General features: G+C 41.7%; 2 protein-coding genes across 2 annotated transcripts; both read right to left on the bottom strand.

Annotated features, from left to right (window-relative positions):
- Window positions 1-25,856: 25,856 nt before the first annotated feature.
- Window positions 25,857-27,114, bottom strand: LOC129840572 (neurogenic differentiation factor 1-like). Its single transcript, XM_055908540.1, has one exon. The coding sequence runs from the start codon at window positions 27,032-27,034 to the stop codon at window positions 26,039-26,041; it is 996 nt and encodes a 331-aa protein (XP_055764515.1). The 5' UTR covers window positions 27,035-27,114; the 3' UTR covers window positions 25,857-26,038.
- A 10,584-nt stretch (window positions 27,115-37,698) lies between these two features.
- On the bottom strand, window positions 37,699-65,643 carry LOC129840614 (integrin alpha-4-like). The gene is given in 29 exon segments (XM_055908617.1): window positions 37,699-38,460; window positions 38,463-38,487; window positions 38,935-39,054; window positions 43,121-43,216; window positions 43,307-43,432; window positions 43,612-43,956; window positions 49,740-49,847; window positions 50,029-50,110; window positions 50,226-50,315; window positions 50,635-50,711; window positions 51,550-51,648; window positions 51,922-52,072; window positions 52,509-52,585; window positions 53,474-53,626; window positions 54,638-54,798; window positions 55,083-55,237; window positions 55,421-55,466; window positions 55,683-55,773; window positions 56,294-56,388; window positions 56,612-56,720; window positions 56,964-57,101; window positions 61,948-62,010; window positions 62,650-62,735; window positions 63,011-63,137; window positions 63,256-63,323; window positions 63,543-63,666; window positions 63,906-64,009; window positions 65,195-65,310; window positions 65,453-65,643. Coding segments are annotated over 29 exon segments (3,249 nt in total). The 5' UTR covers window positions 65,629-65,643; the 3' UTR covers window positions 37,699-38,419.
- Between the last annotated feature and the right edge of the window lie 6,446 nt (window positions 65,644-72,089).

Genomic DNA, 72,089 nt, shown 5'->3' with positions numbered 1-72,089 from the left:
TTTCCTCCAAAAGCGGTTCTTAGGATGTTAAGGTTCATAGGTAGAACCCTTTGCCATACACAGAACCCTTTTATCTGCAGTGTAGATTTGGCATAGTGTTTTAGGTTATTGTCCTGTTAAATTGTGAATTCATCTCCGGAAGCAGTCTGAATCAGGTTTTCCTTTAGGACTTTGTCTGTGCTTAGCTCCTCGGCTTAGTAAACTGCAATAAAATCTAAACAAAAGTTTGACACAAGCAAACTGAAGAGCATGTCGAAATATGCCATGTACGTCAATTTCGATAGATTTAACCACTAAATCTAAGCCGTTTGGGTGGAGGGGGCTGGGAGTTCTAAGCTGACCAATGTAATTGTTTTAAGACTGCCATACCATGGATCATTTAGCTATTAGATTTTTTATTTTAGGTATGAAAAAATGTTGCAGCATAATATATTGAATTTGGCCTTTACTACTATAGCCCATAGAAAATACATTGAATAACACATTCATAAATGGCAAAGAAAACGGTCAAAAAATGAATCGTAAGGAATACGGTTTTGAAGTGCCTGTCCTATATCTAGGAGATCTAAGAAAAGCTCAGGAATTATATATATATATTTTTTTACACATATTCAACCCTTTTTTGGGAATGCACAAAACTACCACCATAGTATCGGATAATTCTTTTAAATGGCACCAGATACCTTCCGTCGAGTCTCTTGACAATTGTGGGGGTAGTAAAGCAAAATGATCTTTATATTTGTGAAAATCTCCCCTTTAAATAGAGGGGTCACATTAGTTTGTAGTCCAAACCGTTCAGATGTTTTCTTGAGATTACAGATTTTTTCTGTAGCTCAGCCAACTTCCACTGCAGATGTGGAATGCCGCCATAGACGCTATAGGTAGATATCTGAAACTATCTATAGCTTACACTGATGGATTTTGATGGGGATTTTTTATTATGTTACTTAGATTGACGCATCAGTACGTCAATTGACTCTAGTGGGTTTTAATGTTGATCTTGTCAGATTTGTATTTGTATTTATTAAGGATTCACATTAGCTTCTGCCATGGCACCAGCTACTCTTCCTGTGGTCCAGCCAAATTAAGGCAGTTGATGTATCAATTCATTCTTTGCAATTTATATAAAATTCTCTCTACAAAAATAATGTTCAGTGTATGGTATATTCAACAGTCAGCATAGTGCAGACTCTGCCATGTGGAAATAGAAACAATAGAGCATTTCTTTGGTTGCTGTCCATCGGTGGCCTGTTCTTGGAGTCAGGTCTAGGAATGGTTGTTATGCTGTAATATCAGGGTGCGGTTGGACCTGCAAACTGTATTGTTCTGGGATTTGAAGGACAACAGTCAGTCAATAGGAAATATCATTGTGCACTTGGGTAAAATAGTTATTCTTGGGGCAATTTTGGCAGAAGTCCCTAGTGAGACACCATCGGAGAATGGATGGATGAATTGCGAGAGGAAATTGTAGAATGATGATTTATTGGGAAAGATGGGTTGATTTGTGACTGTCTGAAGGGTGGAATTGGTGAGTTTTGGAATCATTATATACACAAATGTACAGTATAAATGTTTGAGGTCCTCCAATCAGGGCTGAGGGAGGGGATTAAATAATTGTGTATTTTGCATTTCGCTATTTATGTTCTGTGGTTTGGCTTCCTGCTGTGAGCATTGTGTGTTGTGGTCCTGGTAGTTATGGGTGCGCTTGCCTCCATGCCCACCCGGGCGTCAGGCAGGGCTTGGTTTTTCCCGCCCTTGGAAAATCCCCTTGGTCCGGGGGCGGGGCCTTGCCGGCATCTCGGGCAGGAGGGGCGAGCGCACCCACTGACCAGGGCACCCACTGATGGGAGCGGCTATTTGTATTGTCTGTGTATTGTATCGTATTGTTGTTTTAAAGAAAAAATATATGTAAAAAAATGAATAATTATGAAGACAGTTAAATACAACTTACAATAAATTTAACAACAGATTTCACAACACATTAAGTGTGTCCTCGGGCCACTAGTCTACTACCACATGTCTACAACACAAAATCTATGTGTACGCGTGTGTATAGTACATATGTTATCATGTATGTGTGTATGCATGTCTGTGCCTGTGGGTGTCTCTTCACAGTCCCCGCTGTTCCATAAGGTGTATTTTTATTTGTTTTTTTTTCTGATTCTACTGCTTGCATGAGTTACTTGATGTGGAATAGAGTTCCATGTAGCCATGGCCCTATGTAGTACTGTGCACCTCCCATAGTCTGTTCTGGACTTGGAGACTGTGAAGAGACCTCTGGTGGCATGTTTTTTTGTGGTATTCATGGGTGTCTGAGTTGTGCGTTTAGTAGTTTAAACAGAGAGCTTAGTGCATTCAACACCTCTCATAAATAAAAGTAGCGATGAAGTCAATCTCTCCACTTTGAGCCAGGAGAGATTGACATGCATATTATTAATGTTAGCGCTTCGGGTACATTCAAGGGCCAGATGTGCTGCCCTGTTAGGACCCCTGTTCTGGGCCAATTGTAACTTTCCTAAGTCCCTCTTTGTGGCACCAGACCAACACAAATGGACAGTAGTCCAGGTGCAATAAAACTAGGGCCTGTAGGACCTGCCTTGTTGATAACGTTGTTACGAAGGCAAAGCAGCGCTTTATTAAGGACAGACCTCACCCCATCTTAGCAACAGTTTCATAAATATGTTTTGACCATTACCATCCTCAAATTGCTGAATCACGCACTGGCCCACTCCACCGTAGCCAACTCCATTTTATTGGCAATGATTTACTGGCTGTGAGTGTGACATCGTGAAACGCAGCACAAAACACACACATCAATTCTGAGAGGGAAATGATCAGCGCTAGCGCGATGGATGTGACGAGAGTGGACAATGCTAATTGAGCTCCAGTTGGCGGTAGCTCTGGAAATGCGGCGTCCCCATGCAGACAGAACGAGTCTATCTGGGGAGAATTACATCAGGAGTGTTGAGGGGAGCTGCTGTTGGCTCCACTCTTAAAACCCTAGAGCGGACAGGGAGATCGTTCAAGATTGATGTCGAAATTGGACGTCTATCCATGTCCTGAGGACATTGGGAAATGCTTTTAGAACTGGCCACTAGGGGCAAAAGTGAGTGCTATTACCATCAAGTAGGTTTGGGTTTTGCTAAAGCATTGTGAATGGATGTAAACCCATGGCTCTGGATAAGAAGGTGTTGTGTTCGATCCCAGTCGTGGACACTGTTTATTTTTTTATTTTTTTAACCCTACCCCAAACCTTAACCTTTACCTTAACCATTCAGAACGAGTGCCTACATTTTACCCTCAACTTCAAAATGTGATGTTTGTAGAATGGGGATGAACATCTAATTCTGCAGTAAGACTGAGAGTTTGTTGCGCAGAAAAACCTATAGTCAATAAAGAAAGTAACACATTCCATTTTCACACTGTTATACAAATGATATTAATATGTACAGCATAGAATATGTACATTACAATACAACAAGCAGAGCTGATAAAAATATAAGCCAAGCACTGGAAGCTCCCCAGAGGAGGAAGGGGAGGACCATCCTCCTCAGTGAATTTCATAAAAATACTAATTGTGAAACATTAAAAAGTGATCCTTTTCAGATTAAACAATACTAAATATATTCACTTCACCAAATCATTTATTAAAACACACTCTTTTGCAATGAAGATCTACAGTAGCCTCAACAGTTCTCTCTGGGGTAGCACCATGGTGTAGCCGGAGGACAACTAGTTTCCGTCCTCCTATGGGTACATTGACTTAGGAGGCTCATGGTTCTCACCCCCTTTCATACTTACACAGTAATTATGGCAACTTCCAGAGGACATCCTCCAACCTACCAGAGATCTTGCAGGATGAACTGACATGTTGTCCACCCAATCAAACACCCTGGTCTCATAGACTAGACATAACATAGTAAACGTAAATCCAACACTCAAAAAAAAAGAACTTGAATTTAATGTGGTTACATAAGACAGATGGTCCCATGTGGCTCAGCTTGCAACACCGGGGTTGAGGGTTTCGATTCTCATGGGGGATCAGTATGAGAAAAAAAGTATGCTCTGGATAAGTGTCTGCTAAATTGCTAAAATGTAAATATATAAATGGTTTAGTTTTGTAAAAATATTTTTGCCTACTCAAACACCTGGCTCAAACAGAGAGGGATGCTATGTTAACTAGCTGGCAATGGCTATGAAGCACTGGAACTCTTCCAAGTCAAGTTAAGCTTTTGGTTTTAGTAATTTATTGCCACTGGTGCCTGCCGGCGTAACTGCTAAACTGCTTGCTGTACACCGTACTACATGATTGTAGCGAGTTCTAGTAGCTATGTTGACTATGAGGTTAGCTAATAAGGCAACAATGATGTAGGCTGCGTGTAGCGGTTAGCAGTTATGGTATGACGGTTTGGTTTCTGGTTACAGAATAGCGTGTAGATGCGAGAAGGAATTATACAACGAGCAAAGAGATCATGCTGTTTGTATGTGACAGCCATAAAAGTGAACTGTGTTTCGGGGTGATCAGGGCTGTATTTATTCCGCCAATTCTGTTAAAATATTTCTTAAATGGAAGCAAACGGAATGAAGTGGGGATAAACAGACCGGAATTTGTCAAATAGAAACTCTCTTTTGCAACTGTTTGGAAATAAGCTAGACGCAGGCTATAGTGTGCAAGTCAGTATTGAATGTGTCGCTGGCAGACACTATACCCATCACGAGGTTGCTACAACCTACCCTACGATTAAAAGTTTACAAAGTTGGTGCACAGATCTGTCACCTTGATTACTCAAATGATTCTCTCAACCTGTGCACCAACTTTGTAAACTTTTATTCGTAGCCACCTCTTGATGGGTATAGTGAACATTAAAGTATCATGTAGTAGCCTAAATCTAATGATGTTACAATAAGCTGGGTGAATGGAATATGAATGACAGTCATCCAATATGCTGTAATAGAAATGAGGCCATGCTCATTAAAAAACAAAAATGGTTCCCCCTCATTTTAACACGGCACCGACTGCCACTGCAATCAAGGGGGCGTTCAAGTTGTTACAAAATGTTTCATTGTGATGGGGAGGTCTGGAACCACACCTCTTCTTTCTCTTCACAGTCAGTCCTTTCCTGGTTCAGTTGGTTGGTCCAGTGCTGTAGGGCCATGTCTGTGTCTCCCGCTTCTGTGTGAGAAAGGCCTCAGTCCTGCCAGTGTGGGGTGCTGAAGAGCTCCAGGTCAGGTCTGGCTGGAAGGGTGGAGATGATGCAGACGCTTGCCATGCAGTCCTGCCTTGGGGTGGAGATTTTAATGGGTTGAGGCTAAAATATACTCACTGGCCCAATGGCACGCCAAACTGTCTGTCCAAGCTCTGACCTCTTCTTCGGCCCCAAGTCTACAACACAAATGCACTGAGATAGCCCCAACAATTCCATTGCTAGAGAGAGAGAGAGAGAGAGAGGAAATGGCCTCTGAGGCTGCCTGAAAAAAAGCTGGGGATATGCCGCCCCCAGTCAGTGTGTATGTGGAAACGCAAATTACATGTATAGTACGTGTGTATGTGATCCCTGTGGGGATTGAACACACAACCTTTGTTTAGTGTCACTCTTACCAACTGAGCCACACAGGACAGTAGAGGGGCTCACCTGGGCTGGCAGTCTTTTCGGTTGACTGCGTATGTTAGTGTAATGCCTAATGTGTGGATTTGTGTTTAAGCTAAAGTTACCGTAGAATTCAGGGGTGAGTTCACTGTGACCCCAGCTATGAGGGACATTGGCAGTCCTACTAAATGGCCAACCGTAGTGAGCACTGCTTGGAGGATGGTCAGTCACGGCATAGGGATAGGATTTAGGATTTAAATATGACCGCAGCTGTGACTGTTGTTGTGGTTGTTGCCACTCTTGTTGTTGTTGCCACTGTTGTTGCTGCTGTAGCTGTTGGAGTTGGAGGTCTTGCCACTCTCATTTTTGATAATGTGGCAGTTATTGCTGTGGTTGTTGCCATTCTCGTTGTTGTTGTTGCAGTGTCAGGCGGTAGCCTGGAATATGAGTGTTGTCCATAGTCTGAAGGCCTCTAGTAGGGAGTACTGTTTGAGGGTTGGCACACTGGGTGTGTTCAGGCCAGACCAGGGTTTGGATGGGGAGGGGATGGGGCAGACTGGTCAGCTGACCTGGGGGGGGTCAGGGTTCACGGGCATGCTGGGAATATCTCTTCCCTTATTGGTGGGTTTGTTAATGATGCGGTCAGAGTGACAGGACCACTGCTCTTCCTCTTCTTCCTTAACCTCCTCATCTTCCTCTCTCTTCCTCCGCCCTGTCCTCATCCTCCTCATAATCTTCTTCCTCCTCCTTCCTCACCGAGTTGTAATGGTAGAGAGAGGGAGGGTGAGATGCAGCGAAGTATATCTCCCAGACACAGTTGAACCACGCGAAGGACACTGGGCAGGGAAGTGGGCACAGAATGACTCTTCTGTAGGAGTGGCCGTTTTCAGCTCTCTGGGACCCCTTGAGGCCATATCATTCCTAGGATCCTGCCTGGCCTGTTTCTCACAAGCAGAGGGCAAAGGTCTACATTCTTCACTTGCAGGCGCATCAGGAAGCATGACTGGGGGCTCCATAACCTGACCCAGAGCCAGAGACATGGGGAGAGCTGGATTCTGAGGCGAAGCATAGGGCGGAGCCATTGGTGATGGTGAAACAGGTAAGGACACTTTTGCACTGGAAACAGAACACAAGGAGCACAAAAACACAATTATAGAAAACTCTATGTACAGGGCTGTTGTGTAAACTAATGTTATGACCTGTAGTGTCAAATCATTCTCCAAGCTGTAATCAGCCAGGAACTATGAATTACTGTCATGCATATTAGAGTATCCAAACTAATCATCACATTACAAATAGTAGGCTATCTTACATAAGTCTGCAAATGTGATTATGCATGTAATGCTTTTATTATAAGGTGCATTTGTATTGGGAAAATTTTCTTCCCCAAACTTAACTCACGCACAGTCTATGTATGCCTGGTAGGCTACACCGCTTGTAAAGAAAGAGAGAATTAGAGGGAGCATACTTAAATTCACACAGGACACCGGATAAGACAGGAGAAATACTCCAGATATAACAGACTGACCCTAGCCCCCCCCCCCCCCCCCGACACAAACTACTGCAGCATAAATACTGGAGGCTGAGACAGGAGGGGTCGGGAGACACTGTGGCCCCATCCGACAATACCCCCGGACAGGGCCAAACAGGCAGGATATAACCCCACCCACTTTGCCAAAGCACAACTCCCACACCACTAGAGGGATATCTTCAACCACCAACTTACAATCCTGAGACAAGGCCGAGTATAGCCCACAAAGATCTCCACTTCAGCACAAACCAAGGGGGGGCGCCAACCCAGACAGGAAGATCACGTCAGTAACTCAACCCACTCAAGTGACGCACCCCTCCTAGGGACGGCATGAAAGAGCACCAGTAAGCCAGTGACTCAGCCCCTATAATAGGGTTAGAGGCAGAGAATCCCAGTGGAGAGAGGGGAACCGGCCAGGCAGAGACAGCAAGTGCGGTTCGTTGCTCCAGAGCCTTTCCGTTCACCTTCACACTCCTGGGCCAGACTACACTCAATCATATGACCTACTGAAGAGATAAGTCTTCAGTAAAGACTTAAAGGTTGAGACCGAGTCTGCGTCTCTCACATGGGTAGGCAGACTGTTCCATAAAAATGGAGATCTATAGGAGAAAGCCCTGCCTCCCGCTGTTTGCTTAGAAATTCTAGGGACAATTAGGAGGCCTGCGTCTTGTGACCGTAGCGTACGTATTGGTATGTACGGCAGGACCAACTCGGAAAGATAGGTAGGAGCAAGCCCATGTAACGCTTTATAGGTTAACAGTAAAACCTTGAAATCAGCCCTTGCCTTAACAGGAAGCCAGTGTAGGGAAGCTAGCACTGGAGTAATATGATCAAATTTCTTGGTTCTAGTCAGGATTTTAGCAGCCGTATTTAGCACTAACTGAAGTTTATTTAGTGCTTTATCCGGGTAGCCGGAAAGTAGAGCATTGCAGTAGTCTAACCTAGAAGTAACAAATGCATGGATTAATTTTTCTGCATCATTTTTGGACAAAACGTTTCGGATTTTTGCAATGTTACGTAGATGGAAAAAAGCTGTCCTTGAAACAGTCTTGATATGTTCGTCAAAAGAGAGATCAGGGTCAAGAGTAACGCCGAGGTCCTTCACAGTTTTATTTGAGACGACTTTACAACCATCAAGATGAATTGTCAGATTTAACAGAAGATCTCTTTGTTTCTTGGGACCTAGAACAAGCATCTCTGTTTTGTCCGAGTTTAAAAGTAGAACGTTTTCAGCCATCCACTTCCTTATGTCTGAAACACAGGCTTCTAGCGAGGGCAATTTTGGGGCTTCACCATGTTTCATTGAAATGTACAGCTGTGTGTCATCCGCATAGCAGTGAAAGTTAACATTATGTTTTCGAATAACATCCCCAAGAGGTAAAATATATAGTGAAAACAATAGTGGTCCTAAAACGGAACCTCGAGGAACACCGAAATGTACAGTTGATTTGTCAGAGGACAAACCATTCACAGAGACAAACTGATATCTTTCCGACAGGTAAGATCTAAACCAGGCCAGAACTTGTCCGTGTAGACCAATTTGGGTTTCCAGTCTCTCCAAAAGAATGTGGTGATCGATGGTGTCAAAGGCAGCACTAAGGTCTAGTAGCACGAGGACAGATGCAGAGCCTCGGTCTGACGCCATTAAAAGGTCATTTACCACCTTCACAAGTGCAGTCTCAGTGCTATGATGGGGTCTAAAACCAGACTGAAGCATTTCGTATACATTGTTTGTCTTCAGAAAGGCAGTGAGTTGCTGCGCAACAGCTTTTTCTAAAATTTTTGAGAGGAATGGAAGATTCGATATAGGCCGATAGTTTTTTATATTTTCCGGGTCAAGGTTTGGCTTTTTCAAGAGAGGCTTTATCACTGCCACTTTTAGTGAGTTTGGTACACATCCGGTGGATAGAGAGCTGTTTATTATGTTCAACATAGGAGGGCCAAGCACAGGAAGCAGCTCTTTCAGTAGTTTAGTAGGAATAGGATCCAGTATGCAGCTTGAAGGTTTAGAGGCCATGATCATTTTCATCATTGTGTCAAGAGATATAGTACTAAAACACTTAAGTGTCTCTCCCGATCCCAGGCCCTGGCAGAGCTGTGCAGATCCAGGACAGCTAAGCCCTGGAGGAATACGCAGATTCAAAGAGGAGTCCGTAATTTGCTTTCTAATGGTCATGATCTTTTCCTCAAAGAAGTTCATGAATTTATTACTGCTGAAGTGAAAGCCATCCTCTCTTGGGGAATGCTGCTTTTTAGTTAGCTTTGCAACAGTATCAAAAAGAAATTTTGGATTGTTCTTATTTTCCTCGATTAAGTTGGAAAAGTAGGATGATCGAGCAGCAGTGAGGGCTCTTCGGTACTGCACGGTACTGTCTTTCCAAGCTAGTCGGAAGACTTCCAGTTTGGTGTGGCGCCATTTCCGTTCCAATTTCCTGGAAGCTTGCTTCAAAGCTCGGGTATTTTCTGTATACCAGGGAGCTAGTTTCTTATGACAAATGTTTTTCGTTTTTAGGGGTGCAACTGCATCTAGGGTATTGCGCAAGGTTAAATTGAGTTCCTCAGTTAAGTGGTTAACTGATTTTTGTCCTCTGACGTCCTTGGGTAGGCAGAAGGAGTCTGGAAGGGCATCAAGGAATTTTTGTGTTGTCTGAGAATTTATAGCGCGACTTTTGATGCTCCTTGGTTGGGGTCTGAGCAGATTATTTGTTGCGATTGCAAACGTAATAAAATGGTGGTCCGATAGTCCAGGATTATGTGGAAAAACATTAAGATCTACAACATTTATTCCATGGGACAAAACTAGGTCCAGAGTATGACTGTGGCAGTGAGTAGGTCCAGAGACATGTTGGACAAAACCCACTGAGTCGATGATGGCTCCGAAATACTTTTGGAGTGGGTCTGTGGACTTCTCCATGTGAATATTAAAATCACCAAAAATTAGAATATGATCTGCTATGACTACAAGGTCTGATAGGAATTCAGGGAACTCAGAGAGGAACGCTGTATATGGCCCAGGAGGCCTGTAAACAGTAGCTATAAAAAGTGATTGAGTAGGCTGCATAGATTTCATGACTAGAAGCTCAAAAGACGAAAACGTCATTTTTTTTTTGTAAATTGAAATTTGCTATCGTAAATGTTAGCAACACCTCCGCCTTTGCGGGATGCACGGGGGATATGGTCACTAGTGTGACCAGGAGGTGAGGCCTCATTTAACACAGTAAATTCATCAGGCTTAAGCCATGTTTCAGTCAGGCCAATCACATCAAGATTATGATCAGTGATTAGTTCATTGACTATGACTGCCTTTGAAGTGAGGGATCTAACATTAAGTAACCCTATTTTGAGATGTGAGGTATCACGATCTCTTTCAATAATGGCAGGAATGGAGGAGGTCTTTATCCTAAAAGATTGCTAAGGCGAACACCGCCATGTTTAGTTTTGCCCAACCTAGGTCGAGGCACAGACACAGTCTCAATGGGTATGGCTGAGCTGACTACACTGGCTGTGCTATTGGCAGACTCCACTAAGCTGGCAGGTTGACTAACAGCCTGCTGCCTGGCCTGCACCCTATTTCAATGTGGAGCTAGAGGAGTTAGAGCCCTATCTATGTTGGTAGATAAGATGAGAGCACCCCTCCAGCTAGGATGGAGTCCGTCACTCCTCAGCAGGTCAGGCTTGGTCCTGTTTGTGGGTGAGTCCCAGAAAGAGGGCCAATTATCTACAAATTCTATCTTTTGGGAGGGGCAGAAAACAGTTTTCAACCAGCGATTGAGTGCTGAGACTCTGCTGTAGAGCTCGTCACTCCCCCTAACTGGGAGGGGGCCAGAGACAATTACTCGATGCCGACACATCTTTCTAGCTGATTTACACGCTGAAGCTATGTTGCACTTGGTGACCTCTGACTGTTTCATCCTAACATCGTTGGTGCCGACGTGGATAACAATATCTCTATACTCTCTACACTCGCCAGATTTAGCTTTAGCCAGCACCATCTTTAGATTAGCCTTAACGTCGGTAGCCCTGCCCCCTGGTAAACAGTGTATGATCGCTGGGTGATTCGTTTTAAGTCTAATACTGCGGGTAATGGAGTCGCCAATGACTAGGGTTTTCAATTTGTCAGAGCTAAAGGATTGTCCTCCTTGTCAAATTTTTGTATAAAAGACCCAATAATGAAAGAGAAGGATTGCTATTTAGAATTTGGTCAAGTTAGTGTGGGAGATGGCAGACTGAGGGAAGATGGCAGACTGAACGTAGTTATGTAGAGCACCTCAAGATAAAAACATAATATTCAATATCGGTAAATTAGATTAAATATTAGCACTACACAATCTGGTGGGTGATAACCTTCAATCTGGATAACACCACAAAATAAATCTTAAAACTAGAGACATGTATCAACAAAAATTACAAAAACAAGCAACACCCAAACATGACAGAGTAAGACAGGGGAACCTATTTCAAAATGAAAACGTGACAGTTATACCGACACAGACAATTTAATATTTTCACCACCAGGAATGATAAAGGTCGAAACCGATCTGTTAAAATCAATAAATGACAAACTGGGTATACTTGAACTAGTCAGTAAGGATATAAAAGAGTTGAAGGCAAGCCTTGAGATGAGTGATGAAAAATCTGTGACATTGGAGAAAGACCCAAGCAACCTAAAAGGGACAGTCAATAAGATTGAAACCGAAGTTAATGAACCTAAAAAGGAGAACACCGTTCTGAGAGAAGCCATACTTGACACGCAGACTAGATACATGACAGAGAATCTGGTACATACAGGTATCTAAGAGAAAGAAGGAGAAATTCCTGAGTCTGTAGTTCGAGAGTTCCTCACAGTGCTTCAGATTCCACGAGAAGCTCTCGACGAAATCCACCTCGAACGTGTACACCGCTTTGGACAGAGAGGGCAGAGGTATGAACGCCCATTATTTGCCAAATTTGCTTTCTTTAAAGATAAAATAATGGTTAAAAGTCTGGGTAAAAGACTTGCTGGCACGAAAATTGGCATGAATGACCAGTTCCCGAAGGAAATTGCGGAACGGCGTAAAGTTCTGTATCCAATTTTCAAGGAAAAGAGATTAAAAGGGAAACGAGTAGCTCTCGTTGTCAATAAACTATATATTGATAACCAGTTGTTCAGAGACACAAAGACTACTCGATGGCTATTTAAAAAAGTACAAAGTTCTTATAGACAAGGAAAATAATGAAACACACAATTCTAGCCCGGTTATGGATTGTAATAATACAACAAAAAAATATGGCTTTTCTATATATCTTCAAATATAACTAATTTGAACACAAAAGCACCAATTCAACATGGTGACTATAAACTCAGTAAACAGAAGGCACAGTATGTGTAGATGGTGTGGTGTGTGATTTTTGGTGTTTGGGTTAGTGGCATTGAGTGAGAAAGGAAATGGTTGCATATCTCAGAACCAATGTATTGCTGTGAGCAGGGGTTGTGAAAGAGCTTTCAACGTTGATGGATATAATTTTTAGAATTAATTATACATCTTATTTATCATGGTGGAACAGCGTTTTAAATTATAAATTATACATTTAGTTTATTTATTGTCCTATCATGGTAAAACATTTTTTTAAATAAAGTATTTATTTATTTATGATCCTATATTGATGGAACGGTCCACAGCCCTATACCCTAGACACCCACCCGAATGACCCAGATACTGGGATGTCCCTAACTGGAGAAGGAGAAGTCTGTATGCAGCCAAAATGCGATCAGAGACCTAGAGCAGCACTGCCCCCTCAAGATTCTGAGCCTGCTTGGCAGGGTTGGTCCTGCAAAGCCAAAGCCCCCTAAAGGGAGAGCATAATATACAAGGTAATTCTCAAAGCTGTTAATGAGAACCTTGACGACCTTGTACCTAGCCGGTGGGGATTCCGGTGGGGTGCCCCCACCCAGGCAGTGGCAGTGCTGGCAACACTAGCTGCAGTAACCCATGGGGAGGGGGGTCACACTCGGACATTCAGAGAGGGGGTATATTATTGTGGCCCTGGTGGCACAAAATCAAAAGTCTGACTACATGGAGATGCTTGGGAATATGGTCAATACAGGGGACCATGTTGTGGGTGTTTCAGGGGAAAGGGGTACATTTTTTTGCACAGTTTTGCAGGCCTTCTCATACAGCTGCAACTGTATATGCATTTGTAAATCAAGATCTTTCTTGAGTTGGGCTCTGGGATGGTGCAACTGTTGAGAATGTGAGCCTCTGGTTGTGTGGGGGAAAGGGGTTGAGTGTACATGTGTGTGTATGAGTGTATCCCACATCTGTTGCGAGGGAGTAAAATATGTTAGGGACAGTATAGGATGATTCACAATAATTGTTTGCTAATATAATAATTGCTTGCAATAATGTCATTTTTGTAATGGCGAGACTGGTGAGAGGTAAAATTATTTGCATAAATTGCCTACATTACTACAAATATTAAAAGCTAATTATGGAAAATAAGATCAACAGGATTTTAAAAATATATATACATTTTTGATTGCTGTATATAATACAAATCGAGGTGAGGGCGATGGAAATGCATTTGGCGGTTGATCTACTTCTGTTCTTTGAGTGGCACTGTGTGCTCTTTTCGAATGATGCATCCCAGTCTCTTCAGGGCTATGGGATCCGGGTGTCGGGGGTGGTCTGCCGGGTATTGGGATGACAACCCAACTTGGGATGAGGAGGGCTTTTAGCGGGTGGAATAGTGGGGACCAATTGGAGGTTTACTTAGTAGCAATGCAAATATCATGGTACAGCTACATAGACACTCAATCATCATTTTACTTTTTAATGGTAAGTCTACAAACATATATTTTGATAAATAGAATTGAAAGTTGTGTCTCATGGTAAGTGATAAAATAAGTATAGGCAGTTTTAATTATAATGGCTTAGCAGATAATAAGAAAAGACGATCAGTATTTACCTGGCTAAAAGAGAATAAATATAATATCTATTGTTTACAGGAAACTCATTCAACAATTTTAGATGAAGTTCTGTGGAAAAAGGACTGGGTGGCGAAAGACATTTCTCCCATGGGCAAAGAAATTCAAAAGGGGTGATGGTATTAATTAACAGTAATTTTGATCCAAATGTGCAAATTGTCCAAACAGATCATCAAGGTAGATGGATTATTTTAAATATGTTATTGGACAATAAACAGATGTGGCACAATTAACCTATACGGTCCAAATAATGATGATCCAAGCTTCTTTGAAAATATATTTAAGAATGTATCAACTTTACAAGCAACACTAGACTCAATTATTATGGTGGGAGATTTTAATACGGTCTTAAATACCTCTATGGAATGGAAAGGAAATCCCACTACAAACTATCACCCTCAGGCACTTAAGGAAATCATGAATGTCATGGATATATTGGAATTAGTGAATATATGGATGCTTAAATACCCTGACCTAGTGAGATATATGGCATAATCAAGCTAGATGTCTGGATTACTTTCTTATTATCATTCTCTCTGGCACCAAAAGTTAAAAAAAGGGTTGATAGGGGACAGAATGTGGTCGGATCACATAATTGGCATATATATTATTCTTAAAGAATTTCCACGTGGGCGAGGATATTGGAAATTTAATCAAAACCTACTACATGATAAAATGTTTAACTAGGACAGAAGAAATTATAACTGACTTTTTCAGACATAACATAGCAGCACGTACAGCAGATCCCCTTATTGTATGGAACACTTTTAAATGCAATTCAGTACTCATCTATAAAACAAAAGCAATTTAGATCAAAATAGTCCATATTAACAAAGGAAATTTAAGGACTAACAGTACAGTTAGCTATAAAAACTGTACCTGTCACGTTCGTCGTATGAATCGGACCAAGGCGCAGCGTGGTATACGTACATTCTTTATTATAATAAGAATGAATACTGAACAAACTAGCCAAAATAACAAAACGACACGTGAAGCTATACGAAACGAGTGCTGACAGGCAACTACACATAGACAAGAACCCACAAACACCAAAGGGAAATGGCTACCTAAATATGATCCCCAATCAGAGACAACGATAAACAGCTACCTCTGATTGGGAACCATATCAGGCCACCATAAACATACAAATACCTAGACCTTCAAAACCCTAGATATACAAAACCCCTAGACAATACAAAAGTCCTAGACAATACCAAAACTAGCGTATCCACCCTAGCCACACCCTGACCTAACCAAAATATAAAGAAAACAGAAATCTCAGGTCAGGGCGTGACAGTACCATAGGGGCACAGCATAAGTTAGAGGAAAAACAAAAGAAATGGAGGAACTTAATCAAGAAAGATCCAGTGTAATATATTATGAAAAATAAAGCAAACTGGATGGAATATGGGAAAAATGCACCAAATTCTTTTTAAATTTTCAATATAGAAATGCTACCAAAAAAATAAGTATTAAGTTGTTACAAATGGAGTCACGCATGATTCACCGAATGATATTTTGAAAGAGGAAGTAAAGTACTTTAAGAATATGTTTTCATTTCAGTCTCCTCCATCTCCACTAACCGTAGCTAATTGTATGGTTTTTTTCCCAAAAAGAAATGTAAAATTAACATCTGTACAGAAAGACTCATATGAAGGCCAAATTACAGAGGAGGAACTTCTTGATGCAATTAAAGCCTTTAAGGATGGGAAAACTCCAGTGCTGGATGGCATACCAGTGGAAGTACACCCAACTTTTTTTTATATACTCAGAGGACCATTATTAGCATGTTTTAACCACTCCTATATAAATGGTAGATTATCGGACACGCAACAAGAAGGTCTGATCTCATTATTACTGAAACAGGACACAAGTGGTATATATAAAGATCCAGTCCATTTAAAAAATTGGAGGCCTCTTACACTTCAGTGTTGTGATGCAAAAATCCTAGCTAAATGCTTGGCGCATAGTATTAAAAAAGTATTGTCAGATATTATTCATCCTAATCAGACAGGATTTTACATGGACAATACATTGGAGACAATACAAGACAAGCGTCTATGAAAACACTCCCCAACCAGAAACCATGGATTGATGGCAGCATTCGTGCAAAACTGAAAGCGCGAACCACTGCTTTTAATCAGGGCAAGGTGACTGGAAACATAACCGAATACAAACACTGTAACTATTCCCTCCGCAAGGCAATCAAACAAGCTAAGCGTCAGTATAGAGACAAAGTAGAGTCGCAACTTAACGGCGCAGACACGAGAGGTATGTGGCAGGGTCTACAGTCAATCATTCACTACAAAAGAAAAACCAGCCCTGTCGCGGATCACGATGTCTTGCTCCCAGACAAACTAAACAACTTCTTTGCTCGCTTTGAGGACAATACAGTGCCACTGACACGGCCTACCAAAACCTGCGGGCTCTTGTTCACTGCAGCCAATTTGAGTAAGACATTTAAACGTGTTTACCCTCGCAAGGCTGCAGGCCCAGACGGCATCCCCGGCCGCGTCCTCAGAGCATGCGCAGACCAGCTGGCTGGTGTGTTTACGGACATATTCAATCAATCCTTATCCCAGTCTGCTTTTCCCACATGCTTCAAGAGGGCCCCCATTGTTCCTGTTCCCAAGAAAGCAAAGGAAACTGAACTGAATGACTACCGCTCCATAGCACACACTTCCGTCATGAAGTGCTTTGAGAGACTAGACAAGGATCAAATCACCTCCACCCTACCTGACACCCTAGACCCACTCCAATTTGCTTACCGCCCCAATAGGTCCACAAACTATGCAATCACAATCACACTGCACACTGCCCTAACCAATCTGGACAAGAGTAATACCAATGTAAGAATGCTGTTCATCGACTACAGCTCAGCATTTATTGCCCAGCAGTCGCTGGGCAATACGGACTTTCAGCTCCCTCCAAAGATTTTCTATTGGGTTCAGGTCTAGAGACTGGCTAGGCCCCTCCAGGACCTTGAGATGCTTCACACGGAGCCACTCCTTAGTTGCCCTGGCTGTGTGTTTCGGGTCATTGTCATGCTGGAAGACCCAGCCACGACCCATCTTCAATGCTCTTACTGAGGGAAGGAGGTTGTTGGCCAAGATCTCGCGATACATGGCCCCATCCATCCTCCCCTCAATACGGTGCAGTCGTCCTGTCCCCTTTGCAGAAAAGCATCCCCAAAGAATGATGTTTCCAACTCCATGCTTCACGGTTGGGATGGTGTTCTTGGGGTTGTACTCATCCTTCTTCTTCCTCCAAACACGGCGAGTGGAGTTTAGACCAAAAAGCTCTATTTTTGTCTCATCAGACCACATGATCTTCTCCCATTCCTCCTCTGGATCATCCAGATGGTCATTGGCAAACTTCAGACGGGCCTGAACATGCGCTGGCTTGAGCAGGGGGACCTTGCGTGCGCTGCAGGATTTTAATCCATGACAGCGTAGTGTGTTACTAATGGTTTTCTTTGAGACTGTGGTCCCAGCTCTCTTCAGGTCATTGACCAGGTCCTGCCGTGTAGTTCTGGGCTGATCCCTCACCTTCCTCATGATCATTGATGCCCCACGAGGTGAGTTCTTGCATGGAGCCCCAGACCGAGGGTGATTGACCGTCATCTTGAACTTCTTCCATTTTCTAATAATTGCGCCAACAGTTGTTGCCTTCTCACCAAGCTGCTTGCCTATTGTCCTGTAGCCAATCCCAGCCTTGTGCAGGTCTACAATTTTATCCCTGATGTCCTTACACAGCTCTCTGGTCTTGGCCATTGTGGAGAGGTTGGAGTCTGTTTGATTGAGTGTGTGGACAGGTGTCTTTTATACAGGTAACGAGTACAAACAGGTGCAGTTAATACAGGTAATGAGTGGAGAACAGGAGGGCTTCTTAAAGAAAAACTAACAGGTCTGTGAGAGCCGGAATTCTTACTGGTTGGTAGGTGATCAAATACTAATGTCATGCAATAAAATGCAAATTAATTACTTAAAAATCATACAATGTGATATTCTGGATTTTTGTTTTAGATTCCGTCTCACAGTTGAAGTGTACCTATGATAAAAATTACAGACCTTTACATGCTTTGTAAGTAGGAAAACCTGCAAAATCGGCAGTGTATCAAATACTTGTTCTCCCCACTGTAGGAACTAGAAAAAATGCTCAGCTTTTGAAAGGGAATTATGTTTTCTATGCAACTCAAGTTTTTGAAATGTCTCAAATGTTATTCTAAATTTCAATAGACGACATGCCATCTAAATTGCAGTATTGTTTTTGTAAAAAAAAAAATTGTGCAATGCTGTAAATTATTAGGTATTCCTGTACAGTGAGACAAGGTGTTGTCATTTTGTAGGCCGAGCCTGACTGCCTGGTTCTAATCAAATTTCACCCATGTTTCCACAGTGATTAGTTTAAATAGCTACAATAAGGTCTGTGTAGCATGTAGGTGTACTGACTAGCTATTATTCTGAGAAGGTGATGTCAATCAATCTTTGACTAAAAAGAAAGACTAAAAACCTCTTAAAGATATTAATTTGGTTAAAAAAACGTATTGCAAATAGTCAGCCTAAGTCTTACACAGATCTTTGAATCGCTATAAAAAAGCAATCTTGTGGGAAAATGGATGGGGGCAAATGGCAGTAAATCACTTCTTTGCTTTGTGTACTACAAAATTACACCGGCACACCTCAGAACTCTATTGCACTGAAATGTGGTTTATTTAATTTTCTTAACTTTTAAAAAGACAGGTTGACACCCTCAGTTATTTTGGAAATACATGACCTCTGTATGTCACTTCCACTAAATGGTACTTGTCTTTAGGATGTTACCAATGACCTGAAGTTGAACCGATTTCAAGTAAGGAAAGTGCTTATTCTAGAAACCACTGGTTTGAATGCATTTGCAACTCTTCAAGGCGCCACATGGTGGCACTGGTTAACACCATACACGCCTCACCAGTACCATACTTGACCCAAAATGAACCCTCATACTACAGGTGTCATCTGTACTATAATCATCATTTCATTTAAGAAACATTTTCATTGCCATCCATTATGAATGTAGATCATTAAATATCTTCTTACTGAACTTTCAAAGCAGTGTGTTTGTAATTTCCAAAGTCTGATGTTATTTCAAATCAAATGTTATTTGTCACATGCACAGAATACAATGCTTACTTACAAGAACTTAACCAACAATGCTGTTCAAGAAATAGAATTAAGAAAATATTTAATATATTTATTTTACTTTTGTTTATTTGTTATCAAAAAATCGAAAAGAAAACGCATAACAATAATGAGGCTATATACAGGGAGCACCAGTACCGAGTCAATGTGCAGGGGTACAGGTTAGTCGAGCTAATTTTTAAAGTGACTATGCATAGATAATAAACAGCGAGTAGCAGCAGTGTAAAATCAAAGGGAGAAGGGGGGGGGTCAATGTAAATAGTCTGGGTGGCGCTTTGATTAATTGTTCAGCAGTCTTATGGCTTGGGGGTAAAAGCTGTTAAGGAGCCTTTTGGTCATAGACTTGACGCTCTGGTACCCCTTGCCATGCGGTAGCAGAGAGAACAGTCTATGACTTGGTCTTTGACAATTCTTTTAGGCCTACCTCTGACACTGCCTAGTATATACAGTTGAAGTCGGAAGTTTACATACATAGGTTGGAGGCATTAAAACTCGTTTTTCAACCACTCCACAAATTTCTTGTTAACAAACTATAGATTATTGTCAGATTTGCCGAATGCAGGGCGAGGGAGAGTTTTGTGTGTGGGGTAAAGGTGGTCTAGAGTTGACATATTTTTCTATATATTTTTTTAAATCCTCAGGTAGCACATGTGACATGCTGGTAGAAACGAGGTAAAAGTCCCAGGCCACTAGCAACACCATTTTCTTGTTTGCTTATGGCCTTATACAGCTCATTGAGTGCAGTCTAATTGCCAGCATCGGTTTGTGGTGGTAAATAGATAATATAGATGAGAACTCTCTTGGTAGATAGTGTGGTCTACAGCTTATCATGAGGTATTCTTTCATGAGGTATTCTTAGTCGAGCAATACCTCGAGACCTCTTTAATATTAGACATCGCACACTAGCAGTTATTGACAAATAGACACACACCCCCGCCCCTCATCTTGCCAGACATAGCTGCTCTGTCCTGCCGATGCATGGAGAAGCCAGCCAGCTCTATATTATCCGTGTCATTGTTCAGCCACGTCTCAGTGACGTTACTGTCCCGTTGGTAGGATAGTCTTAATCGTAGATCGTCCAGTTTGTTTTCCAATGATTGCAAGTAGGCCAATAATACGGAGGGAAGTGGTGGTTTACCTACTGGTATACAAATTCTTACAAGGCACCCTGCCCTCCTCCCCCTTTTCCTCTGTCTTTTCTTCACACTGATGACAGGGATTTGGGCCTTGTCTTGACCAAGCAGTATATTCTACGCGTCAGGCTCATTAAAGAAAAATCTTTGAGGTGAGTAATCGCTGTTCTGATGTCCAGAAGCTATTTTTGGTCATAAGAGACGGCAGCAGCAACGTTATGTACAAACTTAGTTACAAACAATGCGAAAAAACAAACTTAACAGCACCGTTTGTTAGGAGCCCGTAGAACGGCAGCCACCCTCTCCGGCGCCATTATATTCTTACTTTACACAACGCACAAATCTTACAAATCGTATATCAGAGTGATGTTCCAGACACTGTTGACAGAGATGGGCAGTATTTCTGTGACATGTATTTGAAATATGTATTTAAATTAGTTCTGAGTATTTTGTTATTTGTATTACGCTGGGGTAAACTACACACATATGTATTTTGTAAATGAGCTGTAATGTGTATTTACAAAATCATTTCTTGATCCATTTTTGGAGCGGTTCACAATTTTCTGGCCCCCTTTTACCCTTTTATCAGGAATCTAATGGCACTATTTTGTGATCAGTGTCTGTTATATTAACCATATATGAATGTACAGTCGGAAGTTTACAAAGACTTTAGCCAAATACATTTAATCTAACTTTTTCACAATTGCTGACATTTAATCCTTGTAAAAATGTCCTGTCTTAGGTCAGTTAGGATCACCACTTTATTTTAAGAATGTGAAATGTCAGAATAAAAGTAGAGAGAATGATTTATTTCAGCTTTTATTTCTTTCCCCACATTCCCAGTGGGTCAGAATTTTACATACACTCAATTATTATTTGATAGCATTGCCTTGGAAATGTTGAACTTGGGTCAAACGTTGTGGGTAGCCTTCCACAAGCTTCCCACAATAAATTGGGTGAATTTTGGCCAATTCCTCCTGACACAGCTGGTGTAACTGAGTCAGGTTTGTATACCTCCTTGCTCTCACACACTTTTTCAATTCTGCACCCACATTTTCTATGGGATTGAGGTCAGGGCTTTGTGATGGCCACTCCAATACCTTGACTATGTTGTCCTTAAGCCATTTTGCTACAAATTTGGAAGTATGCTTGGGGTCATTGTCCATTTGGAAGACCAATTTGCGACCAAGCTTTAACTTCCTGAATAATGTCTTGATGTTGCTTCAATATATCCACATAATTATCCTTCCTCATGATGCCATCTATTTTGTGAAGTGGACCAGTCCCTCCTGCAGCAAAGCACCCCCACAACATGATGCTGCCACCCCCGTGCTTCACGGTTGGGATGGTGTTCTTCGGCTTGCAAGCCACCCCATTTTTCCTCCAAAGACAACAACGGTCATAATGGCCAAACAGTTCTATTTTTGTTTCATCCGACCAGAAGATATTTCTCCAAAAAGTACGATATTTGTCCCCATGTGCAGTTGCATGCCGTAGTCTGGCTTTTTTATGGCAGTTTTAGAGCAGTGGCTTCTTCCTTGCTGATCGGCCTTTCAGGTTATGTTGAAATAGGACTTGTTTTACTGTGGATATAGATACTTTTGTACCGGTTTCCTCCAGCATCTTCACAAGGTCCTTTGCTTTTGTTCTGGGATTGATTTGCACTTTTCGCACCAAAATACGTTCATCTCTAGGAGACAGAACGCGTCTCTTTCCTGAGCAGTATGACGGCTTCGTGGTCACATGGTGTTTATACTTGCGTACTATTGTTTGTACAGATGAATGTGGTACATTCAGGCGTTTGGAAATTGCTCCCAAGGATGAAGCAGACTTGTGGAGGACTCCAATTTTTTTTCTGAGGTCTTGGCTGATTTTTAAACATTTTCCCATGATGTCAGGCATTGAGTTTTAATGTAGGCATAGAAATACATCCAAAGTTACACCTCCAACTGACTCAAATTATGTCAATTAGCCTATCAGAAGCTTCGAAAGCAATGACATAATTTTCTGGAATTTTCCAAGCTGTTTAAAGGCACAGTCAACTTAGTGTATATAACGTCTGACCCACTGTAAATGTGTTACATTGAATTATAAATTAAATAATCTGTCTGTAAATAATTGTTGGAAAAATTACTTGTGTCATGCAGAAGATAAATGTCCTAACCTTGCCAAAACTTTAGTTTGTTATTAAGAAATTTGTGGAGTTGTTGAAAAACAAGTTTTAATGACTCCAACCTAAGTGTATGTAAACTTCTGACTTCAACTGTATATACATGTAGGTAGAGTTATCAAAGTGGCTTATGTATGGATAGTAACAGAGTAGCAGCAGTGTAAAAAAGGGGGGGCTGGGGCAATTCAAATAGTCTGGGTAGTCATTTGATTAGATGTTCAGTAGTCTTATGGCTTGGGGGTAGAAGCTGTTTAGAAGCCTTTTGAACCTAGACTTGGCGCTCTAGTACCGCTTGCCGTGCGGTAGCAGAGAGAACAATTTATGACTAGGGTGGATGGAAATGTTGACATTTTTTTTTTAAATGTATCCACCGTGTGTCATCTACAGTATCTGAGGTCAGTGAATTGAAGTCCGTGAACGCATAGATCGGCTTGGTCCATGCCAACACTTTTTGTTTACTTTGTATGTACATAGTTTGTAGGTCAGTTAACAAACAAAGATGTCCTCACTGCTCTGAATGCTCAAGGAAGACATAACATGCTTGTCTCAAATAGGCTAATCTGTATTAGTCTGACAATCTTAACTGAAATCACGGGCTAAATTTGGATTGGAAAGTAAATCCCTAGAAGGTAACTGGGATTCTGGGCACACTGCTCCTGTTTGGTGCCTTTATGTACCTTGACCATCTGATGCAGTGACTTTTTCCAAGCCCCAGGATTACCCTCCTTAATCGGGGTTAAATGAGAACCCGTGAACGCACCCCACCCGAGCAAAGGCTCATTCTAAGAAGGGTTTAACCCAATCTCTAGAGCTGACCCTAAAGTAGATCCCTGAGAGAGACACTAACTAGCAACATGCACACACTATGTTTCATATCCACTTTTAAATCCACTGTCAAAACATGCTCTACCAGCCTGTTCAGGGTTCATTTTGGAATATTTTTTATTTTTACCTTTATTTAACTAGGCAAGTCAGTTAAAAACAAATTCTTATTTTCAATGACGGCCTAGGAACAGTGGGTTAACTGCCTTGTTCAGAGGCAGAACGACAGATAATCTTTATTTAGTCTGGTAATAAGTCACGGAGTGGAAAATTTACTCAAACTTTTTTATTGGCAGACATATTTTTTGGGAACACGTTGACATAATATTTTGGACATACTGACTTTTTATGTAGGGGTCGTGTCAGAGTTTGTATCACTGGAATCATGCAGCCCCAGCTACTCTGGCATTCCTTGTTCGGTCCCTCTTTCTTTCGACATTATCATAGTATTCAAAATAAGATAACATTATACGATATTGCTTAAACATTCAGATATTATGCGTATTATTCGAAAGGGTAACTATCTCAGTGGATAATAGTCACAGCAGTCTGTCTAATGGGTGTGGGGGTTGCTGCAATATAGGCAGGATCTCATTCACATGATGGTTTTTTCTTTACACACAACGACTTAGTTTTGAAGTTAATCGTTTTGAAGTTGTTTTCCAGTCAAGAGTCTTCTCCTCATTTAATCCCATGACACCTAAATCTGTTGGTCCTTAATACTTAGCTAGCCTTGTCAAGCTTGGATTTGTATCATGAAGGTGTAACCAACTGTCACGTTCCTGACCTGTTTTCTTTTGTCTTGTATTTATTTAGTTGGTCAGGGCGTGAGTTGGGTGGGTTTGTCTATGTGTCTATGTTGGGATTTTGTGTTCGGCCTGGTATGATTCTCAATCAGAGGCAGCTGTCAATCGTTGTCCCTGATTGAGAATCATACTAAGGCAGCCGGGGTTTCACGTGTGTTTTGTGGGTGTTTGTTCCTGTGTCAGTGTTTGTGCCACACAGGACTGTTTCGGTTTTGTCACGTTTGTTGGTTGTTTTGTATTTTGAAGTGTTTTGTTGACTTTCATTAAATAATGAACACTAACCACTCTGCGTTTTGGTCCTCTCCTTCTGTCAGCGAGGACAGCCGTTACACCAACACACAAATAGGTTGTCACTGTTCATGTTTACATTGTGATGTATATACTGAATTATATTTTTTATGAGGCCCCTGATCATTTCAAATCAAAAGCACAGTACAGGCCTTGTGTATTGTGGAAATAATGTGGGCAACAAGGGTGTCACCTTATTAACCATGGAGACTAAAGAGTGCCATTTCAAATGCAGAGGTGGATAGGACTCAATGATCTCATAAAATGGCCGTATCAATCTATTTGTCCTCGGTTCAGGTATAATAGTGTTTCACACTTTCATAATATAAGGCTGCAGAGTTTATAGTATACTCATATGGTGTTCTATATATTACTATACTGTATAGTAGTGTGTAATATTTGTATTTATTAAGGATCCCCATTAGCTGCTACCTGGGGTCCAGCAACATTAAGGCAATTGTATACAGTTTAATATATTAGATGACATTACATTTCATAACACTTTTTACAAGACATTGTAAAAGGCCACTACTCTACTACATATCTACAATACAAAACGTTTGGCAGCAGTTTGTGCTGATTGTTTTAGGTTGAGTAGTACTTTAATAGTAATCCATGTCCACATTTGGGTTCAAATAGTATTTGCTTTATTTAAAATACTTTGTTATAATTGAACCTGCCTGGAGTGCCAGATGGGTGGGGTTTTGTCACTATTGCATTGGTGCCATTATGCCTGGCATGCTCAATCAAGTGCAGCTAAAGTATCTGAAAGAAAACACATACTATTTGAACCCATGATCTGATGTCTACTGACACTGTCTGAAGCTTGAATGGTGGCGGAAGGCCACACGTTGCGTCTTTTTGTGTTCAGTATCCTGTTGTGTTTTGACTACGAGTAATTGATAGGCGAACGTCAGAGGCTAATGACAAATGAAGTAACTGTATTATTGACTAATCATAATATGTATGAGAATCCAACAACTACAGAGCAGCTAGAGTATTGACCCATTGAAAGGAGAAGGACATGATGATGACTATTGACATATTTTTTCCTTTGAACAGTGCAGTCAGTCCATGTTTGCTAATTTTGTACCAGTACAAAGCTGGATGTCCATTATCGTTAGTTAGCCTACATTATTCGATGTTCTAATTGAAGCACCGGACAGCACATACAATGTTCTTGTTAGCAGGCTAATGCTTGGGTAAAACAGCGAGTAGCCTAATTAATGGTATACATTGATAGCACAATCATTACAAAGAGGGATAAGTAATTGGTTGAGAAATACACAAACAAAGTCATACATATAGAAATGTTTTTATTTCCATTATTGTTTGTTGTAACAATTATTTGATTAATGCAAACTATTTGTCTTGGTATATGATTGGGTTGGGCAACACAGACTCATTTGATCTTTCTATCGAGAAGTTTGCAGAGAAGAATGAAACAGTATAATTGTATGTCATACTAACGTTAGTAACAAATACTTTAAATGCATACATCATTTACAAGTGCATTCACTGTCCATGTGTAATCAAACAAAATGTTTGGCATCGAGCTAAGCATTCAGCATCCTTTCGTGATGAGTCTCAAATGACATAATGTTGTCCATGGGAATATCAAAGCGCTTTGATGAGCTTGCATAAAAAGGATGAAGACATTGTACTCCCGCCAGACCTTGAGTTGCATATTGTATGGAAAGGGCAAAGTTCTTGTCGAACTCTGCCGTTGACTCGTGCTTGTAGGAAAGGTTCCCATTCACGCTCAACGGTGGACTTAGGGGCCCCTCGAACCGGGGGCTGGTGCTGGTACAGTCTGTGAATGTAGTTTCAAAGAGCGGCTCAAGCGCATTGTCCACAGTGTGGGGCTTGGCGTGGTGGATATGGGAGCTGTCCATTGTACCATATGGCGGGCTAGGGTAAGGGTAGGAGGGGTGCAAAGAGAAGGACGCAGCCGATGTTTGGTGCACCTGAGACGGGATGTCCTGGACCTGCTCCGGTAAAAACGTCCTGGGGTTGAGCTGCAAACATCCTGCCACTAGATTGGTGGTGGGCTGGGACAGTCCTTGGCATAGAGCCTGCACGAACAACATCAAATCTGGACTTTCATCTGATTGCAAGATCTCAGAGAGAGCCCATATGTAATTTTTTGCCAACCTCAATGTTTCTATTTTGGAGAGTTTCTGAGTATTCGAGTAGCAAGGTACAACTTTACGCAAAATCTCAAGCGCGTCGTTGAGCCCGTGCATACGGTTTCTCTCTCGCGCGTTGGCCTTCATGCGGCGGACCTTAAACCTCTGTCGGGCTTTTGTAATTTTCTTTCTCTTGGTCCCAATCCTCTTTGGGCTATCATCAAGGCTCTCTTCTTGCCCCGACCCTCCTTCTCCCCCCTGCTCCTCATCGTTGTTACTCTCTTCCGTTCTGTTGAATCCATCCTCGTCGTCATTGTCGCCGTCCTTACTCATGGTTTTGTGCACACCGTTTACGGTTTCCATGTTCTGAGTGGCGCGGCATCCCTCAGTCCATTTGGAAACGTGCTGCTGTGACACTGGCATGGTGCTGTCCTCTGTTGGGGCAGAGAAGGAGAGTTACTTCCACAGTTCAAAACTGCTGATACAAAGACACCTGCGGTGAATGTGTGTGGCTCTGTGAAATCCTAACGCCCATGTATGATTCTGTAACTGAATGATCTGAGCTTAGACAGATTAAACTATTAATACCTGCCAAATAGCCATGCAGGCAATGAATCATGTTATGAGGCATAGTAGGCTGAATGGGGCACTAGTACTTTACATCATTATCATCCTGATGCATCATCCCTGCGCTTAATAAAGTGCCTTTGCAATTGTTTTCATAAAAAACACCAGCAGAGTACTGTTTGAACCCAACACAAATAGCAGTCTACAGACAAGAAAAAGTTAACATTAGAGACATTCTTAACTGAAACTATAAACAATTACCTTTTAATGCAGAGTATGTCGTTATAAGAGTTCCATATCCTTTGAAAAGTCCTGATTCAATCTGTCTGCAAACCTCAGATGCTGCGGTTTTATAGTGTTGATGCTGAGGCTGACTGATGGTGTAGTGCACCAATGGATGCACTTTATAAAATCCATGCGTGGATAACGGTGGGATCAATGCCCGCCCCTTTCTCCGACACGTGCCATGTCGCGGGCCTAGACTCCCGGCAAAAGGCCTCAAGCTTCACGTGATGCTTCCAATTTAGATTCACTGGACCTCTGGGTGCCTCCCCTATCGTGGCTGAAAAGAAATACGACCATCTGTCACCAGTCAGACTGCACGGACCTGTTAACACCCGCAGGATAAATTAACTCTTCCAATTAGCAGGTATATGCCATTAAAGAAGCTTGCTCACACGCACCCTAACCCATTTCTGCCAGCAGCGTAGGCCTACATTTTGTTTCCATGGAGGCCTAGAGTTATGGCAGAAAGATTAGGTTGGTTATAGGCCTACAGTTACGTTTAGTGTGACAGTGTGTATTTATTTGGGAAAATGTTGGATTTGATGGTTGGATTAGTCCAAAAGCCTAAGCAATTGATATAGGCCTATTATTTTTATTTGACATTTCAGGTAGTAGAATACCGTTAACTTTTCATTAACACCTGTAGCCTATTCTAGGCTATAGGAAAAAGCTTGTAGCCCTAAAGAGTGCCCTTCACAAGAAAGTTTGAGGCCCAAATGCACAGAGAGGTAGACTAGTGGGTCAGACAACTCTAAACATGGATTTAATTGGGTTTTTAAACTCTAACCGTGCGTGCCTTGGCTGGTGGCTTAAGAGACGGAAGATGCGAGGTCTGAGCCAATAGTTCTTCTCAACCAGGGTTGGGCACTCGAGCCGCATACGCAATAACAATATAGCAGTGTTTCCCGCTTCACTAACTTGGTCAGAATGGTCTTAGAGCTGCGTGTGTACAAATGTGACATGATGGGAGAATATAACACTGTCTGTGTATATAACACTGTCAACTCGGTTACATCCCCTCTCATCTGTATCTCAATCGGTAAGAATTAACCTGTGTTACCTCCGTGAATGCCCGGTCATGATACGAGCAACCCTGTTGATGATACGCTGTAACTGGTTAAGACCGGTCTTATTGCAATGATATAGGGTGGAAAGCCACACTGTGGCACAGTAGTCCAGGTGAGTTTTTATCATGGGTGCTAAATTGTCAGGATAATAAAATCAAATTCAAATCAAATCAAATGTATTTATATAGCCCTTCTTACATCAGCTGATATCTCAAAGTGCTGTTCATCCTTGAAGATGAAGTCCCTTGCCCTTTTTAGAGTGCCAAGCCCAGATAGTAGTTTCCCTGTGACCAGGCTGGCGTGTTCAGTCCAGTGTTAGGTGTAGGCCCAACTACATCCCCAGGTACTTTATGGTGTTTACTTCTTCATAAGTGTTTTGTCCGTTTGTTATTGTGATATTTTTGCCTGTGTATCTCAGCTTTTGTGGGATGCCAAACAGCATTGCCATGGTCTTCTGAGGGTGTAAGGAGAGCTTGTTGTCAGCAAACCAAGCTGCTACCCTCTTGATGTCTTTTGAGACTGACACTCTCCGGTGGTATTAACTGAGTAGAACAGGACTGTGTCATCTGCATATACTGTATATGTGACCTGTTTCAGGAAACTAGGCGTATGTCGCGGGTCACTACTTCATAGGAGAGCCGTTTGAACATAAAAATAAAAAAAATATAAAAAAATGATTCATTTCAAGTTTGTGTACTGTTAGCTAGCTAACGTTAGCTGTCTGAATGCGCTTGAGCCGCTCTTTGAAACTACATTCAAAGACTGCACCAGCTAGAGAGAGCCTGGAGGAACAGAACAAAGGCATTAGTGTTCCTACTTATCCTGGCATCTGGGAAACAACACCTTATGGCTTATGGTGACCCCATGGTGCCTTATGGTGGCCTCAATCTATATGGGAGAGGTGACTAAGCAATCTTGGTATCAGCTATGCAAGGAACAGCATGGTCTGTAAAGGGTAGGATACTCAGCTCAACAGTCAAGACTGTTGAGTTGACTAGTTTCATTATTGCAATAATTAATCGATATTGAATAAAGATGATTGTTTGAAGAAATGAGTTTCTCTCACCTGATTAGAATATTCCGCCACATGTTACGTGTATGATCTTATAATTTGTATTTCAGAGCCACAAGTTATAGCCTAATGTTAGCTAGCTAACATTGAACCTGGTTGGTTAGCTACCTGCAGATTCATGCAGGGTGGTAACGTCATGAGTTGGGATAATGGTTAATTGTTTAGCTAGCTAGCTACATGTCTTAACTTATTTGGGGTAGGTGGGCAGTATTTTCACGCCCGGATTAAAAGCATGGCCAGAGTAAACGGCCTGCTACAAAGTCATAAAAGCTAGAATATGCAAATTATTAGTAGATTTGGATAGAAAACACTCTGAAGTTTTTAAAACTGTTTGAATGATGTCTGTGAGTATAACATAACTCATATGGCAGGCAAAATCCTGAGAAAAAATCCACCAGGAAGTGGGAAATCTGAGGTTGGTCGATTTTCAACTCAGCTCTTATTGAAGATACAGTAGGATATTGTTAATGTTGCACTTCTTAAGGCTTCCACTAGATGTCAACAGTCTTTAGAACCTTGTCTGATGCTTCTACTGTGAAGTGGGGCCGAATGAGAGGGGATTGAGTAAGGTCTACCATGACCTGAACATGCGCTGACCATGCGCGTTCATGTGAGAGCGAGCTCTGTTCCATCGCACTTCTGAAGACAAAGGAATTCTCCGGTTGGAACATTATTGAAGAATTATGTTAAACACATCCTAAAGATTGATTCAATACTTCGTTTGTCATGTTTTTACGGACTGTAATATAACTTTTTTTACTTTTCGTCCGTACTTTCCGCTGGACTTGCCCGTGCGTCGTGAGTTTGGAAAGTGTACTGAACGCTAGAACAACAAGGAGGAATTTGGACATAAATGATGGACATTATCGAACAAAACAAACATTTATTGTGGAACTGGGATTCCTGGGAGTGCATTTTGATGAAGATCATCAAAGGTAAGTGAATGTTTATAATGTTATTTCTGACTTCTGTTGACTGCACAATATGGCGGATATATTTGTGTCTTGATCGGGCTCTGAGCGCCGACTCAGATTATTGGATGGTTTGCTTTTTCCGTAAAGCTTTTTTGAAATCTGACACAGCGGTTGCATTAAGGAGAAGTGCATCTAAAATTCCATGCATAACTGCTGTATTTTCATCAACATTTATAATGAGTATTTCTGTAAATGGATGTGGCTCTGCAAAATCACTGGATGTTTTGGAACTTCTGAACGTAACGCGCCAATGTAAACTCATATTTTTGGATATAAATATGAACTTTACCGAACAAAACATACATGTATTGTGTAACATGAAGTCCTATGAGTGTCATCTGATGAAGATCATCAAAGGTTTGTGATTCATTTTATCTCTATTTCTGCTTTTTGTGACTCCTCTCTTTGGCTGGAAAAATGGCTGTGTTATTCTGTCAAAAGGCACTCACCTATCATAATCGTTTGGTTTGCTTTCGTCGTAAAGCCTTTTTGAAATCGGACACTGTGGCTGGATTTACAAGTCTATCTTTAAAATGGTGTAAAATACATGTATGTTTGAGGAATTTTAGTTATGGGATTTCTGTTTTGAATTTGGAGCCCTGCAGTTTCACTGGCTGTTGACGAGGTAGGACGCTACCGTCTCACGTACCCTAGAGAGGTTAACAAAAGACTCTAGTCTTAGTGTGCCAGAGTGCAAAATAACTGAGGAATTTATGAACGCTCAACACCCAATGAATATTGCCGGTGTCAGTAAACGTCAGCAAAAAGCGTAAATAAATTATTGCCTGCAGCACAGTTACAGTCACCAAAGCTCTGGAAAACATGAAAACAGCCTAACCAGCTCTGCTAGGATAAGTAAAATGGTCAGAGTGGGGTGTTCTCTCATTTTGGGTCTGGAAGTAGCTAGCAAGCTAGCCAATGTTAGCCAGTTAGCTTGGGTGCTTGACTGTCATTGTGAGGTCAGAACGTTCGGATCAACCCTACTCATCGGCCAGAGCTTCCAGTGTGCACTCTGAACGCGAAACGCTCTGCAGGCACCAACGCTCTGGATAACATAACAGCCTAACCAGCTCTGCTAGGGCGAGTTATGTTCAGTGAGCTCTCTCACTTAGATGTCTGGAAGTAGCTTGCTTGATTGCTGTTAGTACAAAACACTCGGCTCAACCCTTAAAGAGATGGTTTGGGCTAAAACTTAAGAGGGTGTGAACGATGCTGAATCGGTACAGACAAAGAAGGGCTCTCCAATAGTAGTACCAAAACATTCAAAGGCCATTTTCTCAAAAGAGTTTACAAGTTTATCAACTTTCAAAGTGAAGTTACTTTCCCCTTGTTCCTAAACTGTAGCGTATGACATACCATTTTGTAGCTCTAAGTGTCTGCTTTTAGCCAATCCATTACAAATTTTGCTACATGAGACCGATTTGAGCCGGGCGGTCACATATGTATACAACGTTTCTCCAGCACTGATGGAAGGTACTTTATGTAAATTGGGAACACCAGGGGTCCAAGCACACTCCCTTGTGGTACTCCATTCACCACAGGTACCTGGGCTGACTTCATGCTTTGCAGTTTAGTGTACTGACTCCTCCCCTGTAAGTATAATGTAAATCACTTGATTGCAATACTGTCAACTTGTTTCTCAAGCTTCCTCGGGAACAGTGTCAAAAGCTTTCTTCAGATCCAAGAATAGTGCTGCTATGACTTCCTAGATGTTACAAGCTAACTTGATGTCCTCGACAACCCTTTGCACTGCTGTAGATGTGCTGTGTAGTTTCCTAAAACCACTTTGATAGAAAACTATAAATAAGCTGTTGAGTGATAAGTTAGTTACCTCTTTGCATGTGAACCAGCTTTCCAACACTTTGGCAAGAGCACATAGAATTGATACTGGACGGTATTTGGCCACATCCAATCTATCCCCTGACTTGTAGATTGGTGTTATATTGGCCATTTTCCATTGAAACCCCCTCAACCTTTTGAGATTGACAGATCGAGGATATGAGTCAGTGGACCCACTATCACTGTGACAGAGTCCTTTTGAAGCCTAGGTGGAATATTGTCTGGCACTGGGCCTTTCTGCTGCTTGATTTTCAGGAGTTAATTTGGTACTGTTACTTCATCAACTAGCTCTAGCCCAAAAACCTGCTCAGTCTGAGACATATGAAAGTGGGTCTTTTGAGGGAGCCTATTTCATTTGCAAGCTTCTGCCATTTCTAGAGGGTCAGATGTTTTTGAGGTGTCCTGTGTAGATATACTCTGTACTTGGCATAGTCTTGTGGCTTTACCTGTCACGTTTGTCTACTTCGTCCTCCTCCTCAGACGAGGAGAGGCGAGAAGGATCAGTGGACCAATATGCAGCGTGGTAATTGACATAATGATTTATTTGACAAGACGAACACTGACACGAAATACACTTGATAATTTACAAAATAACAAACGCACGTAGACAGACCTGAACTAACGAACTTGCATAAACACGAAGAACGCATGAAACAGGTACAGACTACATAAACGAACGAACAAACCGAAACAATCCCGTGTGGTGCAACATACACAGACACAGGAGACAACCACCCACAACAAACAATGTGAAACAACCTCCCTATATATGGTTCTCAATCAGAGGAAAACGTAAAACACCTGCCTCTGATTGAGAGTCATACAAGGTCAATTAAACCTGACACTTAACATAGAACAAACAACACAGACTGCCCACCCAGCTCACGTCCTGACCCACTAAACACAACTATACAAAGGAAAACAAGGTCAGGAACGTGACATTACCAGTGAAAGAGTTTATTTTCCACATTGCACAGTTGTCTCCCTTGGATTTTATGGAGCAGCTGAGTAGTAGTTTTTATTTTCCTTCCTTACTTCAGAAGTTACGTTGTTTTTGAGACATCAATAATATTCAGTCATGTTCAGCCTTTGTTATCTAACCTTAAACATAACCGGAATAAATTGGACCCCTATGGCGAATTTAAAGTTTTCGGTCTGCTGGCAGAATAAACAGCTCAAAGGCAAAGAAAATACACTTGACGTGTATGTTCAAAGTCTACAAACAGAATAAATTCCCAACAACCTTTTAGTTGTGTATTGGTTCGGTAACATTTAAGAATTTAATGGTATGTAGCCTGAAATGTTTTTGGACAAATATGGTTGTTCTGTGGAATGTATCATTGACGTTAGTTCTGCACAGTCACGGTTTATGTATACAATCGGAATGTTTTTGTTTGTCTACATGGGCTGTCAGGTGATACATGTCAAATAGAGCTATTTTACACTGCTCAAAAAAAGAAAGGGAACACTTAAACAACACAATGTAACTCCAAGTCAATCACACTTCTGTGAAATCAAACTGTCCACTTAGGAAGCAACACTGATTGACAATAAATTTCACATGCTGTTGTGCAAATGGAATAGACAAAAGGTGGAAATTATAGGCAATTAGCAAGACACCCCCAATAAAGGAGTGATTCTGCAGGTGGTTACCACATGCACATTTGTGGCCTGCTGGAGGTCATTTTGCAGGGCTCTGGCAGTGCTCCTCCTGCTCAAAGGCGGAGCTAGCGGTCCTGCTGCTGGGTTGTTGCCCTCCTACGGCCTCCTCCACGTCTCCTGATGTACTGGCCTGTCTCCTGGTAGCGCCTCCATGCTCTGGTTACTACGCTGACAGACACAGCAAACCTTCTTGCCACAGCTCGCATTGATGTGCCATCCTGGATGAGCTGCACTACCTGAGCCACTTGTGTGGGTTGTAGACTCCGTCTCATGCTACCACTAGAGTGAGAGCGCCGCCAGCATTCAAAAGTGACCAAGTGGTCTGTGGTCACCACCTGCAGAATCACTCCTTTATTGGGGGTGTCTTGCTAATTGCCTATAATTTCCACCTTTTGTCTATTCCATTTGCACAACAGCATGTGAAATTTATTGTCAATCAGTGTTGCTTCCTATGTGGACAGTTTGATTTCACAGAAGTGTGATTGACTTGGAGTTACATTGTGTTGTTTAAGTGTTCCCTTTATTTTTTTGAGCAGTGTATTTGCACACCTCCTTTTCTTAATAAAGGCCTATATTTGCATAGCAAATTATCATTTGTTTACCTATTTACCCATCTTATGTAAATGTAGTCTACTTAATACAGGACCAGGTAAAGGCAGAGCATTAAGAAACAATGTTAAAAAGCGAAGAGAGAAACTTCAAGTTATATCTGCTCTTTTTGTAAGATTCCTTTGGATTCTCCCATTTTCTGATCAGAAAAACAACCTGACAAAGGGTAAGCTCACTGTTCGTTCTTGGTATGTTATGGTATTTTACTGCTATCACGTTTCAGGAGAAAACCCAGATACAGACAGTGTCGAAGTAACAAAAGTTTATTACTAGACAGGGGGCCGGAAAAGCGATAGGTCAAGGGCAGGCAGAGGTCAGTAATCCAGACCAGAGTCCATAAGGTACAGAATAGCAGGCAGTCTCGGGGTCAGGGCAGGCAGAGGTAAATAATCCAGGGTGGTGTGACAAGGTACAGAATGGCAGGTAGGCTCAGGGACAGGGCAGGCAGAATGGTCAAAAACTAGAAAATATATCAATACATTTCCTCCTAAATGAGCGGCGTTGTGGCACTAACTGATGGTTGTATGGGGAAGTTGTTTATGGCTCTATCACATTCTACGCGCAGAAGAAAATGTAACAAAATGAAATGAAAGCATAAACAAAACAAAATATAGTTATCATCTAATTGGATTGTATTCTATCTACGTCCATGGTCTTGGCAAAATGACCCTATCATATCATTGTCTAATGTCATATGTAGGCCTTTCCTACTTGGTGTGTTGCTTAGGCACTATCCTAAATTGATAACTATATGATAAGTCTACAGCTGTAAGGCACTAGTTTTGTGCAGTCTACAGGGATGACCTATGGACTTCTGGGAAGGAAACTGGTGAGTGCTGTAGCTGTAGAGTCAAAGGCCTCAAAATAAATGTTAAACTTTACTAAGGCTGGTATTTTGCTCGGACCCTTAAGTGATCCTAGCATAAATCCTAATTGGATATTCCGTTGTGCATGTGCTATCTGCAGCATTAGTTCTAGGCAAATATTGCAATTCTTCAGCCATTCCTGGTCCTGTGACCAAAAACGAGCTACATATGGACAGTACCAAAATAAATGAGCCAATGACTCTGCCTCCTCACAGCTAAATCTGCAGAGCTGGGAAGATTGTATCCCCCATATATATATATAAAAAAAAAGCTCTGACAAAGGCCGTGAGGCCGATACGTAAGCTTATTAAAGATCAGTGATACTATCAGAGCAGTGTTCGATTTCCTTTTTACTTCCTGTTACCATGCACCCGCAAAAAAGATTGTTCAGATGTGTGGATTTAAGTATAACTTTTGTATGACTGATGCCTTTAGTGAGAGGTCTAACGGTTTAATATATAATAATTTCTGCCCTCCGAATTCATATTCGTTATATAAATAGGCCCTTAAAAAATGTTCTGGCTTGCCATTCCAAATAAAATTGAATATTTTTTGGTTCATATAATTTAAAAAAGAGGTCACTAGCTGTAGGCAAAACCATAAGCAAATAGATAAACTGTGATATGACTAAAGAGTTCATCAGGGTGATTTTTCCACAAATAGACAGGTATTTTCCTTTCCATGGTAGCAAGATCTTATCTATTTTTGCTAACTTTCTATAAAAATGTATTCGAGTGAGATGTCTTTCTATTGGGATTTTATACAGAGTACGTCCACATCCCCGTCAGACCATTTTATTGGTAAACTACATGGTAATGTAAAATGTGAATTTTTTTGTGATCCAATATGTAATATAGTAGATTTATCATAATTGGGTTTTAATCCAGAGGGGTTAGCAAAAGTATCTAGATCCTCTAAGAGGCCGTGGAGGGATTCTAATTGTGGTTTTAGCGTACAATGAACACCCCCTAGTCACGCCCTGACCTACAACACCATAGAGAACCAAGGGCTCTCTATGGTCAGGGCGTGACAATCACAGAGAAACTGAAATGAGCGTACAATGAAACCTTTGTTTTTAAACCATGGATTTCTAATCCCTTAATATTATTGTTGGATGTCATTTTAACAGCTAACATTTTGATGGCAATAATAAATAGATATGCCGATAGTGGTCAACCTTGTTTTACTCCTCTAGACAGTTTAAAACTTTCTGAGATGTGGCCATTATTTACTATTTTACACCTAGGGTTACTATACATAACTTTAACCCATTTTATAAGAGGCAAAATCCCCAAAATTGAAATATTCTTGGCATTTATATATAAACTCCAGTCGTACTTTATCAAAAGCCTTTTCAAAATCAGCTATGAAAACCAGGCCTGGTGTCCCCAATATTTCATAGAATTCTACTGTTTCTAGTACTTGTCAAATCAAATCAAATTTTATTTGTCACATACACATGGTTAGCAGGTGTTAATGCGAGTGTAGCGAAAAGCTTTTGCTTCTAGTTCCGACCATGCAGTAATATCTAACAAGTAATCTAACAATTCCACAACAACTACCTTATACACACAAGTGTAAAGGAATGAATAGGAATATGTACATAAAAATATATGCATGAGTGATGGCCGAACGGCATAGGCAAGATGCAGTAGATGGTATAGAGTACAGTATATACATATGAGATGAGTAAGGTAGGGTATGTAAACATTATATAAAGTGCCATTGTTTAAAGTGGCTAGTGATACATTTATTACATCAATTTTATTATTAAAGTGGCTAGAGTTGAGTCAGTATGTTGGCAGCAGCCACTCAATGTTAGTGATGGCTGTTTAATAGTGCTCCGTGGGATGCTCAAAGTTTCTGATATTTGTTTATAACCCAACCCTGATCTGTACTTCTCCACAAATGTGTCCCTGACCTGTTTGGAAAGCTCCTTGGTATTCATAGTGCCGCGTGCTTAGTGGTGTTGCAGACTCTGGGGCCTTTCAGAACAGGTGTACATGTACTGAGATCATGTGACACTTAGATTGCACACAGGTGGACTTTCTTTTACTAATTATGTGACTTCTGAAGGTAATTGGTTGCACCAGATCTTATTTAGGGGCTTCATGGCAAAGTGGGTGAATAAATATGCACGCACCAATTTTCCATTTAAAAAAACATATATTTTTTTGAAACAAGTCATTTTTTAAATTTCACTTCACCAATCTGGACTATTTTGTGTATGTCCATTGCATGAAATCCAAATAAAAATCCATTTCAATTACAGGATGTAATGTAACAAAATAGTAATAACGCCAAGGGGGTGAATACTTTTGCAAGACACTGTACCGTGGGTCAATCAATCCTCAGTCACTGATTAAAGGGGAAGTTCAATATTATACAACTTAAAGGTCACAAACAGTCAAAATCATGTATTTCATCAGATTGGATGACATTTGGATGAAACCAGATCATAGTACGATGACAAAAGAATGAAAAGTGACTGTTGCTGGTACATCGATAACGTTTGACCATACGGTTACTGGCTTCCTCGAAAAGCTAAGGCTTTGTGAGAGACCACATAAAGCCGGTAATTTTAATACACCAATGGTAATATCTTATACTCTTACCTAATTTAAATAAGTACTGCCTTGTAGCCATCATTGCAGAAGGCGTGTTCGCAGAAGGGTGTGGTTTACATAGCTAGCTAGCTAGTTAGTCTACTGGTGCCAAAATGTGACTGCAGGGTGTCAGCAAATACAATTAATTTTAGATGATTAGACTACTTTCAGGTTGAGGAACCATCTAACATTATGTTGTACTGAATTTCCCCTTTAACTATGATATTGTGTCATATATTTGATATGAATCAATGTCCGTCCTCAGTAGTCCCAGCTGTGCCTTCGTATATTCTCCATCTTTCCTCCAACTCACTCTTAAAGAAGCCGCTCTGTGAACAAAGTCCTTGATTTAGTACACAATTAAAACAGACATGCACAGGTCTAATTGTTAGCAATAAACAATTGTTGAATGTTACTTTGTTAAAATATACTGATATTAAAAAAAAAAAAACGTTTACCTTTATTTAACTAAGCAAGTCAGTTAAGAACAAATTCTTATTTACAATGACGGCCTAGGAACATTTATGTTGTATGGTCTTAAAGACTGTAGATGAAAAGCAGCAGTCGCTTAGTCTAACATAATACATATTCACAAGATGCTTAACAATTACATAAAGAACAGTAAGACCCAGAAGATGAACCAGTAAGAACCAGGAAATGTACCAGTAAGAATCAGTAATTAACAAGTAAGAAGTAATACATTAACCAGTAAGAACCAGGAAATTAATCAGTAAGAACCAGGAAATCAACTCGTTTTTAAGAACTATGAAATGTACCGTCCACAAGCAGATGACCAGCAAGGCAAGGATGAGGAGGCCTAGTAAGTGACTGGCCACGATGATGGACAGCTCAATGACTGGTTTCAGTTTGTGGCTATGATGGGCCTCCAGGACAACCTGGAGAACATAGATCCAATTATGTAAGTGATAAACAATGCCGTGGATGTTATTCCTAGTGTTCCATGAATGAAGTGCTTTTTGAAATTAGTGCCTATTTTAAGTAGAAATGTAATTTTAATGTACAGTGCCTTGCAAAAGTATTCACCTCTTGGCGTTTTTCCTATTTTCTTGCATTACAACCTGTAATTTAAATATATTTTTATTTGGATTTCATGTAATGGACATACACAAAATAGTCCAAATTGGTTAAGTGAAATTTCAAAAAAATCTAAACAATTTAAATTGGAAAAGTGGTGCGTGCATATGTATTCACCCCCTTTGCTATTAAGCCCTGAATAAGATCTGGAGCAACCAATTGCCTTCAGAAGACACATTAGTTTTTAAAAAGTCCACCTGTGTGCAATCTTAGTGTCACATGATCTGTCACATGATCTCAGTAGATATACAACTGTTCTGAAAGGCCCTAGAGTCTGCACACCATGAAGCAAGGGGCACCACCAAGCAAGCGGCACTATGAAGACCAAGGGGCTCTCCAAACAGGTCAGGGACAAAGTTTTGAAGAAGTTCAGATCAGCGTTGGGTAATAAAATAATATCAGAAACTTTGATCATCCCAAGGAGCATAATTAAATCCATTTTTAAAAAATGGAAAGAATATGGCACCACAACAAACCTGCCAAGAGAGTGACGCCCACCAAAACTCACAGACCAGGCAAGGAGGGCATTAATCAGAGAGGCAGCACAGAGACCAAAGATAACCCTGAAGGAGCTGCAAAGCTCCACAGCGGAGATTGGAGTATCTGTCCATAGGACCACTTCAAGCTGTACACTCCACAGAGCTGGGCTTTAAGGAAGAGTGGCCAGAAAAGAAGATGCAAACATGTCTGGTGTTTGCCAAAAGGCATGTGGGAGACTCCCCAAACATATGGAAGAAGGTAGTCTGGTCAGATGACACTAAAATTGAGCTTTATGGCCATCAAGGAAAACGCTATGTCTGGCACAAACCCAACACCTCGCATCACCCCGAGAACACCATCCCCACAGTGAAGCATGGTGGTGGCAGCATCATCCTGCGGGGATGTTTGTCATCGGCAGGGACTGGGAAATTGGTCAGAATTGAAGGAATGATGGATGGAGCTAAATACAGGGAAATTCTTGAGGGAAACCTGTTTCAGTCTTCCAGAGATTTGAGACTGGGACGGAGGTTCACCTTCCAGCAGGCCAATGACCCTAAGCATAGTGCTAAAGCAACACTCAAGTGGTTTAAGGGGAAACATTTAAATGTTTTTGGAATGGCCTAGTCAAAGCCCAGACCTCAATCCAATTGAGAATCTGTGGTATGTCTTAAAGATTGCTCTATACCAGCGGAACCCATCCTTCTTGAAGGAGCTGGAGCAGTTTTGCCTTGAAGAATGGGCAAAAATACCAGTGGCTAGATGTGCCAAGCTTATAGAGACATACCCCAGGAGACTTGCAGCTGTAACTTCTGCAAAAGGTGTTTCTACAAAGTTTTGACTTGGGGGGGAGAGGGGTGAATAGTTATGCACTCTCGGGTTTTTTGTCTTATTTCTTGTTTGTTTCACAATAAAAAATATTTGTATCTTCAGTGGTAGACATGTTGTGTAAATCAAATGGTACAACCCCCCCCCAAAAAATCTATTTTAATTCCAGGGTGTAAGGCAACAAAATAGGAACAATGCAAAGAGGGTGAATACTTTCGCAATCCACTGTATATTGAATTAAAAGACTGTTATATTCAATAATGTGCCCTTTAATATACAGTATATCACAAAAGTGAGTACACCCCTCACATTTTTGTAAATATTTGAGTATATCTTTTCATGTGACAACACTGAAGAAATGACACTTTGCTACAATGTAAAGTAGTGAGTGTACAGCTTGTATAACAGTGTAAATTTGCTGTCCCCTCAAAATAACTCAACACACAGCCATTAATGTCTAAACTGCTGGCAACAAAAGTGAGTACACCCCTAAGTGAAAATGTCCAAATTGGGCCCAAAGTGTCAATATTTTGTGTGGCCACCATCATTTTCCAGCACTGCCTTAACCCTCTTGGGCATGGAGTTCACCAGAGCTTCACAGGTTGCCACTGGAGTCCTCTTCCACTCCTCCATGACAACATCACGGAGCTGGTGGATGTTAGAGACCTTGCACTCCTCCACCTTCCGTTTGAGGATGCCCCACAGATGCTCAATAGGGTTTAGGTCTGGAGACATGCTTGGCCAGTCCATCACCTTTACCCTCAGCTTCTTTAGCAAGGCAGTGGTCGTCTTGGAGGTGTGTTTGGGGTCGTTATCATGTTGGAATACTGCCCTGCGGCCCAGTCTCCGAAGGGAGGGGATCATGCTCTGCTTCAGTATGTCACAGTACATGTTGGCATTCATGGTTCCCTCAATGAACTGTAGCTCCCCAGTGCCGGCAGCACTCATGCAGCCCCAGACCATGACACTCCCACCACCATGCTTGACTGTAGGCAAGACACACTTGTCTTTGTACTCCTCACCTGGTTGCCGCCACACACGCTTGACACCATCTGAACCAAATAAGTTTATCTTGGTCTCATCAGACCACAGGACATGGTTCCAGTAATCCATGTCCTTAGTCTGTTTGTCTTCAGCAAACTGTTTGCGGGATTTCTTTGCATCATCTTTAGAAGAGGCTTCCTTCTGGGACGACAGCCATGCAGACCAATTTGATGCAGTGTACGGCGTATGGTCTGAGCACTGACAGGCTGACCCCCCACCCCTTCAACCTCTGCAGCAATGCTGGCAGCACTCATACGTCTATTCCCCAAAGACAACCTCTGGATATGACGCTGAGCACGTGCACTCAACTTCTTTGGTCGACCATGGCGAGGCCTGTTCTGAGTGGAACCTGTCCAGTTAAACCGCTGTATGGTCTTGGCCACCGTGCTGCAGCTCAGTTTCAGGGTCTTGGCAATCTTCTTATAGCCCAGGCCATCTTTATGTAGAGCAACAATTATTTTTTTCAGATCCTCAGAGAGTTCTTTGCCATGAGGTGCCATGTTGAACTTCCAGTGACCAGTCAGTATGAGGGCGTGTGAGAGCGATGAAACCAAATTTAACATACCTGCTCCCCATTCACACCTGAGACCTTGTAACACTAACGAGTCACATGACACCGGGGAGGGAAAATGGCTAATTGGGCCCAATTTGGACATTTTCACTTAGGGGTGTACTCACTTTTGTTGCCAGCAGTTTAGACATTAATGGCTGTGTTGAGTTGTTTTGAGGGGACAGCAAATTTACACTGTTATACAAGCTGTACACTCACTACTTTACATTGTAGCAAAGTGTCATTTCTTCAGTGTTGTCACATGAAAAGATATACTCAAATATTTACAAAAATGTGAGGGGTGTACTCACTTTTGTGATATACTGTAGACCACATGGAGAGTTCAATGAATCAGATTTTGTTTATATGAGGACAGACTTGCTAAAGTGGTTAAATTAATTATTCTGACATGTCCCTCTGAGCACCCTCTGTGACTTCCAGGCAGATTGTAACACAATTAACCCCAACATTTCTCCAAATTGTCTCCATCATTGTAAAGCCTTAGTTATTTTGTTGCTTTAACAAAGTTATTTCTGAAGATTATCTTTATTAATTTAGTGTGATTAGTGATACATTTTAAGGTAAAAAAAACTATCAACCTGTCCCTCATTTTAACCTCTTGAGATTGGAAAACATGTTGAACATGTGCTCTTTATGACAAAACGCTAAAATCAGGTGAAGTCTTTTTTTTTTACCAAGTTACACATTTCAAAAGGCACCAAATTGGTAGAACATCCAAAATACCTTGAAGATAACAGGCTAATGTATGTACAGTATTGTACTGTAGCAACCCTAGCCTAGCGAAGATTATGATCTCTTGCAAGTGGGTTTACCCTATTGGAGCAGTGGTTAGCAAGTTTGCCTATGGTCTGGGAGACCTGGTTGACACCCACAAGGGACATTTCACAGTTGCCATTCACTCATTAGAGTTGGGTATTCTCATGAAAATTAAAAAGTGTTTGACTTACCACTGTGATGGGATCTTCTTTTAAGAACCAAATAAATGGGTCCTTCTTGGGTGATATGACAGCAGTGGTCTCTAACAGCATGACACTATGTCTTCCCTTGGCGAGAGAATACAGGGAAATGTCACCACAATACTTATTCATTTATGTAAAAACCTATACAATTAGTATACACTGCACAGTCCTCACCGGTGAGATGTCTAAAACTCCCGAATTCATTTCGACCTCCATTTCAATGGTGACATCTTTCCCAATGTCCATGTCTCCAAGCTCACACACCGCGTACAGACACAGAGCATCCTCTTTCATACAATACTGGACAAAAAGACAACGTCCTTACAATTGTTCATAGATATGCTCATCAATGGCCCAGTTCTGATTTGAAATATGTACACAGTTAAATCCACATTTGTCCCATTGACATGAATACATGTTTTCAAGTCACAAAGTCACAAAGTGGCTTCCAAGCAAAGCATTGTAACAAACGTACTTACCATATGTCTTCTACTTCTTTTCGAGAAGAAGTAGGAGAAAAGTTCATTCAAGGGATTGGAGTCAGGCAGATCACACTCATTCTCAAGAACACTGGTCCTGTTTCTCACATTGGCCATATAGGATGTACTAGTCCAATTGGTGTCAGTGGTACTGGAAGTATTAGTCCAATAAGGGTGAGTGGTGCTGGACCAATTCGTCCAATAGCTGTCAGTGGTAGTTGTCACATTTAACCTGTCAACCAAAACACTGTCAACAGTACTGGCTCTCTGGCTTCCATACATGTTGCCATGTGTACTGCTGGTCCCATCAGTGGAGTTTCGAACGTAACACCACCCAGAAGATGACTGTATGTGAGAGACAAAGTAATGTGAACACCAGGATAAGTAAATTCTAAACATAAGATACATGGATAATGTTCATTAGGATAAGCAGGGGTCTTTAACCTTTCTTGCCCAGGGACCCCCACCTAGGCAAATCAGCAACATAAGGACCCCCATCATCTGTTAGCAAACAAAAATCCTCACATCTTTTCTTTTCATCAGGTGAATGATACTGGCAAGGAGAAGTAATCAACATTTAAATATGAATTGATTTAGTAGACAGTTTTTCATTATTATGACCTCCCTACACAGTGCCGAGCCGAATTAGGCAACTGCCTATGGTGGCAGATTGACTAGGGTGGCATTTCCTGAGTTAAACTGGCCAAAACGCACCTTCAACAACACATAAAACATCACAAAATTCTGCCCCAAAAATATTTCTCAACCACTGGCATATGGGCTTTTTAGGCGAGCGCTGATGCCAGCCTGTGATAAGCCGTGTCCACTGTACTAAGGAGGGGCTTGCGAAAGTGGATTGCGAAAGTATCTACCCACGTGGCATTATTCCTATTTTGTTGCCTTACAACCTGGAATTTAAATGGATTTTTTGGGGGGGTTTTGTCATTTGGGTTGTATCATTTGATTTACACAACATCCATACCACTTTGAAAATGCTAAATATTTGATATTGTGACGCAAACAAGGAACAAGACAAAAAAAAACGAACTTGAGCATGCATAACTATTCACCCCCCCAAAGTCAATACTTTGTAGAGACCCTTTTGCAGAAATTACAGCTGCAAGTCTCTTGGGGTATCTTTCTATAAGCTTTGCACGTCTAGCCACTGGGATTTCTGCCCATTCTTCAAGGCAAAACTGCTCCAGCTCCTTCAAGAAGGATGGGTTCCGCTGGTGAAGAGCAAACTTTAAGTCATACCACAGATTCTCAATTGGATTGAGGTCTGGGCTTTGACTAGGCCATTCCAAAACATTTAAATGTTTCCCCTTAAACCACTCGAGTGTTGCTTTAGCAGTATGCTTAGGGTTATGTCCTGCTGGAAGGTGAACCTCTGCCCCAGTCTCAAATCTCAAGAAGAATTTCCCTGTATTTAGCGCCATGATCATTCCTTCAAATCTGACCAGTTTCCCAGTCCCTGCCGGTGAAAAACATCCCCACAGCATGATGCTGCCACCACCATGCATCACTGTGGGGATGCTGTTCTTGGGTTGATGAGAGGTGTTGGGTTTGCGCCAGACATTGCGTTTTCCTTGATGTCCAAAAAGCTCCATTTTAGTCTCATCTGACCAGACTACCTTCTTCCATATGTTTGGGGAGTCTCCCACATGCCTTTTGGCAAGCACCAGACATGTTGGCTTATTTTTATCTTTAAGCAATGGCTTTTTTCTGGCCACTCTTCTGTAAAGCCCAGCTCTGTGTAGTGTACAGCTTAAAGTGGTGCTATGGACAGATACTCCAATCACCGCTGTGAAGCTTTGCAGTTTCTTCAGGGTTATCTTTGGTATTTTTGTTGCCTCTCTGATTAAGGCTCTCCTTGCCTGGTCTGTGAGCTTTGGTGAGCGGCCCTCTGTTGGCAGGTATGTTGTGATGCCATATTCTTTCAATATTTTAATAATGGATTTAATGGTGCTCCGTGGGATGTTCAAAGTTCCAGATATTTTTTTATAACCCAACCCTGATCTGTACTTCTCCACAAATTTGTCCCTGACCTGTTTGGAGAGCTCCTTGGTCTTCATGGTGCCGCTTGCTAGGTGGTGGCCCTATCTTAGTTGTGTTGCAGACTCAGAGGCCTTTCAGAACAGGTGTATATATACTGAAATCATGTGACACTAAGATTGCACACAGGCATGTTGTGTAAATGAAATGATACATCCCCCAAAATCCATTTTAATTCCAGGTTGCAAGGCAACAAAATAGGAAACATTCCAAGGGAGTGAATACTTTCGCAAACCACTGTAACTGACATGTAACATTAGCTAATGTTTCATCCCCTCTCCACTGAGGTGTATGAATTAGGTACGCTAGCTAGTAGCTATCATAGCCAGGTCAGCCCTAGCTATCTGTCAGATAGTAAAAATATGCACCTCATATCGCTAACAGCTGTTGTTTGTATAGAAATGTTTTGTAGCCTTTGGTCTGGTCAAAAGTGTGCCAACGTTAGCTATAACTTTTGCCTCAATCACACTAGACCAGATTCAAACGTTGAAACCATCATATTGTGACGTTTTCTTCAGTGCAATGTGAGTTTTTATTAGTCAGTATGGCAAAGTAATGTTATTGATCTGTCAGTTTCCCTAGCTAATTCCTTACTTTACACTGACAAAGTAATAAACAGCTCTAACGTTTCAGGCTTCACTGTCATGGTGCACAGTGGAGGTCTGCGCCTTTATCCTGCTCCTTTCTGCACCTGCAGCTTCTCATATCACACCCTGCTCGCACCAGCTGGCTTTCTGTCTGACTCCCACCCGCTACCGCAAGGACTGGCCCCAAACCCAACTGCAGTCCAGTAATGTTATTTTAGGCTTATGTGACACAGCTCACTTGCCAGCCATGGTCCCGGCAATATGAAATGTGCAAAAATAACATTACCTGAGATTCTCTTATAGCCTAAATGAGGGCCATCTTTATTACTGGGCTAGATCAGCCAATATGCTAGGTGTAGTTTGAAGAGAGCAAAGTTGGAGAGACTTTCACTTTCTCTTGAGATATTTTTATAGCCTACCTTTTAGGAGTGGGAAGATTTTCAGATGGAGAAATATGGGTGATCAATGATAAGGAATCTCTGGACAATGTAGTAAACTATAGCCTAATCATAAGCCTATTTAGGAAGTACATTTCCTTGGAAAGATAACTGCCCCGTGCTTCTCTGAAAAGTGTGTGGCCTTTTCTGTAGCCTACAGGCTGGATTTAAAATGTATGACAATGTCATGAGATGGAAACTTTTCACATCATGCAGGTTTTTTCCTGAAATAGCCTAACCTAAATAGCGCCCAATCTACAAAAAAATGCTCTGACATGTTAATAAACAACTTATCCTAAAAACAGGACAGGTCAAAGTAAAATGGACAATATGGAATGGACAATCAGGCTACTCACAACTACTGTTCAGGAGTTTCATCCCTTGGTCGAAAATGCCATGATCAGTGGTTTCAAGTTTGTATCCGTCAATGTTTTACGAACTGATGATAGACAATACGAAAATACTTCTGCATTTCCCGCTGTGTAAACACATTGCAAATAGGCTCTGGATAACTCCTCCTGATAAAGTTGGGTAGTTGATATTCAGAGCTTAAATAGCCAAATTGATTAGTTACAGGAATCAGGACTAACAAAGCCAATGCAATGGCCTGTTTTACAAATGGTTGGCATACCACATGGATCGGCGTTCATAAAATTCCATTGTGCTATGACATGGAAGGCTTCACCCCAATAAGCATGGACCAACGCCGACGTCTGTTGGACATCTTTTTTTGTCCAGACTGGCCGTCTCTTTTCAGTGTGTTTTACAAACGGTAAGCCTACCACATAGATGGGCATTCCTAAAATTACATTTCAGGCAACACTGTAGGCTATACCCCAGTATGCACGGACCGATGCTGAGTTCAAAGTCCACGGATATTGGTTTTTGGTCCAGTCTAGACCAAATCTGAAACAATCATAGACTTCTATGTTTGGTTTAGATTTTTTCCGGTCTGGACCAGCCTTGATTTGGCCTATACGTAAATGTCTATGAATTAGGTATTCTCAACTTTCCTTCAAAACTGAAAATTTACCTGATTTCAACTTCTGGGGAAAAAAGCATTTTCACCTGTCATTCAGAACTTAAATTGAACATCTGGAAAATATGTATGGTAGATGTATTTTCAATGTCATTTGGTTTACTGTGACTATTCTAGTTTTCTTTTGTTAGGGGGGGGGGGGGGGGGGTGATGCCTTCGTGCCTGTGTGTTTCTTGTCAGACAAATCCAAGTAGTCCTTCCCTATTTATGTTTGTTTTTCCTGTTTGGTGTCTTAAGCACCTAGCCATATCCATCTGATAGGGAGCCTATCATACACGTTCACTATTTACTGAAGTAATCTAAGGCAAGGTTATTCATGTAAAAAGAAAACTAGGTTGGGTAGAAGTGATTATTTTACAGCATGATATAATGTTTGTATTATACTGTATCTGTTTGCTACTAATTTGGTTCGTATGAATGACAGACCATATGACGCCTCGGAGCTACAAGGGGGCAAAAGGGGGCTTAGCCCCCTCAGTTCAAGCTCTATCCCCCTCAGTTTTAGTTTTATGTCCCGATATGAATATAGCAAAAAAGTTTGAATGATTGTGACAGGTTGGCGCCCAAAAATCTGTATCTCTCAGCTGCAATGTGTCAGCACCATGGACAGGGCCCGCTGTTGTGTGTGTGTAGGCAGCCTGCTCTCATAGACTAGACGTAAAATAGTCAAAGTAAATCCATGGCATCCGCAGCTAAATGCGAGAACTAATTTTCCACTTTGACAAACGTGTACAGTCAGAACAGAAGAAGCATGCTACACCCGAGGAAAGATCAACTAATCCATCTGGCATTTGAGGGGGATCTTGCAAGAAGATTTCAGGGAGAATGGAATGATTGATTACTCAGGAAGATCCAAAGAGTTGCAACTATTTTGAAAATGTAAGATTGAAACAATCCAGCTGTTTTTTTTTTTTAATCAAAATCTTGCTTTAGTGTGTAGGGCCTGTCGATGGTGCAGACAGAGAAATTATATTTTGTGCCTTTGAACCTCTCACTTCCTGGTCAAGAGCATATTTTTTTATGTTTATTGTGGTATAGTGTGATATAAGAGGAATTCAATATAATTCCAATGCAAGAACTCAATAGCTACATATTGGTATGTTTCATCATAGAAATAGATAGGCTACATTCTATTATGGATTTCTCGGTTGCCTATTGATTGTCATTACTGTAAATGGAACTGTACGTATTGGACACATGTTTATGGTAGGCTGAAATTGCTTCATTGATTACATGGGTCGAATTTGATTCACAGAAGTGTATTGTGCCATATCACAACGTGTTGCTGAACTCGTGAGCGAACTGCATGCTTTTCCATGTTTGAAGTGAGCCTGTACAGGCCAATTTATTTGGCAAGACAGCTGTGCATGGCTGCATCATACTGTAGTAGTCTGTAGGCTATGTTTTGGTTATTCGGATCTCCATTCGAGCCTCAATATAGATTGTGTCATGCCTTTATCGATCAGATATTTTGTTTACTAGGCCTACTTGGTACCTCTGTTTTATTCTGTTCGCATTCGTTCACATTCGCAGTTGTGTCTGTATTCTTAGCCAAACTGCTATTCACTATTTTTGTTTGTATGCATGAATAACTAGGCTACTACCTTCAGCATTTAGTTTGCATTATTTTGGTAAGACTGAGCTGTGTGTATGGCTGCATTCACATAGGCTGTTAGCAATAGTGTAATTGCTCACCTAAATAGCAATGCTGTAGGGTCTGTCCATTGTGCTGATCCAGCGCAGCAGAGATATTCTACAGATTTGAAAAGCACTGAGTCTCTGCATTTACACTTTATGTTTATCATGGTATAGGGTTATTATATTATAACAGAATTCAATATAATTCCAATGCAAGAACCCCCAAAAATGTTGCCGCCTCGGCAATTTCGACTGCCCCCTTAGTCACTTTATCCTGGCGCCAGGTCTGCCATATATATGACTGTCTTCATCTGTGCAATTATGTTCTGATTCAGTGTTCTATAACATTAACTGAGAAACGCAAGCACATACCTGTATGTCCAAAATGTTGAGCAGTCTGTATGGATACGGTGCTAAAGCTTTGGGGATATCAATTTCCACTCTTGTGCCGTGCGATATGCTTGGACCAACATTGACAACCTGAGTGCGATATTAAAAGATAGATGTCTAGGTATGAACAATAATACCATAAAGCGCCGAAACTTTACATTAGAGCCCTAGCCAGAATTCATGACAAGTACATTTTTCTAACAATCCTGTTAACAAATGGAATTCTCACCTGGCTGTGCTGTTATTATAGAAACACATTTAACAACAATACCTTGAAAGTGTAGTTGAACCTCTCAGCGGAGCAGTGTGGCTCCTCAAAGTCCCCAAACACAAACTCTGTTCGGGATACAAAACTACAGCCACAGGGATATAGATAATTACAAATACATTGATAAATCAACATTTTATCAGTGTTTATAAAGTAGTATGCTAGAATATTCTACATAATAGAGTGATACCATGTCTTACCCGTGGATGTTTAGATTCACTCCATATCTCAATAGCAGAGTCAGATTAACAATATTGTCATGGAGAAGATCTTCATTTTCAAAATTCTCCCTGTATAGAGAGAGACATGTTCAGGTGTAATGTTTTAGGAGGGACTGATTTATTCAATATAAATTATATATATGTATACAATGAGTGTACAAAACATTAAGAACACCTTCTCTTTGCAACTCAATATTAGGAAGGTGTTATTTATGTTTTGTACACTCAGTGCACAGTGGATGTAAATAACACCAAAATAAGTAAATAACACCCCCAAAAAAATTTAAGATTCAAAACAGCCACCTTTGTTGATTTTTCACATTATCAAGTGGGAAAGCAAGTGAAAACAGGACAGTGATAAAACATATAATGGACAGTAAATATTTACCGGGTTGCATTTATTATAATGTCCAGGTCACCAGGTTCACTGTCAGCACTGACATCCAGCAGAAAACTGATATTAACCTTAGAGGGCAAGATATAGAGACATAATATGATGAGAAATTCTAAATATGTCGCGTCAGATAATGACATTATTTCACAAAAATACATCAGGGTAGGCACAAAACAGAAGAAAATGTAGTGAAATGAGGAGATACTACTGCTAAATGAGGAGATACTGAAATGTTTTGTTCAGTATGCTCTTCTGAACACGACCCAGGACCACTTTTGATGACCCAAGAAGTGTATTATGATAATAAAATACAAGGGAATTAAAAGTAAATCGACTGAAAAACCTTGCAGAAGAGGGCTTAAGTCTTTTTGTACTTTCTGTGCAAGTACTTAAAGGCACAGTGCAGTCAAACATGATTATCCTTTTTTTTTATAGAGATATTTCCACACTATGAGGTTGGAATAATACTGTGAAATTGTGAAAAATATGATAATGCCCTTTTAGTGTAAGAGCTGTTTGAAAAGGCTGCATGACATTTCAGGCTGTTTTGGTGGGATGGAGTTTTGTCCTGCCTGGTGATATCACCAATAAGAAAGAGAGTTTCAAACCTCTCACAGGGTAGGATCACAGGGTAGGATTAAAAATAAAAAACATACATTTTCAAAACCTGCAACAAGTTTTTAGCTCAAGGGAGGATATGTTCTTGCTCCCTACATCACCGCGAATGTCATTTTCGAAAACATTTTTAGAATGTTTAGAATGTTTCAACATTTGATGATGTCATCAGGTAGAACTTTTTAACTTTACATTGTTTCCCACAAAACGTCAAAATGCGCTGTTTTCACATGTGTTACCACAGAGAATGAAAGTGAAGTTGAAAAGTGGTGGAGTTGCCCTTTAAGTACATACTTTGGCTAAGGCGTTGAAAAACAAATTCCCCACGCTGCAATCTAGCCCGACACTTGTCTTCTCTTCCTCTGCGATTTTACAGCTCACGTATTTCTCCTCCTGCAACCACATGTGCAACATTCGGTTAGACCCCATTCAGTTTGCAACATGCCACATGTGCATGTATATCCTATATCAAAGGGATAGTTCAAAACACATCATCATCATCATTTTGCTCTGTGCTGAAAGGGATCTTAAAAACTTGACTGCTGACGTACACAATTTTAGGGTACATATCAATAGTGGACTAATGAACTAAATACTATGTTTGACAGTAGATAAAACATCTCTGGTAGGTGGTAAGGTTGTGTTAGCAACTAGCAGAGCTCCTACAGCATCCAACACTTTGATGAAGTAGAGATTGCTGGGGTATCTCAGGTGAAGCATGGGGCGGAAGGCAGCGTCACCAGCATTGGACAGTGTAACGTTCAGTAGAATGGTCTTCCCCTCCCCCAGGGCAACGTATGGCATGTCTCTGTGTGTCCTGAGAAGGAGAAAGAGAGAAAGAGAGTTATAAAGAGAGATACAAATAAATATCGTCAAAGTTGTTACAAGTAGACCTCAGAGTCCAGCTGTGGTTCTGTCTGAATGAGTAACAGTTACTAGCACATACAGTAAAGAGCAATCAAGACATGTAGAGAGGTGACAAATCTCATGGCTCTGATCGAAAGATGCAAGGCAGAGATGAGAGAAGAGGAAAGGAGAGTGATACACACGCACACACCCACATATATAATATAATATATAACCTACTACCATTTTCATGCACTCATTATCAATAGGTTGCCCCCATTTCCCTGTATTCACAGCATGAAATGACTTACAATCGTGCTCTTCAGATATAATTCACAGAGTGAAATGAAACAAGTAAATACAAGAGTAAAGATTAATATAGATGATCTGAGGGAGAAGGAGTTCACCTCGGTAACAGCAGCTGTGCAGACACTTGCAGATTGGTGGAACAGTTGGCCCAGGCACAGTACCTGGTGAATACAGTCTGTGGGAGGCTGTTACCTTTAGTGAGTTAATTAACTACTTCCTTTTCAGGTGCAAAGCACAATGCAAGAAACACTACTAAAAAATGACGGAAATGTACATGTTAGAAATGTGTTGAAAATAAAATAATCACACAATTTTTGCCTTTTTAGTTCCTATATACATATATCAAATTTAACCTTTATTTAACTAGGCAAGTCAGTTAAGAACACATCCTTATTTACAATGACGGCCTACCGGGGAACAGTGGGTTAACTACCTTGTTCAGGGGTAGAACAACATATTTTTACCTTGTCAGCTCGGGGATTTGATCCAGCAACCGTTCGGTCACTGGCCCAACACTCTAACCACTAGGCTACCTGCCACCCTAATGTTCCACATACTATGGAACATGTTAGAATTTCCAAAGGAATATGTTAATCTTGTGTGAAATTTCCGGTAGAGAAAGTTGAAAACCCACCCATATATGCTGTACCAGTGCCATATCAGGTCCAACTAGGAACTATCAGGATACTAAACGATAAACCATGCATTAACTAAATACTGCACTGTACAATAATATAGCACACCACTGGATGGCCGTATTTGAATATTTTGAAAATGCATTCCTTCTCCCATCCTTTAAGTATAGTCCTTATCTAAATTGACCCATTGTCAAGTCTCGCTCTCCTTAGCTATTGTTTTAACCAGGACAACATTTTCCCAGGAAAACCAATTTCCCTTTCAAACCAATGGAGAAAACCACTCAATTTACCACGATCTTTGACAATGGGTCAATTGGGTGACAATCCTGCTTTTCTTTGATTATTTCAAGGAAACAGAATAAAGGAATGGTGGATTTCAACGTTTTTGAACAGGGCCCCAGTCTTTGATCTCCACCTCCACCTACCTTGTTGGTCAGCAAGTTGCTGTACTCCCCTCCTCTCTTGAGCATAGGCCTGAGAGGGGGAAAGCTCTTGGAGTTACCCCTCACCACATTGTGCTCTCCCAGCTCATACTGCAGCTCAAAGTGGATGGGGGTGAAGATGTCCCGAATGTCTCTCTGGAAAGGGGAGGAAGGGGAAGGAACAAGACTGTACTGTAGATATATTCACCACTACTTTCAGGTGGATTGCAGTTAAGTAATGGGTAAACTGCTTATTCTCTTTGGCATACTATGAGCAACATTTTTTCTCATGTAAAAAATCACAGATGCCTAAAATACTATAAAACTAATAAAACATATAAAATAAAACATGCACGGATGCACACAATACAAATGTGAGTTACATTATTTGGAACTTGAATCGTATAATATGCCTTCCCTTCTATTTGAAATTGTTCTGTTATTATTTGACACGTGCATACTACGGGTGAGAGTTAAATGCACATGGTTTCTCTGAGCTGGTTTATTTTTCAAATTTTGGTTTTCAAGAAGGAAGCTGTGGTGTGTTCAAGACCTGGGTATCATGACCCCTCTGATGCACAGTGACCTCCAGAAGCCTCTTTTAGGAGAACCTGTTTTGGTCTCGTTTTGCATCAACCATTCGACATCCTTAACATACTATATGTTATACACCACATGTTGTCAACATCACCTACAATTCTACAGACACACCACACACATGTACACACATTCTGACGAGCAGATGTAGGCCTACTTCACCTTTTGAAAAATACTTTCGCACATACTTGATATCAATAGCTTGCTTCTACAAAATCACATCTACTGTAGTAGAACATCAATAGATGAAACAGGTTATATCTATTGCATCTTAGCCTATGCGCTCTGACATTGCTTATGTGTATATTCTTATTCCATTCCTTTACTTAGATTTGGGTGTACTAGGTATTTGTTTTGGAATTGTTCGATATTGCTGCAATGTCGGAACTAGAAGCACAAGCATTTCGCTACACTCGCAATAACATCTGCTAACCATGTGCATGTGACCAACACAATTTGATTTGATTTGAGGGCCTCTCTGGGGCAGAGATTACCTGACTAACCCCTTTCCATCTAACACTGTCCCCCCCCTTCCGTGCCCTTGTCCCCTCCATCCTCCAGTCCCCTCACCCTCAGAAAGGCCAGGTGGGTAACACAGGCGATGTGGCCATGCCTGGTCTGGATGCTGCCTGCTGTGGCATTTGATAACGCTGTGCCGTTGGTGGTGAAGAAGAATCTGGACTGGAGCCCCTCTATGTGCTTGACATCAGCCGTCAGGTTGTACAGTATTTCTGCATGTGTGACACAGATATGGGATAATCCTTTCAGAGCACCACTGATAGTTCAAGAACAGTTACTGTACATAACATAGATATGTGATATAAAATATTTTTACAATTGTTTTTAAGAAATGCTAAACAAACAATAAGCTACAAAACCAATAAACCACATTTGTATGACAGAGATAATCTAAATCAACAGAAAAAAGTGGCATGTGTGAACAACGTGGCACAGACTAGCTATGAAAAAGTTAAGGCTGCTGTGTGATGTGGTGGGGTGGGGTGTGGTGGCTCACCAATGAGCCCAGAGACACGTTGCGCGTGCAACTGGAAGCACACAGTGGTTTTGAGGCATACGGCAGGCTGGCCGTTCTCTGTACACAGGGCATGGGTGCGGTTCACAGTAGGAGGAAGAAGTATCATCGCCTCCACCACAACAACCGCCCGTGTCCTACCACCCAGAGACGGTAAAACACATAACACAAACACACATACGCACACACACGCGCGCACACAATGCATACACGCGCACACACACACACACACACACAATGAAAGGGAATCCAAAAAAGTATATTCTTCAGACTCTCAAGTTCAGATTGTTTAACTGTGTCTTCTGTCACTGTTACTATACCTCAGAACTACAGCAGAGTCGGACAGAAAGGCTCCCACGGCCACATCTGTGGACAGATATTGGGAGAGGTAATGTTACCTTACTACCAGTTACACTAATCTCTAAGAGTATATGAATATTAAATATGATTTAAAAAGTAAATTGGTTTGTTTGACAGAAGAAAAATGTAGGCTATATTAATATGAACGAATAGCTTAAAGAGAGATAGATAGAGGAACGAAGGAAGGAAGGATGGGGTTGTTGGGGGATCAGAGTGTCTTACCTGGGTAACCGTTTTCATCAACATCAATGCCCCCAGACACAGACTGGCCAAACATCTTGAAAGCACTACCCAAAGCAGACCCAGCAATCCTCTGTTTATATGGGAAGAATGAATATCATATTCTTGTGAGTTGGAAAGATCTAAGCACCATTGTCATTGTTTCCTCCCTTATTCATTGTCTCGTCACCAATAGTGATGTACTCATACTGGATGTGTGATTGAACAAACCAACAAGCTTCACAGTTGTACTGTAACACACAAGCTGAGTAAAAAAAAAAACGGTTTTAGGGAATTCAGTCAGAACTGATATTTCCAGCAGTTTAACTCCACTCTTAGAAAAAAAGCGTTATTCTGCTGTCCCCATACGGGAACCCTTTTTGGTTCCAGGTAGAACTATTTGGGATTCCATGTAGAACCCTCTGTGAAAAGAGTTCTACCTGGAACCAAAAGGGTCCTTCAAAGGGTTATACTGCGAGGACAGCCGATGGAACCTTTTTAGGTTCCAGATAGCACAGTTTTTTTTTAAAGAGATTGGGGACAGATGTACGCACAGACACACATACACACTCATTCCATACACACACACACACTAACACCGTTTGGAGACATACTTGAGAAAAGTGTTGTTCAAGTCCCGTCTTCCTCCCATTGTAGATATAAATAGCACCATGTAGGTCATCCTCTTGTGGTGCCCCAACAGCAACATCTGCAAAGCAGTTAGGCAGTCTCTATTCATTTTAATCTATTCTCATATGTTGAGATTCTGTCACTGGCCAAACTAGCTTAATAATTTGACTTTTGTGTTTCACTCTGCAGCTGTGTTAATATGACTTCTATTTGGATTAATGAGAGGTACAATTTTCCATACTCATTGAAAACCATTTAATGGTTAATCCATTTTTGGACCCAAATTACATATATACATTTACCTGGATAGCCATCATCATCAATATCTCCAAGACTTGTGATACTTTCCCCAAACCGGGCTGCATATGAATCTCTCCCTGCTAATGTAAACTCCATCTCCTTCATGTTAGCCTGAGGAAGGGAAAAAAATAGATTTTGGGAAATTGACATTTCAACAGCATTGTGTCTAGATACCAATTGGAAATTGGAGGAAAACCGCAATCCTCCAACCAGGATTTCTGGAAAACCTGAGAATTTAGGGAAAGTTACCAGAACTTTTAAACCCTATTGCTGTGAGAAAGTACAAAGGGGTAAATTAGATCTACCAGCCCTCCACCATACAATAACTTGTCTAGGGGATGACAATTTGCTCACCTGTCCCTGGTTCATGTAGATGTGCACACGGCCCTCCTCCCTCACGGCGCTGAACATTGGAGCTCCCACCAGCAGGTCAGACAGGCCATCATTGTTCAGGTCCACCGCACACACAGTGGCCCCAAAATAGGAACTTAGCTGTGAAAAGGATGCAAAAGAAAAAAATATATATCTTGGACCGGTTTCCAAGAAAGAGATGAAGCCTGTATTGGACTAAAACTCATTTTCAATGGAGACTCTCTAATGAAAGTGCTTTTTAGTCCAGCACTAGACCTAATCTGTGTCTGGGAAACTGCACCCTTGTGCAACAAACCAAAAGACTTGAAGATATGAAGTCTTTAAAGCCTTATGATTGGATATGTAACGATAGTCTATTTCGTCCTCCTCATCGGACGAGGAGAGGCGAGAAGGATCGGACCAATATGCAGAGTGGATCGTGCTCATGATGATTTATTAAAACCTAAACTGAACACTGAAATACAAAACAATAAACGAAGTGCAGAAAACTGAAACAGTACCGTGTGGTGAAAACACTAACACGGTAAACAAACACCCACAAAACACACGTGAAACCCCGGCTGCCTAAGTATGATTCTCAATCAGGGACAACGATTGACAGCTGCCTCTGATTGAGAATCATACCAGGCCGAACACACAAAACCCCAACATAGAAAACAACACATAGACAACCCACCCAACTCACGCCCTGACCATACTAAATAAATACAAAACAAGGGAAAACAGGTCAGGAACGTGACAGGATAAGGTAACCCAATGGTAGTTCAATACTCTCTGCACGTCAGAGAGCATCCATTGGATAATGTCAGCGTTGTGATTGATGGCAAATATTCCCCTTCAGAAAATGATCAAACGCGTTGAGACGGACCATTTCAACAAAAACACAAGCTCACCATAACATGACAAAACATAATCACCCTATGTACAGTTGAAGTCGGAGGTTTACATACACTTAGGTTGGAGTCATTAAAACTAGTTTTTCAACCACTCCACAAATTTCTTGTTAACAAACTATAGTTTTGGCAAGTCGGTTAGGCTTTCTATCTATTTTGTGCATGACACAAGTAATTTTTCCAACAATTGTTTACAGGCAGATTAGTCCACTTATAATTCACTGTAATACAATTCCAATGGGTCAGAAGTTTACATACACTAAGATGACTGTGCCTTTAAACAGCTTGGGAAATTCCATGATGTAATGGCTTTAGAAGCTTCTGATAGGATAATTAACATTACTTGGAGGTGTACCTGTGGATCTATTTCAAGGCGTACCTTAAACTCAGTGCCTATTTGCTTGACATCATGGGAAAATCAAAAGAAATCAGCCAAGACCTCAGAAGAAAAATTGTAGACAACCACAAGTCTGGTTCATCATTGGGAGCAATTTCCAAACGCCTGAAGGTACCATGTTCATCTGTACAAACAATAGTACGCAAGTATAAACACCAAGGGACCAAGCAGCCGTCATACCGCTCAGGAAGGAGATGCCTTCTGTCTCCTAGAGATGAACGTACTTTGGTGAAAACAATCCCAGAACAACAACAAAAGACCTTGTGAAGATGCTGGAGGAATCAGGTACAAAGGTATCTATATCCACAGTAAAACGAGTCCTATATCGACATAACCTCAAAGCCGATCAGCAAGGAATAAGCCACTGCTCCAAAACCGCCATAAAAAAGCCAGACTACGGTTTGCAAAAGCACATGGGGACAAAGATGGTCTGGTCTGTTGAAACAAAAATAGAACTGTTGGGCCACAATGACCATTGTTATGTTTGGAGGAAAAGGGGGGAGGATTGCAAGTCGAAGAGCACTATCTCAACCGTGACACAAGAGGGTGGCAGCATCATGTTGTGGGGGTTCTTTGCTGCAGGAGGGACTGGTGCACTTCACAAAATAGATGGCATCATGAGGTAGGATAATTATGTGTATATATTGAAGCAACATCTCAAGACATCAGTCAGGAAGTTAAAGCTTGGTCGCAAATGGGTCTTCCAAATGGACAATGACCCCAAGCATACTTCCAAAGTTGTGGCAAAATTGCATAAGGACAACAAAGTCAAGGTATTGGAGTGGCCATCACAAAGCCCTGACCTCAATCCTATAGAACATTTGTGAACAGAACTGAAAAAGCGTGAGCGAGCAAGGAGGCCTACAAACTTGACTCAGTTACACCAGCTCTGTCAGGAGGAATGGGCCAAACTTATTGTGGGAAGCTTCTGGAAGGCTACCCGAAACGTTTGACCCAAATTAAACAATTTAATAGCAATGCTACAAAATACTAATTGAGTATATGTAAACGTCTGACCCACTGGGAATGTGATGAAAGAAATAAAAGCAGAAATAAATAATTCTGACATTTCACATTCATAAAATAAATTGGTGAACCTAACTAACCTAAGACAGGGCATTTTTCTTGGATTAAATGTCAGGAATTGTGAAAAACTGAGTTTAAATGTATTTGGCTAAGGTGTATGTACACTTCCGACTTCAACTGTAGTGTCACGTTCCTGACCTGTTTTCCTTTGTTTTGTATTCATTTTAGTTGGTCAGGGCGTGAGTTGGGTGGGTTTGTCTATGTTTGTATTTCTATGTGGGGTTTTGTGTTCGGCCTGGTATGATTCTCAATTAGAGACAGGTGTGCATTGTTTGTCTCTAATTGAGAGTCATACAAAGGCAGCCAGGGTTTCACTGGTGTTTTGTGGGTGTTTGTTTCCTGTGTTAGTGTTCCTGTGTCCTCACAGGACAGTTGAAGGTTAGTCACGTTTTGTAGTTTTGTAGTGTCTTGTTTGCTGTTTTGATTAAAAGATGGCTTATTTCCCTCAATCCGCATCTTGGTCCTATCCATGCTCCTCCTCGTTTGAGGAGGAGAACAACATTGACTGCCTTTACAGAAACACCCACCACAACAGGACCAAGCGGATTGAGGAGAGAGAGAAAGAACTAAAGCAATGGAGAGAAGAGGAATGGAGTTGGGAGCAAATTTTCAATGGAGAAGGACCCTGGGCTAAGGTGGGAGAGAATCGCCGCTCTCGGGAGGAGAAGAAGGCAGCCACAGCCCAGGAGCGCAGGTATGAGGGTACGCGGCTAGCACGGAAGCCCGAGAGGCTCACCCAAAAATTTCTTGGGGGGGGGCTAAAGGGGAGTGTGGCGAAGCCGGGTTGGATACCTGAGCCAACTCCCCGGGCTTGCCGTGGAGTAAGAGGGCGTCGTACTGGTCAGACACCGTGTTATGCGGTAAAGCGCACGGTGTCCCCAGTACGCGTGCTTAGCCCAGTGCGGGCTATTCCACCTTGCCGCACTGGGAGGGCTAGGTTGGGCATCGAGCCGGATGCCATGAAGCCGGCCCAACGTATCTGGCCTCCAGTGCGTCTCCTCGGGCCGGCGTACATGGCACCAGCCTTACAGGTGGTGTCCCCGGTTCGCCTGCATAGCCCAGTGCGGGCTATTCCACCTCGCCGCACTGGCAGGGCTACGGGGTCCATTCAACCTGGTAAGGTTGGGGAGGCTCGGTGCTCAAGAGCACGTGTCCTCCTTCACGGTCCGGTATATCCGGCGCCACCTTCCCACCCCAGCTCAGTACCACCAGTGCCTACACCACGCACCAGGCTTCCAGTGCATCTCCAGAGCCCTGTTCCTCTTCCACGTACTCTCCCTATGGTGCGTGTCTCCAGCCCGGTGCCTCCAGTTCCGGCACCACGCACCAAGCCTCCTGTGCGTCTCCAGAGCCCTGGACGCACTGTTCCTTCTCCCCGCACTCGCCCTGAGGTGCGTGCCCTCAGCCCGGTACCTCCAGTTCCGGTACCACGCACCAGGCCTAGAGTGCGCCACGAGAGTCCAGTGTGCCCTGTTCCTGTTCCCCGCACTCGCCCTGAGGTGCGTGCCCTCAGCCCGGTACCTCCAGTTCCGGTACCACGCACCAGGCCTATAGTGCGTCTCAGCCGGCCAGAGTCTGCCGTCTGCCCAGCGGTGCCTGAACGGCCCGTCTGCCCAGCGCCGTCTGAGCCATCTGTCTGCCCAGCGCCGTCTGAGCCATCTGTCTGCCCAGCAGTCAGGAGCTGCCCTACAGTCCGGAGCTGCCCTACAGTCCGGAGCTGCCCTACAGTCCAGAGCTGCCACTCAGCCCGGACCTGCCGGAGTCCCTCAGCCAGGACCTGCCGGAGTCCCTCAGCCAGGACCTGCCGCCCCTTATCCCGGTGCTGCCCCTTGTCCCGGTGCTGCCCCTTGTCCCGGTGCTGCCCCTTGTCCCGGTGCTGCCCCTTGTCCCGGTGCTGCCCCTTGTCCCGGTGCTGCCCCTTGTCCCGGTGCTGCCCCTTGTCCCGGTGCTGCCCCTTGTCCCGGTGCTGCCCCTTCATTTAGGTGGGGTTAGTGGGAGGGTGGTCATTGGGAGGGGGATAAAGAAGCGGGGATTGATTATGGTGGGGTGGGGACCTCGTCCACCGCCAGAGCCGCCACCGTGGACAGACGCCCACCCAGACCCTCCCCTAGACTTTGTGCTGGTGCGCCCGGAGTTCGCACCTTAAGGGGGGGGTTCTGTCACGTTCCTGACCTGTTTTCCTTTGTTTTGTATTCATTTTAGTTGGTCAGGGCGTGAGTTGGGTGGGTTTGTCTATGTTTGTATTTCTATGTGGGGTTTTGTGTTCGGCCTGGTATGATTCTCAATTAGAGACAGGTGTGCATTGTTTGTCTCTAATTGAGAGTCATACAAAGGCAGCCAGGGTTTCACTGGTGTTTTGTGGGTGTTTGTTTCCTGTGTTAGTGTTCCTGTGTCCTCACAGGACAGTTGAAGGTTAGTCACGTTTGTTGTTTTGTAGTTTTGTAGTGTCTTGTTTGCTGTTTTGATTAAAAGATGGCTTATTTCCCTCAATCCGCATCTTGGTCCTATCCATGCTCCTCCTCGTTTGAGGAGGAGAACAACATTGACTGCCTTTACATGTAGACAAAACATGGTAATGACCCTCCCTCACCTTTTGACCTTTGACCTCAGAGATGATGCTCAGTGTCCTGGACTCTATGCTAAAGATGTAGGCCTGGGGAAGAGACGGAGAGGGACGGTCACTTACATTTGGAGACTGCACTGTCTGATGCTGAGGCATGTACTAATGTTTAAGAAAGGGATTGTTTTTTTGTCCATTCTTATAGCAATGGTTATGTGGCCCTACAGATCAGAGTTCAATAACTTTATGCCAAAAGGCCCATTTATGATTTGTCCTGTGGGAAAGTTCTTGAGAAAAAATAATTTGAATGATCAGACACTGAACTATAACAAAACACCCTCAGAAATCACATATTACCCTGTATGAAAACGATCATAAGACATCTGTTACTTCTCTGTTCCTTAATCACTGATCTGACATGACAAATTTAGAGAAGGATATGCAATAGAACAGGGCTGCCCAACCCTCTTCCTGGAGATCTAGTGTCCTGTAGGTTTTCAGTCCAACCCTAATTTAGCATATCTGATTCAGCTAGCTAGGGTCTTGTTGATCAGCTAATTAGTAGAATCAGGTGTGTTAAATTAGGGTTAGACTGAACCCACAGGACGCTAGATTTCCACAGAGGTGGGTTGGGCAGCCCTGCAATAGTACATTTGCTTACGCCGATAGGGTAATCTCTGTTTTTTCTGTAGATGACAATGGGTTGGAAAGGGATGCAGTGTTAACTCTTACTCTACCAGTCTGCCCATACTGGGGGGCTCCTCCCACTACCTCAGTGGAGTCTGGGTGCAGGAAGTGACCAGCGCTGACTGAGTACCCTAAAACAAGAGAAAGACACTGCATCAGTTTCACTGCTTACATACATACACAATCGATTATTCTAACCTGTCAGGAGATGAGTGTGATGTTCACGGGAAAGAAAAGAGCAGGGGAGTTTAGGGCTAGGACTAGGAGAGAGAGAGAGACGGAAAGGACAGTATGGTCACCCTACTGTACATGCATTGAATGTCAGTCACTTTGAGATGATAGAAAGCCAAGATATGAATATAACTAGTGTAAAGGTTATGTCAGTTCACTTCCCTAATTCACTTACCCAAATAACTTCCATAGAGGACAACGTTATCATCCAAGTAGGCAGAAGTGACCTGGCTGGATATGTTGTGGACCAAAACAGACCCAGTCCAATACAAGGTTCCAGGGGCTCCCATTACTACGAGGTCCTGTTATTAAGCAAAAAAGTACACACCAATGTAACTAATCTCAATTTAACGTGCAATATTACAGTGAGCATTTGCAATAAGTTAGAATTCTCTGAGAGCAGACATATTTCAAGCATACCCCAATAAGGACATTTGAAATCCCTGCTTGACATGATGCATAGTCTTTGCCAAACTGTTTTTGGTGATCTATTTCAAAACAAAGCAAATGTGTAAGGACAACAATGGTTGATACAAACTATTCATAGTGGAGGATAAAAAACACTAGAGATGGTATATCAACATTAAACAAGGCAATGCACAATTACTAAGCCATGTTCTTTAATTCATTAATGAATCAATTTATTCATTCATACAGGAAGACAATATTCCTGGACAGTCATGTTGAGTGATGCAATATGGCCATACCTCTGTAACATGGAATCAAAGGACTTGATTGACTCAAGTCCGACTCCAATTTGTAGCACACGCCATGTGGCAACTTATCTTCTTCTTTGGTGAAGAAGACATTTTTCCAACGATGTCCACAGGCCTGAAATGTAAAATGAAATAATCAAATTAACAAATAATGTTGGTTTATTAAATTTCATAACCGAGGTGTGTCTTTACTCAATGTAACAAGTCTAGTCAAGACTGAAATGAACCCCAACAGACAGAGACAGAAACTGTGCAAAAGTTTAAATTGTACACATCATATAGGAATCTCTTTCTCTCGTTCTCTCTCTCTGTTTCTCTCTCTCTCACTCGAACACACACACACACTACACATACCATCACAAGTCCATCCTGCTGCCGCCTGGAGAGGCTCACTCCAAGCCACTGGTTTTCAACCTCCGCAGAACAGTGTCTGCCACAGGGCATGTCACTCATGACACCTACATGGAGAAATTAAACAACAACAGCAACATGTGTCATCAACCCAGGACAAGAATGAGTTTATCAGGAAATCAACCACGCAACAAACTATCTCCTGGCAACTGCAAATTAGGTAGTTAGAGGAGAAACCCTGGGTATTTAAGTATCTGAAGACTGCTTCTAGTGCAGACTGGGTGTTACTAAGAAATAATAAAGTATTCAATTTGCTTAGCCTTTTTATTACAGAAAGAATCTCAAAGCATTGAAAAAGCCAAACAAACAAAAAACAAATGCTATTTAGTTAACAAATGTAGTTGATTACAATATGTTGGGCTACATCTCAGACTTAACTTTGATCGTGATCTTAACGCCAAAAGATCCAAACCTCTTGACGAGGTAACTAGGTGTTGGGTTAAGGTCACTACATTAACCCTTCCTTCCAGAGATCAGGTCCCCATGCTCACGTGTACATGCCAATGGCCTCACGGGCGCAATCCCACTTCCGACACCAATGTAGCAGATTTGGAGGTTAGCCCTGACCTTGACTCAAACTCGGGTCCAGCAACTATCAAGCCAACACCTTAACCTTTACGTCAAGAGGTCCGAACATCTCAATGAGGCCGCTAGGTTTGTCACGGTTGCTACAATATTTTAGCAGAATCTATTATCCTCAATCTACATTGAAATGACTAAAACCAAATAAAAAAATAGGGTAGAAATGTAAATGGACCTACATTTATATAGTTTATTCACTCTGTCCAGTTTACTAACAATCACCAAAACGAAAGCAAGACAATCAGGGAGCATTGAAAATAGAATGTAAAAGATGGATAGAGGACTATTTTTTGCAAGTTTTGAAAGCAAGGATATATAACACATTTTTAGTGCGGCCCTCTGGACTTTAGTAAAGACCAAAAATGGCAAAATGAGTTTCACATCTCTGGTGCAAAAGGACACTGGTTGGGGGGACACTGAAGCTGTTAATATTGTGGAGATATTAGTACAACACCTACAGTAATAACCGCATAAAGTGCTTGACTGACAGAAGAAGATCCCAGGGTTCGAATCCCAATAAGGCTGTCCCTAAAATGTGAGATGAATGATGAAAAAGCTGTACTTAAGGTATCTAAAGATTGTTGATGCAGTAAATCAACAATAACATGGATTAAGTACGACGACAGTTACTAATTGATTAATATACTAACCGAGTTCAATCTGTTCACAGTCCTTCTTGTCTGTAATTTTGCACTTGTAGATTGCTCCAGGATTCCTGACAGTCTGGTTGAACTTTGAATTTGCAACTGGTGCGCCAACTATTACCCTATAACAGACAGAATTTGACAGTCATGAATGTGTAGAAGATAAGGGGAAGATTAAAAACAATTTCAGACTAAAATAAACATTCCCTTCTGTTGCACACTCAATCATTTACATTTTCATCGCATTAACATTTCAACACGCACCATGTCTGTCGCTGATGCTTGTGAAGCAACACAGAATATCCAAAAAAGGATCCATTAGGACCACTGAGTGGAATAGCGTGCGGTATGTCTAAATTGTACAAATCGGCATGACGTAAGAGAAAGCAAAACAACACGTTTAGCCCTATGCTGTATAACCCTAGCCCGTATGTAGTCATTTTTTTTTTAACAAATGTAGCAACGTTCCAAAGATCAAAAATGAAAGGAATGTTATCTTGCTCAAACATCTGTGGGGGCTTTCTTCCCTTGCAGCTCCATCCTCGGATACACGGTAATAGTGCAGTATGAGGAGGATGCACTAAAAATGTAGTAGGCAGAAAGTTTGACAGAAAGTAAGGTGGAGTCATCACAACACAGAGGCCACCCTCACTTCCTCAATTTGGCGTGCTGGAACATTAAAACAATAGCCTGTCAATGTGCTTCTATGATTCATTTTTAAGTCTCCATTAACCCGCACAGCTTTTTATCTCAAACGACACAATTGTAAAGAATGTTAATTCATGTTGTGACTTAGCCTGAAACAAGGCAACATTATGTTGTCACTGAAATAAGTATGTTTTGTTTGAGTACATGAGCTTGTTTGGAAGTGAGAAGGCAAATTCAAAATATGTGTTAGGAGTGTGTATCGGAGGCGAAGTCAGGTGCAGGAGAGCAGAGTGTGGTGAACAGGCGCACTTTTATTCCGGTCAAAATGACAGCACAAAAATAACATAAAATGTGCCCAAAACACGGAACATAGACAAAAAGTAATGCGCGTAACAATATCCGCAATATCAAAATACACGTAACACAAACAATCCTACACAAAGACATGATGGGGAACAGAGGAATAAATACATATGGATTGATTGGGGAATGAAACCCAGGTGTGCAGGGAACAAGACAAAACAAATGGATACATGAAAAATGGAGCGCGATGGCTACAAAGCAGGTGACTTAGACCGCTGCCAGAAGAAGAAGAGGAGCCGACTTCGGCGGACGTTGTGACAATATGGGAATTGTAATGTCTCTGTCTTTTCTCCCTGGAAGTGACTAAAATAATTGAGTGTTTGATGAACCAGCATCCTGTTTAATTGCTATTCATATGATTTTGATGACATCAGGATCAGGTATCTGGACAGGCCTATTCTCACATAAATCCTTATTTAAATCAGGTCAAAGGCAAAAACACAGAAATTGCCAGACTGGATCTTAACTTGTTCTCTCTTTTGTCGCAAAGAATTGTCCTTATATATATCAGGAAATTCAAATGAGCCTTGTGAATGACTGAAAATGAGCAGTTCTCTTTCTCTCTATGTGAGGGCAAGGCTTGCAAATAAAATTATATTCTCTCTCGCTCGGCCTGAAATGCAGCCATACACACCAACAACTGTTGTTTTATATAGCTTAATAACACAAGAAATAAAGTGGGGAGAACAAGTATTTGATACATTGCCATTTTGCAGGTTTTCCTACTTACAAAGCATGTAGAGGTCTGTAACACTTCAACTGTGAGAGACAGAATCTAAAACAAAAATCCAGAAAATCACATTGTACGATTTTTAAGTAATTAATTTGCATTTTATTGCATGACATAAGTATTTGATCACCTACCAACCAGTAAGAATTCCGGCTCTCACAGACCTGTTAGTTTTTCTTTAACTTCTTGGAACTATAGGGGGTGCTGTTCCGCATTAGCATATTTGTGTCTCCAAATTAAACTGCCTCGTGCTAAATTCTTGATCGTACAATATGCATATTATTGTTATTATTGGATAGAAAACACCTTCTAGTTTCTATAGAAGTTGAAATTTTGTCTCTGAGTGGTACAGAACAATTTCTACAGCACTTTTCATGACAGGGTTCAGATTTCAATTTTTTTTACCTCTGATCTGGGGTCTGTTTTTAAGGCGACAGTGAATGCTATGAAGAAACCGACACTGCCTACGTCTTCCTCTGGGTGTCTGTACGTCATCACGCTTTCAATGGAATCGATGGGATATTCACAGCCAGTATAAAAGACCAAAATGTATAGAGACCGCCCTTTCTCGTCGTGCGCCTGAAGCGTGAAGGGCATCGGACCTGCCTCGTTCCAAATCGTTTTCTAACCAGCAATATTTCTCCGGTCATGTTTTTACTCGTTTTAGGTGTTAAAAACATCATAATGTAGTTAATTTGAACCGTTTTATAGCAATTTATATCCGTTTAGTGCGATTTTGAGGAATTTATTTGTTGTGCACTCTGAAACTTTGGACACGTTTTGGGGTGTCGGTCGTTGGTGGTGGACATTTCGAAGGACAGAGGACATCTATCGACCAAAAGACGTTTATAACATAGAAAGGATACATTGCCCAAGAATCTGATGGAAGAACAGCTCAAAGTAAGCAATATTTAATATGATAAATCGTGTTTCTGTCGAAATATTTTAAACGCATATTTCGCCATTTTGTTTGGTATAGCTTCACTTGGCGAACCCTGTATTGAAAAGTAAGGATAATTTTAAAAATGTAAATCAGCGGTTGCATTAAGAACTAATTTGTCTTTCGATTCCTGTAAACCCTGTATTTTTTAGTCAAGTATATGATTAGCTATTAATTAAACTAGATCACTCTGAAAGATGGCGACCGACATTTTCAGGCTTGTTTTGCTACTATTTTCATTGTGTAACCACGGTTTTGTATGGCTAAATATGCACCTTTTCGAACAAACTGTATATGTATATTGTAAAATGATGTTACAGGAGTGTCATCGGAAGAATTCTGAGAAGGTTAGTGAAAAAATTAATATCTTTTGGCGATGTTGACTTTTATCGCTCACTTTGGCTAGAATCAATGCTGGGCTGCTATGTGCTATGTGCTATGCTAATATAACGATTTATTGTGTTTTCGCTGTAAGACACTTAGAAAATCTGAAATATTGTCTGTATTCACAGGATCTGTGTCTTTCGATTAGTGTATGCTGTGTATTTTTACGAAATGTTTGATGATTAGTAGTTAGGTAAACACGTTGCTCATTGTAATTATTCTAGTCCATTTGTGACGGTGGGTGCAATTGTAACCTATGGCAGCTACCTGAAATATGCACATTTTTCTAACAAAACCTATCCCATACCATAAATATGTTATCAGACTGTCATCTGATGAGTTTTTTTCTTGGTTAGGGGCTATAAATATCTTAGTTTAGCCGAATTGGTGATAGCTACTGGTGTTGGTGGACAAATAAAAGATGGTGGATTATGCTAATGTGTTTTTAGCTAATAGATTTACATCTTTACATATTGTGTCTTCCCTGTAAAACATTTTAAAAATCTGAAATGGTGGCTTTATTCACAAGATCTGTATCTTTCATCTGGTGTCTTGGACTTGTGATTTAATGATATTTAGATGCTACTATCTACTTGTGAAGCTATGCTAGCTATGCTAAACAGTGTGTGGGGGGTGGGGGGTGCTCCCGGATCCGGGTTTCTGAGGCAGTAGAGGTTAAGAAGCCCTCCTGTTCTCCACTCATTACCTGTATTAACTGCACCTGTTTGAACTCGTTACCTGTATAAAAGACACTTGTCCACACACTCAAACAGACTCCAACCTCTCCACAATGGCCAAGACCAGAGAGCTGTGTAAGGACATCAGGGATACAATTGTAGACCTGCACAAGGCTGGGATGGGCTACAGGACAATAGGCAAGCAGCTTGGTGAGAAGGCAACAACTGTTGGCGCAATTATTAGAAAATGGAAAAAGTTCAAGATGACGGTCAATCACCCTCGGTCTGGGGCTCCATGTAGATCTCACCTCGTGGGGCATCAATGATCATGAGGAAGGTGAGGGATAAGCCAAGAACTACACAGCAGGACCTGGTCAATGACCTGAAGGGAGCTGGGACCACAGTCTCAAAGAAAACCATTAGTAACACACTGCGCCGTCATGGATTAAAATCCTGCAGTGCACGCAAGGTCCCCCTGCTCAAGCCAGCGCATGTCCAGGCCCGTCTGAAGTTTGCCAATGACCATTTGGATGATCCAGAGGAGGAATGGGAGAAGGTCATGTGGTCTGATGAGACAAAAATAGAGCTTTTTGGTCTAAACTCCACTCGCCGTGTTTGGAGGAAGAAGAAGGATGAGTACAACCCCAAGAACACCATCCCAACCGTGAAGCATGGAGGTGGAAACATCATTCTTTGGGGATGCTTTTCTGCAAAGGGGACAGGACGACTGCACCGTATTGAGGGGAGGATGGATGGGGCCATGTATCGCGAGATCTTGGTACCTATGTATCAAATACTTATGTCATGCAATAAAATGCAAATTAATTACTTAAAGATCATACAATGTGATTTTCTGGATTTTTGTTTTAGATTCCGTCTCTCACAGTTGAAGTGTACCGATGATAAAAATTACAAACCTTTACATGCTTAGTAAGTAGGAAAACCTGCAAAATCGGCAGTGTATCAAATACTTGTTCTCCCCACTGTATATTGATCTTCACAAGGCTAAGGTTACAAATTAACAAAAAATTTAGTTAATTTGTGAACTGGGGTGTTCTAACGATCAGATCCGCTGCCTTCAGCCAGCGCATATAGGTCTCCAGTGTTGGGGTGGGTTCAATTCTGGCCCATACCCCGATTGAGTTGATGTAGTTACACATTTCATATATGTATAGTCCAGGTTTAATTTACTCTTGATCTTAGGAAATAAATAGGTTAACAAATAAGAACAGTCAGTAGGCTACACCAACATTCGTTCCCATTCATACAAAGTGTTGAATCAATTGCCATAGTAGATTTGCTGTGGTAAACAAGGACATAGTGTATTTCCATTGCACTGAATGCTTGTCAATTAGATAAATTGTCCTATGTCTATTAAAAAATGACTAAGTTTTTGCGATGACAATACCAACCACAGGGCAAACATATCTTGGAGGACGTTGGTTGCAAGCATCTTTTAGGGAGCAATAGTGAGGTGACCAATAATGGTTGCAATAGATATCAGCTGTGCGGGTGAATTTAGCTCGTATTGATGGTTTAACGAGACATCAGCTGGCGATAATAAGGATGCTGCCTTTTGGGGCAGAATTTCTAGCCAGGATGCAAAAATTGGCATACAAATTGGCATACAGTTGAAGTTGGAAGTTTACATACACTTAGGTTGGAGTCATTAAAACTAGTTTTTCAACCACTCCACAAATTTCTTGTTAACAACATGGATGTCATAAGGTGAATGCACCAATTTGTAAGTCGCTCTGGATAAGAGCGTCTGCTAAATGACTTAAATGTAAATGTAAATGTAACAAGCTATAGTTTTTTCAAGTCGTTTAGGACATCTACTTTGTGCATGACACAAGTCATTTTTCCAACAATTGTTTACAGACAGATTATTTAACTTATAATTCACTGTATCACAATTCCAGTGGGTCAGAAGTTTACATACACTAAGTTTACTGTGCCTTTGTGCTTGGAAAATTCCACAAAATTATGTCATGGCTTTAGAAGCCTCTGATAGGCTAATTTACATCATTTGATTCAATTGGAGGTGTACCTTTGGATGTATTTCAAGGCCTATGTAACGGCTGTCGTAGTCGTTCTCCTCCTCAGACGAGGAGGAGCATGGATCGGACCAAGATGCGGATTGGTAAGTATTCATGTTTTAATGGGAAAACAACAAACACTACAACCAACAACCGTTACTAACCTGAAACAGTCCTGTGTGGCCCAAACACTGACACAGGAACAAACACCCACAAAACACAAGTGAAACCCTGGCTGCCTTAGTATGACTCTCAATCAGGGACAACGATTCACAGCTGTCTCTGATTGAGAATCATACCAGGCCGAACACAAAATCCCAACATAGAAAATCAAACCTAGACCAACCCACCCAACTCACGCCCTGACCAACTAAAACAAATACATAACAAAGGAAAACAGGTCAGGAACGTGACAGAACCCCCCCCTTGAGGTGCGAACTCCGGGCGCACCAGCACAAAGTCTAGGGGAGGGTCTGGGTGGGCGTCTGTCCACGGTGGCGGCTCTGGCGCTGGTCGTGGTCCCCACCCCACCATAGTCAACCCACGCTTCCGTGGCCTCCTCCCAATATTCACCCTCCATGTCAATCCCACTATTCCAAAGGGCAGTAACGGTCCCGTGTGGCTCAGTTGGTAGAGCATGGCGCTTGCAACGCCAGGGTTGTGGGTTCATTCCCCACGGGGGGACCAGGATGAATATGTATGAACTTTCCAATTTGTACGTCGCTCTGGATAAGAGCGTCTGCTAAATGACTTAAATGTAAATGTAAATGTAACAGACTGAGGGGTAGCACCTGACCGAGGGGTAGCACCTGACCGAGGGGTAGCACCTGACCGAGGGGTAGCACCGGACCGAGGGGTAGCACCGGACCAAGGGGCAGCACCGGACTAAAGGGCAGCACCAGGATAAGGGGCAGCACCAGGATAAGGGGCAGCACCAGGATAAGGGGCAGCACCAGGATAAGGGGCAGCACCAAGATAAGGGGCAGCTCCGGACTGAGGGACGGCAGCTCCGGACTGAGTGGCAGCTCCGGACTGAGGGACGGCAGCTCCGGACTGAGTGGCAGCTCCGGACTGGGTGGCAGCTCCGGACTGGGTGGCAGCTCCGGACCGGGTGGCAGCT

Source organism: Salvelinus fontinalis, chromosome 41 (assembly GCF_029448725.1).
Source record: "Salvelinus fontinalis isolate EN_2023a chromosome 41, ASM2944872v1, whole genome shotgun sequence".
In the NCBI taxonomy this organism is placed as follows: domain Eukaryota; kingdom Metazoa; phylum Chordata; class Actinopteri; order Salmoniformes; family Salmonidae; genus Salvelinus; species Salvelinus fontinalis.
The sequence above is the reverse complement of the archived record's forward strand: the minus strand, read 5'-3'. Positions and strand labels throughout refer to the sequence as shown.

What these genes read in the sequence shown, in the direction of transcription:
- LOC129840572 (XM_055908540.1), bottom strand. Translation starts at nt 27,034, where the DNA reads ATGCCAGTGTCACAGCAGCACGTTTCCAAATGGACTGAGGGATGCCGC.